This window comes from Quercus robur, chromosome 10 (genome assembly GCF_932294415.1).
Source record: "Quercus robur chromosome 10, dhQueRobu3.1, whole genome shotgun sequence".
Lineage (NCBI taxonomy): Eukaryota > Viridiplantae > Streptophyta > Magnoliopsida > Fagales > Fagaceae > Quercus > Quercus robur.
In genome coordinates this window covers 20813094-20885182 of record NC_065543.1, presented here as the reverse complement: position 1 = coordinate 20885182, position 72089 = coordinate 20813094, and the positions used below count along the sequence as shown (strand labels likewise).

General features: G+C 36.8%; 1 protein-coding gene and 1 long non-coding RNA gene across 4 annotated transcripts; both read right to left on the bottom strand.

Moving 5' to 3' along the window:
- Window positions 1-6293: 6293 nt before the first annotated feature.
- LOC126703496 (uncharacterized) lies at window positions 6294-13622 on the bottom strand. Its single transcript, XR_007648104.1, has 3 exons — window positions 13112-13622; window positions 12088-12192; window positions 6294-6668 (listed from the first exon to the last, which is right to left on the bottom strand). It is a non-coding gene; the product is annotated as an uncharacterized LOC126703496 (long non-coding RNA).
- Window positions 13623-59138: 45516 nt separating this feature from the next.
- LOC126701893 (protein DYAD) lies at window positions 59139-65106 on the bottom strand. 3 transcript variants are annotated; one of them, XM_050400320.1, is made up of 8 exons: window positions 64918-65106; window positions 61237-61616; window positions 60778-61158; window positions 60635-60683; window positions 60465-60548; window positions 59977-60320; window positions 59774-59891; window positions 59139-59680 (listed from the first exon to the last, which is right to left on the bottom strand). In XM_050400320.1, the coding sequence occupies exons 2-8, from the start codon at window positions 61530-61532 to the stop codon at window positions 59555-59557; spliced, it is 1398 nt and encodes a 465-aa protein (XP_050256277.1). In that variant the 5' UTR covers window positions 61533-61616; window positions 64918-65106; the 3' UTR covers window positions 59139-59554. The 3 variants fall into 3 exon arrangements, with proteins under 3 accessions (XP_050256277.1, XP_050256276.1, XP_050256278.1); XM_050400319.1 differs by having other exon boundaries at window positions 61237-61604; XM_050400321.1 differs by lacking the exon at window positions 64918-65106 and having other exon boundaries at window positions 61237-61622.
- Between the last annotated feature and the right edge of the window lie 6983 nt (window positions 65107-72089).

Genomic DNA, 72089 nt, shown 5'->3' with positions numbered 1-72089 from the left:
TAAACTGGGGATGACTTAAATCACCACACCCTACATATGATATGAAAACAAAAGTAAACAAGACCTTCACCCACACAATTCACACATAAACATGGAAATTATGACCCAGCCCAAATCAACAAAATCTATTGCCAAATGTTGGAGAGCTTTAAGCACAAGAACTGATTCATGTTCTGTTGCAGTTTCAGCTCAAGAAATTAAGAAGGCCAGCTTAAAAGTGAAGGTTACAAGAGATGTTGAGACAAATAATGTGTATGTTTTTATCAAAGGACATCAAAGCAAACTCTAAGAGCAACCATTTCAATATTGAAAATTTCCAAATTGCCATAAAATTTTAATTTTGAAAAATTCAAATGGAATCACAACTTTCATAATTGTTTTAGATAATTCACAAATTTTCAGTAATTTAATTCAAAAAGCATTAATCTATCCATGGGTGTGGTCTTTGGAGGAGTATAAGAATGGGTTGGGAGATGTTGATCAGCATATTTGGTTTGAGGTTGTAGGGAACCTTATTCTTTTTGGCATGAATGTTGGCATGGCAGCCAACCACTCAAAGATTATTTTCTACTTTTATGAGCAAAAGATTTCACGAAGGCTTTCTTCAGTTGACTGAAAAGATACTACCAGCATAAATCATGAAAAAAAATTTCATAGAAGGTTTTCCTCAGTTGACTGCAAAGCTACTACCAACACCAATCATGCAAAGTAATTTTCATGAAAATATAACGGATTGTCAAAATTTTATTTTTTCTTTTGCTAAGTAACAGTTTAGAAAATGTTGTTGGAACAATGGGAGGAAGGAGGAGACTATTGGCTAAATAATACACTTATTGTATTGAATCAATACTTTATATATGTAAATAAGCATGGGAACCTGAGAAGAATTGAGGTTTATTTTGCAGAAAGTATTAAATTAGAGCAAAGTATGTAATCTTGGAACAATTATGCTAGAAAGACTGATCTCCCTTTCTCCACTCAGCAATACAAAACTTTATTTTTTCTTTTATTTCATATAAATCTTTTTTGAGGGTTAATGGACTTAAGGAGGTTTCATAGTCATTTATTCAAGGTGTCAAAGTGTGGCAAATATGTATTCACCATCTCACTTCTCTCGTCTTTAACTTTTTTTTTTTTTGTTTTTTTAACTTATCTATATATATATATATATATATATATATATATATATATTTTATATATATATAACCGAAGCCTCTACTAGTTCCACAATTTTCCACGTCAGCATTTTTTTTTAATTTTTAAATCTGATTTTTTTTCTTTTTATTAAATATATACAGTCTCCGTTTATGAATAATCTCTTTTTAAAGCAACCTTTAAGTTTTTTAATCAATCTCTCTCTCTCTCTCTCTCTCTCTCTCTCTCTCTCTCAATGGCTGACACCACTGACAACGCCATCACCACCATCACCACGGCAACGCCACCACCTCAGGAAAACACCACGGCTGCTGCTGTTGCTCCGCTGCCGCCGCAACAGGAAATCCCTATTCCAAAGACAGAGACGAAACGCTAGGGCAACGAAGAAGACGACGAGGAGGACACAGCTACTTCGTCAACTTTGTAGTAGGACAAAGTCGCCGCCGAACTCAACGTCAAGGCCTTGACCATCGACGACACCAAAAGCACCGTCAACAAGTGCCTCGATGAACCCCAAGACGCTCACATCACTACGATACCATAAATCTCTCACATCACCAAGATTTGAATTTCTTTATTTGCTTGACCCTAATTAGGGTTTTGATCAACTCAATACCTTTGCTGCTACTTTTGGTTAAAATATAATAAAGTACTGATTTTTATTATAGTCTAAGATCCTAATTAGGGTTTTGAATCTTTATCATTGATATTAATTTTTGTTTTGATGCTTATACAATGTGGTAAGAGATATAATGTTCTATAGTTTTAAATCCTATTATTATGTTACTTGGAACATGAATGCAAAAACACACCTATATAGTTTAGTCTAATAGATATGTTTTTTCATTCAATTTTGGGTTTTGATATATTAGGAGGTTAATTTGATGTAGGTTACTGTGAATGATACCCCGTATACATCGGCGAGTACTTTCAAGGACTTGAATCTATCAAAAGAACTGCTGAAGTGTTTATATATTGAGATGAAATTCCAGAAGCCAAGTAAAATTCAAGCTATTAGTTTGCTCATGATTTTGACTCCTCCCCATAAGGATTTGATAGTCCAGGCGCATAATGGTTTTTCTGTCAATTTAAGGATTTGTTTTTAATTAGGTTTTTCTATCAATTTAGGGATTTCAATTCCTAACCCCTTTTTCTCTCTATTCATTTTTGTTGTAGTCAAGGAAACACTCATAGAAAATCAAATTCTACAAGTTTTGTAAGAAAGTAGAGATAGTATTGAAGAGCCTCCCAACCGTCAAAATCTGACAACAATCCTACAGGATTTGCTTTACCTTCAAGTTTTGCTTTATTTTGCTATCTAGGTTTTTTAACACATCTGATTTAGCTTAGCTTAATCGTTTGTTTGATTAAATAATTATTTGAGCACCTAAAACGTCAGCCTTCTTTGTCTCCACTTAGTACCTTTTTTTTTTTTTTTTTTCAAACCTTCATGTTTATTCTTTTTTTAATATATATATATATATTCTGTGTACCAAACCAATTCATGGCTGTTCAATTTATAATTCTTTGTACATTTGTGTTGTTCCTTCCCTGCAACAACAAAGCAAGTTTCATTCTTAATTTTTGTTCTTCCATTCACTTTTATTTAGATTTAATATTCCTGATTAATTTCTGCTTTTTATTGCCTTTCTCTTCAGTCTTTTCCTCCATTCAAATCAAGGTTAAAGGTATGGTATTTGTTTGCTTCTGTACTAAATTTCTGAATTTTTTTTTAGTATAGGGTTAAAGGTATGGTATTGTAGTGTTCTCTTTACATTTAAAGAACTCGTGAAACTCAATTTGAATTGGTACTTATCATGTATAAATAATTTTTTTTTTTTGAATTTTAAGTAATTAATAATTGCATTGGTATGCTATTGAGACACATAATCCAAATAAAATTATAAAAGAGTCATGAAGGTTGGTTGAATTTTACTCTATTTTAATGATCATTTTGATTATATGTGTGCTTTACCTATAAACAATTGCATTGTTGTGTCTTCTAGAGTTTGATTTTTACAGACTTAACTTGAATGTTTTAAAACTAGAACTCACATGAGCACATTAACCATCCTACCCCAGGAGGCAAATTTCATAATAGCTGAATCTCCAAGTTCTAAGTCTTTTCACTATGAAATCTTAAGTAAGTGACCAAGAAGACAAGGAAAGCCCTGAAACAGCAAACATATATGCTTGGCAATATTTAAAACATGAGCATTAAGAACCTTGGTTCTCAAATCTTCTTATTTATACCAGGTTAAATTGATTAACAATACTGGGGATTATGACATGTTCTAATTCTGCACCTAATTGCATACACATCTATGGGAGTCTTTTTTATATCATTATTGGTTTATTTAAGTTTAATCTAAACTGTATATGCTATACTATCGCTCTATTTGGATTTTTAAGTATTATACCAGAAGTATTTGCTATATAAAATGCAAAAACTGCATGTACTACTCAAACTTATGCTTTAAATTTAATTTTTACTCTTCAGCTTGCTTTACTTTTGTAAATTAAAGGGTTTAGGGGTTTATCTAACAAACTAAGTCTTGAATCTAAATATTCGGAGGATAAATGATTTTCACAGCAAGTAGGACTTCATTTCTTATTGTAGCACTACAAAAAAACGAGGCTATCCTAGCGTTTTTCAAAATGCTAGGTGTAAGGTTGATGATAGTTTTTAGACCCCTTAAACAATTGATTTAACCTAGGTAATTAGCCAAGTTGTTACTTAGTCTAATTAAACAAGTCTAGGTTATCACAATATCAAAGATCAAATCATGCAAAGCAGCGGAAAATAAATAACACAAGATATGATCACCCAGGAAACCAAACCGGTAAAAACCTGGTTAGGATTTGACCTAACTATCCTCAAGGTAAACTTGAATCCACTATTTTTAAAGAATCGAAGTTCATACAATAAGACTTACAAGCCCCCACGCTCGACTTCTTATTGCTACCAACCAGTAGAACTTACTGACACAACCACGTGTAAGCTCCGAATCCACGGACTCCTTCTTTCGGGTTTACCACCAGATACAAGTACACCCGCTTGTGTTTTCTTTAAGCTTCAATGGCAGCAACTGAATTGATCATCAAGGCATAGATAAATATTCTCCTTGAAAACCCTAAGTTTGTGTAAAGGAAAGCTCATTTAGATCTCACAAGAGATTTACACAAACCGCAATTAAGAGCAACACTAAAACGTGGTTAGGGTTTGCCTTTTATACTTAGGACAAATAAGAAACTCTAAAAACGTTTTAAAACACTTAGGGCTGAGTTGGAAAAATCTGCAGAAAATCATTCTGCCCGAGCTTCGATCGATCGAGCTAGGCCGAAAGGCACAATGCTTTCCTGCTTTAACTCGATTCCAACTTTACATAAATGCACAACTTTGAGCTAGACTAAAACACTTCTAAACACATTGTTTTGATCATGGTTTGCCAACAATAAAAATTAGAGTTCTAAATACATAAAATCCTAAGACTTTAGAACCTAACAGTTGAATTTTATCAACCATCTTGTTGGCTTTATTCCGTGCAAAAATTTGCTTGTATTTTAGTAATTAGTAACCCTGTATTTAGGTGGGAATCATGTAAGAGTAGTGTGTGAGAGAGTGTGAAGAAATGCTCAAGATTGTGCAAAAAAGCAGGGACTCGCGACTGGATCTCGCGGGTGGCTTGCGGCTTGCAAGCCGCCAGATAGTTGCACACAAGTGCCAAGCATGCCAGAAGCTGAAGAGTCATGCCAGCTATTGTACTACAGGACAAAAGTCCCAGGCTAGCCAGGCCGTTAGCTCGTGGCTTGAACTCGCGACTCAACCCAGTCGTGAGGTCAAGTCGCCAAAACACCCTGTTTGGGAAAAACTGACTTTTCACATTCCTTCTCACCCTACTATATATATACCCTTATACCCACGATATTGAGAGAGCTTCCAGAGAGAATTTTGAGAGAGAAACCCTAGAAAAAAACAAGATTGATTCATCCACAATCTTCACATAGAGACTCTTCAAATTCCTCTACTCTCTTCCTCTCCATTGTCATATCCTTGAGAGGTACATTACCAAAACCTTATCTCACCATACCCATATCTGTGAGGAGGCCATTTGGTGTTTGGAAAGCAGTTAAGAATGGACCAATTTCATATTGGTAGATGCTATGGTCAAGTAGCGGAATCCGGCAAGCTAAAGAAGAAATAGATTCGGCGTAACCTCGTTGGAGTAGGAGCTTGAAGGGCTTAGGTACATTGGATAGATTAGACTTGGAGGGTCTTCTGCTGTTCATGTATCCCAACTACATTCTTTAGTGCATTGTTTACCGCTTGGAGGGCGGCGGAGAGGTTTTACGCCGAGGGCTTCGGTTTCCTCTTCGATATCACATCGAGTATTGTCCTTGTGTTTACATCTCTCTTCCCTTAATCTTTTCCATTTAATTTCTACTGTGGATGTGATTTTATTTGGTTTAGATTGTTTATCAATTCAGTATTAAGCTTATGTTCATTTTCCGCACATTAATTGTTTGATATTAAGCTTGAATTGGTAATTTGTAAATTGGGGGTCTAAACGTTCAAGGTGTTTTATACACTTATTGAACTCTCACTAGGATAGCCCCAGAAAGCACTGGGATAAGGTCAAAATTCCTATCCCGACGTTTTTTTTCTCGGCGCTTCAAACCGCCGTGGTTTGAATGTCGGTATAGGGTTGCCGGACCTGTACCAATGCTTTTCAGACCCAGTTCCAGCATTTTTACTTGTGTCGAGATAGCCTTTACGAAAATATGAATATAACCTATACTAGCGCTTTTGAAAGCGTTGGCATAGCACTTGAATGAACATATTTTAAAAGGCCTATACCAACGCTTTTGAAAGCGCTGGCATAGGTAGTACCTATTCCAGCGCTCTTAAAAGCGCTGCTATAGGTCTTAAATGAATAAAATTTAAAAGGCCTATATCAATGCTACTACCTATTCTAGTGGTTTTCAAAGTGCCGAGATAGGTCTTTTTAAAAAAATTAAAAATTTAAATTTTTTTTAGCACCTATAATGTACCTACAATACATATTTTCCAATACCCATTTTATAGCAATTGTAATGAACCACAATTCATATTTTCCAATAGCAAATACAATACCACATTAAACCAAGAAACTAAATATATTTAATTACACCATATCAATAATTACATCCCAAATGTCTAGAATGTTATACACAAAATAATACATCTCAAGTGTCTAAAATGTTATGAGGCGCACCTACACTACAATTTCACCATTGCACATTGAGTTTCAAAAATGTAAGTCACAAAACAAACAACACTCTTAATAGAAAACACTCCACCTTTTCTCTCCATGCAAGCCACCTACTTGCTCCAAAACAACAACCCACCACAGCAGTAATTTAGACACATCATTTTACAATTAAAGGGAATTAAGAAGCAGATTTTACTCACCCCTTAGCAATCCCACTGTTTGCCCATGGAAAGAAAGTAAACTTCAAACAAGCTACCACTCCTGCAAAAGCAAAGTGACCATTTATAAATATAGAAATAATTGCTTCACCAATTGGTTTCTACTTTCTCAAGATAATTATTTATGATGACAACTAATTAGTAGCATTTAATTTGATAAAATATCATATATTTCAATGGTGCAGGATTTCCTGCACACAAGGGAACAGTTCAAGTATCTATATAATACGCACTGGACTACTGTATATCAAATATACATGATATGTGTAGAGTGGGTTTGTCTGAGTAATTAAAAAGTCTCTAGAAGAAGAAGAAGATCTACCACTGCCAATGAGCTCTCCAAGACCTGCTAAAATGGGATCTTTGTGCACTGTTTATGACTTTTTACACTTACACTAGGAGTCTTAGTCTATGGTTATTGCCAAGAAATCTTGCTGTTTATTTTTGGTTTGGTTTTGTGGACTCAACCATTGCAGTGATTAGTATCATTTCATTTTTATTTAGTCCTACTTCCATTACAGCAAAAAAAACTTCAAAAAAAAATCCAAATACAAAAAACAAAGAAATTAATTAATACTATAATAAGAACAACAAAGACAGGATAAGTACTTGATCTTAGTTTTTACTCTTTTTTGGCCATGACTTCAGTCTTTGGCATAGAATCCCTTTGAAGGATGGAGATTTCCTCCTTCAAATGCTGTGGATATATTTACTTTTTCTAGACCTCTTCATTCAGTTTCAGTAACAGTAATGAGGGTTGGAGGTGGATATGTATGGAGATTACATACACTATCATGATGAGCAATTGGCAATATAACTCATAACTATAATTGCTATTGGATTCATATGTTATTTGTACTGCTCATTTTGCATCTATGTTCATCAAATTTTCACTTGCTTTGAACTTTTCCATTCCCAAAACAAAGAGAGAAGGAATGAAAATTCCACTAACATGAGCACTAGCCTAAACACCATCTTTACCAATTACAACTCCAGCTTCCAATTCAATATCACAAATTCTGTCAACACAGATGGAATGATATCAAAATTTGATTGATCCAGATAGGCTTTTCACTTTTTTATGACGGGTTTTGCTTGGTTTTGTATTTTGTATCATGCATAATTGGTTGTTGTACATTTGGTTGGAGTCAGTGATATGCTATTGTTATGATGAATATTTGTGCATAGTACTTTCAAATGATCATCTAAACAACATTTACAAGCAATAAAATTTTAGTGTTTAAACAATTTACAATTATTAGCACATGAGAGATAACATTATTCTAACAGTAAAACTCCAACATTACTTTTTTTTTTTTTTTATAGATTAAAAGTTCTGCTTTTAAACATAATTGCCATTGAACTGTTCATGTTCTTTTCCCAGTTAATTGAAGTACTTTTATTAATTTATTGTCAATATTCCTTCCCAAATTCAAATCCCAGATTCTATTTCTAGAATTCTCTTAAAATAGTAGTGTCTAAATACAATATAATTTTTCCTTTTAGGGTAAAAACAGCTTCAAAATAAAATTGCAATATTCATAAATAACAACAAATCCAATTTGGGAAGTCAAAATAGCCATAATTCACCCAAATATATCACATGATTTTTTTTTTCATGATTGGTCCTGCATGATGGTCACACTTCACATGTCAATTGTCAAATAATTATACATTATATGAAACATTATTCAGTAACTTTATTGTTTCTAGAAATGGATGCAGGCCAACCAAAAATAAAAATGAGGGAATTAATGGAAGAAAATCACATTAGCAAGTATTCAGCATTCCAAAAAATATAAATTAATGAAACTGTGATTCCAAAAAATATAAATCTTTCATTTTTTCTTATTTTGGGTTGATGATTTTTTCTTTTTTCTTTTTTTGGAATTATTTAGAGACTCGTAAATAAAGGGTGGTGAATAAGATTGTGGGTTCAATACTCATTTTGTGTGTAAACTTATCACTTAAATGCAATGGTTTTAATGCATAAGCAGTCTGTACCATGAAGTTTATAGCTGCCACACAAAAAAAACCCACAGAAACCTGTGATTTTTTTATACCAATTAAATGCACCAGCAGGTATATTGTCATGTGTTCTGTGCATTGTCTATACCTCCCTTGCTTAAGAAGTGTCCAACAATTACATGTGATAGGAGGGTCCACTCATGGTAAATAAACAGAGCCTCAAATTTTATAATTGAGTAGGTGACAGATGTCTTTAACATATAAGACAATTTTCTCCTAAACTTCTCTGAGCTCAAGTGGGATGGTTTGAAGTAACTACCTAGCTGGTAATCCACTTGGAGTGGATACTTTATCTTTTTAGGTAGCTGATGGGCTTAATGGAATGGCCTTTTTGCCACAAATATAAGTTTATATTATAGATAATTGTACTTTTTTTCTAATGAATCCCGTGCATTGCAGGAGTTATCGTCAACAAGTGGAACAAGAGTTTATATTGATTTGGACATTCCTAAGACTAGTAAATTCAAAGATCAGTAAGTGCTTTGTTTTAGATTCGCATTTTTAATGTATTTTCAGTCTCTACAATACTTTGTCTAATATCTTCATGTAATATAACAGGCTGGTGGAAAATAACTAACCAATAGTAAAAATGACAAAGCAATTCAAACCACAAGTGTCAATTCAAGAAGAGATGAACATCAACAGAAGAACCACAAGTGAAATAACAAAAATTATGTGGGACTTTGATAGTGAGGTAAGGAATAAAAAACCTTGAACAATAACATTGTGTCCTTAACATTGCTTTATGTACTATAGACCTGCTTTTACAAAATTTAACTATATAATTATGAATTGATTGATATTAAATTCAATTTCTAGGAAACTATCTTTACCTATCAAGGAAAGATTATAAATAGAAAATTCTGGTAGGTACTTTATCTCTTGCAAAGTATGTCGTCAAAAGGTAAAGTCAAGAGATAAATTTTTATGGTGCGACAATTGCAACAAAAAGGCATGTTTCCCAATTCCAAGGTACACAAAATGAAAATGTTTACTTTTTATATTAAAATATACAATAACTAATATGATATTAACATTATATATGTCATTATCAAGTATAGAATTCAATTAAAGGTTGAAGATAGCTCAGGAATGGCCATATTCATTTTATTTGATTCAGAAGCAGAAAAATTACTCAACATATTAGCAAAAGGCCTTTTGAACAAATGTTTAGAGGTGAGAATATGGAAGATAAAATTAGTATTTAATATTTATTAAACTTTACTTGAGTGTACAATTTGAAAAATGTTACTTTTGTTAGGTGCCCAAAGAAGTCGTCCTTCCTATGTAAATAGAAAATCTAAATGGAAAACAATTTGTTTTCCAAATACAAATAAATGACTATAATCTCAAGTATGGATGGGAATTCTACACCGTCAAGAAAGTTTTTGAATCTTTTGAAGAAATTGACAAAGCAATTCAGCTTAATAAAATGACAGAAGTATGTATTCTTTAATATAGAAAAATTACAAATATGATATTTAAGATGTATATGTTGTAATACATTCCTCAACCTGTTCTATTACCAGGCTTACATCAATGATACTTCAAATGAATGTAGCATCAACTTATCAACTGAACAAGGTGGTGATTGTACAAAATTTCAAAAAGTTGATGTTCAAAGCAATGTGCAACTCACACCAACATCTGTACTCAAGGAAAACAAAATGACATATTCAAGGACTACTACGAAGCAACAAAGGAAGAAGATACAAAAAAACACTTTAAAGTTGTCTTTCAATTTATTTGAAATATTGATTAAGTAGTTCTTTAAATTTGTGTTGATAAGTTGATGTTAAGTTTAGTAGTTAAATGGTTATACAGTTTGGTTTTAATGGATTTGTGATTTTGGTACTAAAGACATATTGGAACAAAGGAAAATTTTCTTCTTTTACACACAGTTTGGTTTTAAATTGAAATAGGGAGGAATGAAACTCTTATATTTAGTTATCAGAGGATACAACTTTACTTCAAAGTTTTTTTCTAAAGCAAAGGATATCACAAGTTGACAATTTGGAAGCTATATATTCTTGAAGGAAAAATGCCGAAGGAAATTAGGAAGGTTATAAGCAGCTGAGGTAGTGCTTATTGGGTGCATAAGCCTTCTTATTCTGTGGACCATAACATGGCAACCCCTTCTTATCTACATGCTTGTCTTCATGATATGCACAGTTTGTTTTTTTTCTTTTTTAGTTTGCATTTAAATTAAATTTAACTTTCTGGGTTATCTCAAGCTTGGTTTTATATTTAGTTTAATTGTTTGAGTAAGTAGTTTTGCACCAAAAAAAAAATGATGTCTAGAATGAATAATATGAGTTAATGTTTCTACTATAGTTGATGCTCATCTTTTGGGACAATAATGATATTTTATGTCTTTTTATTATGGATATAATATTTATTTTTAAAAATTAGTAGCGTTCCCATACATCACACGAGTTAGCGACTAGTTATTATTATTTTTAAAATTTGTTGTTATCTTTAGTTATTTGCTTATGGATTCTAAATTAAATTTACAGAGAAACCTCGTAGGTGATACAATGAGTGAAGCTACAATGCTTGGGCCTAAATCTGATAGCAAAAGGCCAAGAAAATCATAGAAAAGTCAGCATGTAATTTCAACCACTTCAGCTGGTGCTAATGGTGTGTCATCTTCACCCACCACACACAAAAAACAGTAGAGATAATGGTTAAAATTTTGAGCATCAAGATCTGATCAAGAGTACTGGCCCTAGTTATGAAAAAGTAATCAGTTTGACGATTCCGTTTGAAGCTATGTTTGACAATCAGTTTGAATCTAAGTTTCATAAGTACACAAAGACTAGGAAAGCTAGGGTATATTTGCAATTTTCTTTTGTTGCCATGAAAATTTTACATTTATTACTTTATCGCTTTAGATTTAAGATTATTGTGGAAAAGTTGTTAAAAGTTATGTTATAGAAAGAACGCTTTGAGTTGTTAACAGAAGCCCAATTGTAATAATTTATAATTCATTAATCTCAGTTTTTGCTATATAGAATAAAAAGAAGAAAAAAAGTAAATTGCAAATCAAATTATCCATATGATTGACAGAACTTACTGTTATCAATGGTGACACAAAGGCATTTGTAATTTTTCCGACTAATGGCAAATATATGACTAGCAACTACTTCGTTATATCCATGTCAGAAACTAAAAGAGTCACGGCAAAGGGCATTCCCCACTGTTCATGCTAAGCTATAATAACACCAAAAGCACAGAATGACTTTCATGTCAAAGTGTGAAACCACAATCCAGTGATTTGACTGCACTCAACACAACTCTATACATTGTAGATATGCACATTGGCTACAGACACTTACTCAACAAATATATATATAAACTGAATTTGGTTTTGTAAATGACCAATTGTGAAGAAAATTATGTACACATAATTCAAATGGTAAGAGAAAGCAAACCTGAAGTGCCTTGGCAACAGTTGTCAACTTAATTATTTTCCTAGACGCAAACTTCTCGCCAGCTTCTTGAGTTAGTCTTAGAAATGTTTGCAATATGGCCACCGTCTAAAGGTAAAAACCATATATAGATATATTAGAACCATCAACACTTTTAGTGCTGTCTGAAATTTTAAGTTAAATTTTTCTCGCACTAGTAAAACTAAGCCCCTAACCCAAACATGAAATGAAAAATCAGCAAGGGCTTCACCTACCCAATTTCTCATTCTTATGCCACTAAACTCCATTTTTTCACAATAAACTGACCCTCCTAAACAGCGCAATTATGACCCAATCCGAATCAACAAAATCTACTGTCAAGTTTTAGACAGCCCTAAACAAAAGAACTTATCCATGAACTATTACAGTATAAAAATGTGAAGGTTACAAGAAATGCTGAGCCAAAGAATGAGTATTTGGACATAAAGGAGACTCTAATAGTGATGAATCCAATATTTCAAATTTCCCAATGTCCAGAAAATTTCAGTTTTAAAATTTTCAATTTTGAAAATTCGCAGAAAGCAAATAGGCTAGGCTAGCAAAAAGATATTTGATAGCAGTAAGACAATAGTTAACAATTAGAAAATATTTTCATAGACATTGCCTCTAGCAACAATTTAATTCTTTTGGTAATTTGCAGAAACAAACATTTGAATAGCAACAAGCCAATGGGCAGCCATTACGATCAGAAAATATTTTATTATTCTATGTTTTTAACAACTTTGCAGAGACAAAAATTTGAATAGAACTAAGCCAATTTGCAGCAATCACAAAATATTAAATTATATAATGCTTTCAGTGACTTGATTGCAAATAATTTCAAAGATTGAAGAAGAAGAGTAGAATTTTTCAAGTGTTGGCATAGTGGTTGGTGAGATTAATTTCAACTATTTATTTCAAAAGCCATTAAACCAAATTGTAGCATTTATATATATATATATATATATATATATAATCAATGGAATGATGTTCAATTAAGTATTCATACCAGGAATACTCTCTCACCCATGGCCAGAACGAATATTATAAGAGAATAGAAGAGGATATAGACTTATTGAGAATTGATTTCAACCCATGGAACGTGGCTAATCTCGATCCGCAAATTGTCTTCAAATTTCAAATTTGGGGCAACCATAAATCATCGCTCATTGTCTTCAAATTTGGTGGGCAGATGCACCAGGTTCCGGCGCCCAACCACTCTGGCAAAGCTACCAAATTTACATGTTGAATTTTAAGGGCAATGAAGTATTGAATTGGTCCCGGACCAATACAATCGGAGCTTTTGGAGGGAGGGAGTGTTGAAGTAGAAGAAGAAGAAGAACCATTCTCCAAATATTCACTGCCACTGCCACTGCCACTGCCACTGGGTAGGTCTTCAATACGTACCACGCCTTATTATGGACGGACGCTGGCACACCTGGCAAATACCTCAATTTCTGACAGAAACAAATGGTCAAGTCCATCCAATTTGAGTATTCTCAACGCTAGAAATAATGATATTATATTGTATTGTATTGTATTTATGTAACTCCCATAACGTAAAACTCACTTCCTAGAATTTTTTTTCTAAATAACAATAAATATTAAAAAATTTAGTTAATTGTCACATTTCAAAACAATGTTGAAAACTAGTATCTCGAGTGTCTAAAACTCGAGTTCCAAGATAAAACTCGACTTTTTAAGTCTCGATTTGTAAATGGATTAGTTTGAAGTGAGAAAAAATCAAGCTGAAAATCGAGTTTTAAAGACTCGATTTCCATAAATTGAATAAAAACGCCGCTATAGGTCTATAAAACGTCACTATAGGGCTTAAAAACGTCACTATAGGACTCCTTAAACCTATACTTACAAAAAAAAATTTTGCAGGAAAACGTCACTATAGGGCTTTAAAACGTCACTGTAAGACTTAAAAACGCCACTATAGGTTAAATTTTTTTTGCATGAAACTCAAGTTTTAAAGACTCGAGATATATGTGGCATTTTCAAATTCACAAAGCGAGTCTTCTAGGCTCGAGTTCTAATATCGATCTCGAGTTTCTAAAACTCGAGATGCTACTTTCCTTAATTGTTTCAAACGTTGCTTAACTTACTATTTTGAATGGCTGAAGACATCTGTTATGCACAATACCTCCACTTCCTATGCATCTTACTTTCTTCATTTCACATATTTCAAGACAGGGAAGTGGGAACTTCTTCACATTCACTACACCACATCAACTTCAACTTGATGTCAATCAAATTATCATATAGCGACAAACCAACCCATGATGGGATGGGAATTTCTTTCCTCCATAGGATTCGATTGTTAAGCTTTTCAACACCTTTTCATATTTATCTTTATCATACTTGTCCGCTGCTCTAGTATAATCCCAACTTGAATATTTCCTTTTCTTTTAATTTTGCACCTTTGGCTTTTTCCTCATCTGCCACGTAATTTAGTTGACGTCTCCTCTGAGTTTTTTTAAAGGACCCAATTCTTCTATGCAACCACCTTCATCTCCACCCACAACAAAATATGACAATGTTTGAAGGCAAGTCAACCACCCCATATTTTTAGGTGTTTCGATAATGTTATCACCATAATGCTTGAAATAATCATGATAAAAATGTCTCAAGTTAATCAAATTGCTCAACTCTTCTGGAAGCTCTATGAATTCACCGCATTTTTCGATTCTTAAAGTTAGCAAATTGTAGAGTTTGGTGATGGGTTTTTGTAATTTCTTAATTTTAGAATGTGAGATGTGAAGAAGCCTTGATGATGCCAAAAATTGTCAGTGAGCCGCATGGTCCTCACGTGCTCTAGACAGAACCTGCGAAACAAAAACAAAGAAAACCTTGTAGAGAGTATCGGTGTGGTACCAACCAAATACCCTCTGAAGGTTAAGTTAAAGAACTTTCACAACTCTAGAGTGCCAAAGATGGGGTAAATTATGTGTACCTTAGTTTGTGAGGGTTTTGGGGTTCTTATAGTAGCGTAGAGCTGGCATTCGTTTCTTGGCAGAGAGAGTCTTTCCATGTAGGGAAGATCCTCATAAATGCATGTAATTGGTAGGATCCTTTCCTTATAAGGTTTCCCTTGATTAGGGTTAATCGTGGGGTGCAAGATATTTCCTTGTATAGATTTCTATGGGGTTTAAGCAAGGCCATGCTAGACTCATCATGATCTTTATTCCCGTTGGCTTCTTTTACTCCTGTCTGCTTCTCTCTTCTTGTCAGCCTAGGAATCCTCATCATCTCATGTAGATACCGTCAGGTATTGAGGTGATGTCGTCGACTTATGGCGTTGTCAATTCCACACTACTTCACACATGTATAAAGCTAACGGGCTCAACGGATTCGTCAGCTTCTTTTATTTCTTCCTAAAAACACCCTTATCAGCTGCCCCCTACTCCATGGCTTCGTCAGCCTTAACTGATGGGTCGTAGAGTGTAGCTTTCCTTTTGTTATTTATCCGTTGGAAAAATGGGTGCTCATTAATGGCTTCTTTGAGCAGATTTTATTTAATGCTAAGACACGTGGCATAGGCTACTTGGCCTCGTTTCTGAACAAATGCATCACTTCGTTTCCCGTGCTCTTTTGCCCTATATATAGTTCACCACCTCTTCTCATTTTCCCTTATTCCATCTTTACTAATCTTAAATGAAAGAGCTGTCATTTCGTCAACTTTGCTGCTGTCAACTTGCTAATCCCGTCACCTTCACGGAATCGTCTACTATTCTTGTAAGTTCTCTTCTCTTTTCATTCATTTTTTATTTTCATTTTCCTAGTTGGTCGTCACTTTTATAGAGAGACCCGTCAAATAGGTTCTTAGAATGCCTCCGTCATTTGTAGGTGAATAGATGTCAGGTGATAGAGAAGCGACGAGTGAGCAGTCGTTGTCAATCCATGAGGGATCAGGCTACAACGAAGTTTACGCATCAAGCCATGGGCCCAAGGAGGGCTTATCCTAGTCGTCAAAGAGGGAATCATCCGCCCATTCTCCTGATGACGAAGAGGAAAGTTATAACAGAGAGGAGGAAGGAGAGGGAGGAGAAGATGAGGAGAATGAGGAGGGTTGTAAGGGAGAGGATGATGAGGATGAAGGTGAGAGCGATGGGAGAGCTTCTGTGGGAGGAAGTTCAGGAAGCCCAGGGGATACTCATACTCATCCCTTCATCCTTCTTGCAATATGGATTGTCAATGATTTTAAGCCAACGATGACAACCAAAATTTTTAATAACTTAAGGGATCATTACCAAATCCCTGATAACATTCCAATTCGTCTACCCAGGAAGTTTGAAAAGTGCTACTCTAGAAAGACCACAGATGTCGACATGTATGACGCCATGTTCGCGGCAGGATTAAGATTGCCTTTGACGGCACTACACCATCAGTTGGCCATTTGCCTTGGTCTATCCCTCAGCCAAATTGCCCCAAATGCTTGGAGGATATTCATAGGGTCTGAAATCCTCTAGGGTCGTCTTAGTAGGGGGAACCATTAGCTTACTCTGGACGAGTTCTTTTGGTGCTATAGACTCCAACATATCTCCTCATCTTAGGGGATATATCATTTTGCAGCGAGTAAGAAGACACTTAGGCTAGTGTCGAACATGCCCGACTCCAATAGAAATTGGAAGGGATGAATTGGGTATGTCATCGGGAAGAGTGGATGAGGATGCCTCATGGTTTTGACAATACTTGGGATATTGTTAAGGATTCAAGTCTAGCACCGTATTTTCACTTTTTCCTTATTTATTTGTTTAAGTGTTTAACGTCACCTACTGTTTCTCTTTTTCAACTAGCGTTCATCCATGTATAACCAACGAGTAGGAGGCTTTCATCCGTCGGGTGCTTGAGATCCCATTTGACGAAAGGAAGTGCAAGGACCTAATCACCCTTGACACGTTGCACGCCTATTGTGGTGGTCCTGAGTCGACTCCTGCAGCTCGTAGACTAAACACGTACTCCCGACGGCGTAAGTTCCTATTCCTTTGCTTCTTTCTTCCCGTTGTTCTTATTTTCGTCTGCTTATCTAACGTCCGTCTCTTACCCTTTGCAGAAATAGAGGCAGCGAGGCAAAAAGCCTTGGTAAGGGCGTCAGCCATGGCGCACAAGCAGAAGGAGAAGGAGAGGGCCTCCTCGTCAACTCCCAAGGGCGTCGGCAAGGGAATGTCCAAGCGAAAGAGTGACAGGAAGGATGACCATCCACTCAAGAAAGGATCAAGCATTCCTGCTGTTGACAAATAGCCAAAGCAATCGTCGCCTCCCAAGCCCAGCCATGGAGCTAGTAAAGGTCTAATGACGTCAACTGGTCTCGTCACCCAGGGAACTGTACGTCGTCTTCTCACACATAAGGAACATGCCGTTGAGATGGTTGAGTCAATCGTCAAGGAGACGGACTTGGACCCTTATGCTGAGCAACTGACGAAAAACCTAGGGGCATCGGGTCTCTTCGACCTAGCCAGGGTATGTTTTTCTCATACTTTGTTCTATTTCGTATTTTCTTCTCTTGTTGACAGTTGTTTTTGTTTCTAGGCGTCGATACACACGAAGGTACTCCAGGATAGGTGCGTCGCCAAAGAGGGAGTGATCTATCAGCTCCAGAAGCATCAAGATATCTAAAAAAAAAGGAGATGGATTAGAACAAAGAGGCCATCCGCACCCTTAACAAGGAGCTGATGGCTATTACTGAAAAACTAAAGCAAGAATCCATTCTCCCAGAAAAGGTGCAGGAGGCCAAAGCGAACCTAGAGATGGAGTTGACAGCCCTTTGGGAGTAGGTAGAGATAGCTAGGGATGACGCCATGGAAGAGTTCAAGGCTTCCTAGCCTTTTATTGATGCCTGTGTAGTCTATTATGGTGACGGGTTTGAGGACTGCCTGAAGCAGGTCAAGTCCGTCTACCTAAACCTTGACCTATCCAAAGTCACTATGGATGACTCGTTGCCGACGACCCCTGCAGATGACGACACCGTTAGTAAGGAAACTACCGACTCCACTCATACAAAGCAGGGTTTAAAAGAAGACAACGTGGTTCTTGCCCAACCTGCTCAGGAGAGACCCTTCACTCCTTTGATCCCATCTACCGAAGATCCTCTTCTTAACCCTTCTGCCCTAAATGCCTAGAATCCTCCTGCCAAAGATGATGAGAACCCTCCTTCTCAAGACACCCAGAACCTTTAAGCCTAGTTTTTATTTGTTTTACTTTTTATGCACTCTATCTTATTTTCAGACAATGTTAAGTGCCTTTCTTATTTTTAGGCCATGTTGTAAACACTTTCTTTTATTTATGGCGGCTATTTAACATTTTATATCCGTCACTTTTAGTATGCTTTTTGCTATGTATTGATCTTTATTTTGGGATATGCGTATGTCCATCCATCTTTGCGCATACATGTTAGGATGTACTTGTCCCCTAAAGGACTTGGTGAATAACTAGGATAAATCCGTCTACTTTGGTGTAGTCATCCACCTATAGACTTAGCAATGAACTCGTCCACTTGTGGACCTAAAAATGAACTCATCCACTTGGGGATCTAATAATGGACTCGTCCACTGGTGGACTCAATAATGAACTCGTCCACTTGTGGACTTAATAATTTCAAGGCATCCCCATGGGATGAACTCGTCCACTTGTGGACCTAATAATGAACTTGTCCACTTGTGGATTTAATAATGAATTCGTCCACTTGTGGACTTTAACAATTTCAAGGCATCCCTATAGGATGAACTCGTCCACTTGTGGACTTAATAATGAATTCGTCCACTTGTGGACTTAATAATGAGTTAGTCCCCTTGTGGACTTAATAATGAGTTAGTCCACTTGTGGACCTAATAATGAACTCGTCCACTTGTGGACTTAATAATGAATTCGTCCTCTTATAGACTTTAACAATTTCAGGGCATCCCTATGGAATGAACTCATCCACTTGTAAACTTAATAATGAACTCGTCCACTTGTGGACTTAATAATGAGTTATTCCACTTATGGACTTGATAATTTCAAGACATCCCCATGGGATGAACTCGTTCACTTGTGGACTTAATAATGAGTTAGTCCACTTATGGACTTGATAATTTCAAGACATCCCTATGGGATGAACTCGTCCACTTGTGAACTTAATAATAGATGCAATTTTGTAGAGACATATATTCATAAATAGGTCATATCTAAATAACTCCTCTTATTATGATAAATGCATGCGTAAGTAAAAAATTTTTCTTGAAAGAATAAAAAGTTGTCGTTTGGGCTTAAAAAGTACTGTAGATAGTAAAAATTAACTAAAAGTAAACTGGAAATGAGGAGTGTTGTTCTTCGTGCCGTTGTCTACTAGTAGTATTTCTTCAAGTGCTCCATGTTCCACGAGTGGTGCAACTTTTGCTCGTTTAGCATCTCCAAGTGGTAGGTTCCCTTCCTCTGCCATGAAGCGATCCTGTAGGGTCCTTCCCAATTAGGTCCTAACTTTCCCTGAAAGGGATCTTTTGTAGCGCCTATCACCTTTCTCAAGACGAGATTTCCAACCTGAAAGTCTCTGTGCCTAACTCTCGAGTTGTAGTGCTTGGCCATGAGGTTCTAGTACCGCACTAATCTTTGTTCAGCCACTACTCTGACCTCATCCACAAAGTCAAGCTGCAAGCGCATAGCTTCATCGTTCCTGCTCTCATCATGGTTTCCCACTCTGTAGCTTGTGAGTCCGACCTTAGCTAGGATGACGACCTTGCTTCCATATGCTAGTTGAAACGGTGTCTCTCCTGTAGGCATCCTTGCCATCATCCTGTACGCCCATAGAACGCTTAGCAATTCTTCCGAACATATACCCTTTGCCCCCTCAAGCCGAGTCTTGATGATTTTGAGTAAGGATCGGTTCGTGACCTCGACTTGTCCGTTGGCCTGAGGGTGGATGGGTAAGGAGTAGTGATTCTTGATCCCCAACTGTGAGCAAAAATCTTTGAACGAGTCGCTGTCGAACTGCTTCCCATTGTCTGAGATCAGTACTCTAGGTATGTCGTACCTGCAGATGATGTTCCTCCATACAAAGCTTCATATGTTCTTCTCTATGATGGTGGCCAGAGCTTCAGCTTCCACCCATTTGGTAAAGTAATCTATGCCGACCATTAGGAACTTCAGCTATCTTATCGCTATTGGGAATGGGCCCATGATGTCCAACCTCCATTGAGCAAAAGGCCATAGGGCCGTCATCGAAGTAAGCTCTTCTGAGGGCTGTCTGATGACTTGGCTAAACCTTTGACATTTATCGCATTCTTTGACATAGGCTTAGGCATCCTTCTACATGGTGAGTCAATAGTATCCAACTCGAATTAGCTTATGCAACAACAACCATGACCCAAAATGATTCTCGCAAATCCCCTTATAGACTTCTTTCATAACATAGTCTACTTCCTCGGGGCCTAAGCACCTTAGGTATGGGCGGGAGAAGCCTCTTTTGTACAAGACATCCTTTATCAGAACGAAACGTGTTGCTTGGACCTTCAACTTTCTTGTGGCCTCCTTACCGTCAGGTCATGTGCCGTCTTCCAAATAAGAAACTATCGATGTGGTCCAATTACTTCCCAAGTCTATTTCTTGCACTCCGACGCCATCTATCAAAAGGTAAGAGCTGAACAAAAGAAAGTACCTTATTAGGGATGAGCATGTGTTCTGCTGATGCGGCTTTCACAAGACGGTCGGCTTGCTTGTTCTCTTCCTTGAGGATTTGAACAAACTTGGTCTGAAAGTCACAAATCCATTTCCTTACTTGCTCCAAGTATTTCTTCATTCTTTCCCCTTTGCATTCGTAGTCACCATTCACCTAGCTTGTGACCACCTGAGAATCGCAGTACATAACCACACTCGTGGCCCCTATGGCTTTGGCAAGATCCAGTCCTGTCACTAGAGCTTCGTATTCCACTTCATTGCTGGTCACAAGGAAGTCAAGACGAACCATACACTCAATCTCATCCCCCTCTGGAGAACAAAGCATTATGCCTCCACCAGCCTGCCTGTTAGGTGATCCATCCATGTGAATACTCTATTAGGGATGTTCTCCTGCCCCCTTGCCTTCCATGTTGGTGAATTCCGTAATGAAGTCAACGACCACCTATCCCTTTATGGTAGTACGCGGGCGATACTGTACGTCGTATTCGCTTAACTTTATTGTCCATAGTGCCATCCATCCAGCCGCTTCAAGGTTACTCATTGCCCACCGTAGAGGCTTATCAGTTAGAACGACCATAGTATGGGCATGGAAATATGCCTTGAGTTTACAGGCTACGGTAACTAAAGCGAAGGCGAGCTTTTCCATATGTAGGTACCTCTCCTCTGCGCCACGGAGTGCCTAGCTAGTGTAGTACACTGGCTTCTGTACCCTATCTTTTTCTCTGACTAAGGCTGCAGTGACAGCAATTGGGGAGACGGCTAGATAGAGAAATAGGTCTTCCCTTGGTTAAGAAGGACTTAGCAACTGTGGGGATGAGAGGTATGCTTTTAGATAATCAAAAGCTTGTTGGCATTCGGGCGTCCACTCAAAAGACTTCTTCAGCGTGCGGAAGAAAGGTAGACACTTGTCTGTCTCCCTTGAAACGAACCTATTCAGTGCAACTACCTTGCCAATGAGGCATTGTACTTCTTTTGTGTTCCTTGGTGGTGCCATCTCCAGTATGGCTCGAATCTTGTCTGGGTTGATTTCAATACCTCTCTGAGACACCATGAACCCTAAGAATTTTCCAGCCGTCACCCCAAATATGCATTTTCTTGGATTGAGCTTCATGTTGTAAGAGCAGAGGGTGTCAAAGGTCTCCTTGAGGTCGTCTAAATGATCGTCCTCCATTCGGCTTTTCACTAGCATGTCGTCCACATGAACTTGGACATTTCTTCCAATTTGATGAGCAAACATTTTGGTCATGAGCCTATGATACGTTGCACCCGTGTTCTTGAGATTGAACGGCATTACCTTATAGCAGAAGAGGCCTTGGCTAATGATGAATAAAGTTTTCTCCTAGTCAGCTTCATCCAATTTAATCTAGTTGTAACCAACAAATGCATCCATAAAGCTCAATAACTGATGTCTTGTTGTTGAGTATACCAAGATGTCAACCCGCAAGAGGGGGTAGCTATCCTTGGGGCACGCCTTGTTTGAGTCCATGAAGTCTACACACATCCTCCATTTTTTGTTAGCTTTTTTAACTATCATTACATTGGCTAACTAGTCGGGGTAGTACACCTCCCTGATGAACACTGCATCTTGCAATTTACGGGCTTCTTCCGCTATAGCCCGGTCTCGTTCTTAGGCGAACACTTGTTTCTTTTGACAGATGAGGGCGAAAAGAGGGTGACACATTCAACTTGTGCACCATGACTGAAGGGTCGATCACGGGTATGTCTTCATGACTCCAAGCAAAGACGTCCTAGTTTTCTCTTAGGAATGCCATGAGCGCTTAACGGACTAGTGAACTAGCATGGGTGCCAATCCTAGTCATTCGCTCGGACTTAGAGTTATCGAGAAGTATCTCCTCCAATCCTTCAACGGGCTCTGCGACCGCCCTCTGTTCTTCAATGTTCCTAGTCTACAAGTGGTCATCCATCTCCAACATTGCTATGTAGCACTCTCGTGCTGCCACTTGGTCCCCATATACCTCTCCTACTCCATACTCGATGGGGAATTTGATCATCAGGTGATAGGTGGAAGTCACGACCTTCCATGAGTTGAGGGCAGGTCGGCCCAGTATGGCATTGTAGGTAGATAAGCAGTCGACAACGAGGAATGTAACATCCTTAGTACTTTGCTAAGGGTAGTCGCTGACTGTCATAGGAAATATGACTGCGTCGAGGGGGTATACCCTCGTTCCTCTGAACCCAATAAGCGGCGTGCTGGCTAGTATGAGTTACTCTCTTTCAGTCCTCATCTATTGGAATGCCGAGTAGTAGAAGATATCAACAGTGCTTCCATTATCAACCAGGACCCAGTGAGTATTGTAGTCCCTTACCTAAATACTAACAACGAGTGCATCGTCGTATGGGTGGTGGAGACATCGAGCATCTTCTTCCGAGAACCCAATTATAAGGTTGTTGACTAGCACCATTTTTGGGACGAAGCCTGTCAGCTAGACATTCTGAACCATCCTAAGTAGGTCTTACGGGCCTTCTTGAATGAACCTAGAGTTGTGGTACCCCCTACAATCATCCTTTTGTCCCCCATGGGTGGCCTAGAGCGCTCGTTATCCCTTCTAGCAACCTGCTCCTATGGTGGATCTGCCCTTTCTTTGCTAACGAATCGGTGTAGTTTCCCTTGTCTAATAAGGGTTTCAATATGTTGCTTCAGGTCATAACATTCAAATGTGTCGTAACTATGGTCCCGATGAAAATGACAATATTTGTCCCTGGACCTCTTACTAGGATCTCCCTTTAACTTGCCAGGCTACATCAAGGTCGTGTCACCCTTGATCTGCATCAACACCTAATCAATCGAGGCAGTCAATAGAGTGAAGTTGGTGAACCTTCCAGTTGGGGGTTTAGAGCTCCTGCCCTCCCGTTGGTCTTCGATTCTAGTTATCTTCCATCCCCTTTCGTACCGGGCATCTTCTTGCCTTTCCCTCTTCTTAGGTTTCTCCTCTTAGGCTAGTAGCGCATCCTCTGCGGTCATGTACTTAGTAGCTCGATAAAGCACATTTGTCATGGTCTTTGGGTCATTCTTATATAAGGAGAACAAAAACTTCCCCTTCCACAGACCATTGGTGAATGCAGCAACAAGTATCTTGTCATTAGCTTCATCTATCGAGAGAGCTTCCCTGTTGGAATGGGTTATGTAAGACCTTAGTGTCTTGTCCTCCCATTGCTTGATGCTTATCAGGCATGCAATGGACTTTTTATACATGTGTCCCCCGATAAAATACGAGGTCAACTGCGCGCTCAGCTCCTTGAAAGGTACCGATGGAGTTGAGTGTCAATCTATTAAACCATACCCTTGCGGGACCCTTCAGCGTAGTTGGGAAGGCTCGACACATGATCTCATCCGCCATACCTTGTAAGTGCATGAGGGTTTTGAATTATTCCAGGTGGTCCAAGGGATCCTTTGACCCGTCATAGGCTTCTATTTACGGTATACAGAACTTTACAAGAAAGGGGAACGAATTGATGGGTGTTGTGAAGGGTGAGTCCATCCGATGGACCAACTCGTCAAGGTCGTTTGACACCCGCCCCTTGAGGGCATTCATCATGAAGGCCATTCTTTCCTTCATCATCTGCATCTCCGCGACCATATGTGATGGTGCTGTATCTGTGATGGATGGACGGCTAGTATCTTGTAGCTCTGGTCTGCTCAAAGCATTACTTCCTTCTAACCCTTCTTGGTCCCTCCCTTCGACGCTGGTCCCTCTTGCTCTTCTCCATGACTGTTGAGCCCAGCATCCCTTTGGTGCAACTGTTCCTCCAGGTCGTGATTCTACTTAGTAAGGCATTCCACAGCTGCAGTTAGGGTATGTACCTGTCATTCAAGGGCAGTAATGCATGGTTCATCTCCATTGTTGTTGGTTGCCATTGAGCGAGTAAGTACCATCAACTTTTTATCTAGGAAGCGGTAATGTGACTTCTAGTCTACTCTTTCCCACAAACGGCGCCAATTGATGATGCCAAAAATTGTCAATGAGCTGCACGGTCCTCACGTGCTCTAGACAGAACCTGCGAAACAGAAACACAGAAGACCTTGCAAAGAATACCGATGTGGTACCAGCCAAATACCCTCCGAAGGTTAAGTTAGAGAACTTTCATAACTCTAAACTGCCAAAGCTGGAGTAAATTATGCGTACTTTAGTTTGTGAGGGTTTTGGGGTTCTTATAGTAGCGTAGAGCTAGCATTCGTTTCTTGGCAGAGAGGGTCTTTCCGTGTAGGGAAGATCCTCATAAATGCAAGTAATTGGCGGGATCCTTTTCTTATAGGGATTCCCTTGATTAGGGTTAATCATGGGATGCAAGATATTTCCTTGTATAGATTTCCGTGGAGGTCAAGCAAGGCCATGCTGGACTCATCATGCTCTTTATTCTCGTTGGCTTCTTTTACTCCCATCAGCTTCTCTCTTCTTGTCGGCCTAGGAATCCCCGTCGTCTCATGTAGATACCGTCGGGTATTGAGGTGATGTCGTCAACTTATGGTGTTGTCAATTTCACACTACTTCACACACATATGAAGCTGATTGGCTCAACGGATTTGTCAGTTTCTTTTATTTCTTCCTAAAAACACCCTTGTCAAGCCTTAAATGTATCAAATGCTCAATTGAATCTAGCAACTCTATTACATTGTCCCTAAATAACTTAACACATGTAAGCATTTAAAATTTGATAATGTATTTCCAAAGTAGGCATAATCTGAAACTAAGGTGCGCAATTTTGAGAAACCATCTCCAACAAATGAAATTTTTTGTGTTGTTCGGCCAACAAAGCGGAAATATAAACCTTGTATGTACATTATCCATTGAAGCTCTCTCTAAAATTAGAGTTTCAGATTTTGTAATTGAGAGTACAAGATCATGCACCAAATCACACATCTTGCAGCTGATAATGTTACCATACACATCCTTTCTAGCATCTTGGAAAAAGGAACTTGCCAACAAGATATTGAAATACATGTCACCAATATCCTCCATCACTGTACAACTTCCTTTAGATGATTCAAGGAAGCCTTTAGCCATCCAATGTTGAATAACTTCTTCCTTTCTAATGTTATAATCTTGAAAATTTGCACAATATGCAAAACATTGTTTTAAAGATGGTGTTGGAAGATGATCAAAGCTTAACTTCAATATCAAGAAGACTCTATTATTACCATCATCACTAAATCCCAAATTTTATTATATTGAATTGATAATCATTCACTTTTATCAAGTTTGAAGCACATTATTCCTCCTAAAACTCTTGTGGCCAATGGAACCCCTCCACATCTTTTAGCAATCTCTCTTCCAATAGACCCCAAATCTGAAGTTTGGGTAATTTTTTTATTTGCAAATGATCTATTTTCAAATATGGACCAACGTTCATCTTTTAATAATATTTCCAGAAAATGTTGGGATGTGTCCCTATGAGATTTGCAACGTTATCACTACGGATTGTTACAATAATATTATTTCCAATATTTGAATTAAAACCTAACAAGTAACTCCTTAATTTACTACATTCCTTATGATCTTCAATCCACACATCATCAAGTACAAGAAGATATTTATTCCCACGCAATTTACTTTGAAGTTCACTAAGTATTTCATCTTCATTCAAGTCTTCTTCAAGAGATTGATCTTCATCAATAAATTGAAGAATCTCACTTAAAACCTTTTAACATTAAAAAATTTAGTGACACATACCCATGCTAATACATCAAAATGTTTCCTTATTAATTCATTGTTATAAACATCTTTTGCTAAAGTTGTCTTTCCAAGACCTGCTATACCCACTATAGGAAGAGCAGAGATACATTGACTGCTTGCATTAGTCAACATGTTCACTATTTTTGAGACATCATATCCTCTTCCTACAACTTCTGAATCATCAAGGAAGGAGTCTAACCCTCTATCCAGGCTAATCTTGGGGATCTTATCCATAGACCCCACTCTAAGACCATTCTTAATTGTATCCAATAATTGATTGATGATGGTCTTCATTTTGTTTTCTATATTGAGGGGGGATGTGATAGGATTAGAGAGTGAAATGCTAACTACATTTTCCATTATTTGGTTTTGAGATTGTACCTTTTGCTTAAGAATCTCATAGCCAAACTCATCTAGCACATTGTCAGCATCATAAACTACATCTCTAAACTCCGCTAACTAGATCCTCATAAATTCATCAATTACGTGCCATTTCTCAGTGACATCTAACACAACTTGAATCTTGGATAAGGAGATAAGAAGCTCTATTAGCCCCTCCTTGTAACCCAAACCCAATCCAAAACCAATATGATCAATAACAAGTGATCTCACCTTGGCTAATAGTCCTTCCACTGCAACACTAAGGACGATTTTTGTGTTATATTCTTCGTTACTCTGCACAAAAGAAATTCGTATAAAAATAGTTTGCAAAGTGTAAGAGTATGGTTTTGTAAGAAATAAAAAATAAGCTATAGATAATCAACTGTGTGACAATTTTTTGATATTGGATTTGAGGAATTTTTTACTCTCCTTAGCATTGCCTAAAGTCGATGTCGTCTTAAGTTTTTTGTTAGGCCCCTTAATCTCTAGATAAGCTTTTGCATGAACACAATTCAGTCATTTTTGTAGAAATATCGATATCAAGACCTTCAACTTTTGTCAAGTATAATTTAATTCTTGAAGCTCCCCTAGGAAATTTACATTCACAAAACTTACATATGAAATAACCATCTTCTTCCTTTGCATACTCCTAAAATTGATCTTTCTTTCTATTTGTAGACACCCCATTTTACAACTTGCATTTAACCAATATTAAGGGCAAAACAATAATGTTGCACCAAGGGCATGATCGTAATTTCAACAGTTAGATCTTTAGATTTGTTATACAAAACAAATCTTAATGCTCCAACGATCACAATGGTATATCATGGGCCTTGATCGGACCACTTGATCAAAATTTATCTTACAAACAATTTTCAACGATTGTGGCTTATCTACACAATGGACCTAATCACGTCCTATTTTAAACATTTAATTTTGATTGGTTCCAACAAGAATTAATTTAAAATTAATTAAGTGTGAATTTTGATTAGATTTCATTCTATTTTATTATTTTTTAAGAAATAATTTTAAAAAAAAAGTTTTCCTTTTTGGCATCTTATCTGCTCTTTTTAAAAACAAATTGGATAGAGAAAAAGATATGGTCCATGAAAATTTTCAAAAATAACATAAAATACTCAAAAAACGTTACTATTTTCAGTAGCAACATAAATCACATTTTTGGTCTAGAAAACATTGAAATTTGGTTTTCTCTACTTTTGAAAAAGTTGTAGAGAATTGAATTTCACTTTTATAAATATCAAATTATTTAAATAAATAAAAAAGTAATAAAGCTAAGAATTTTGTAGTTGACTAACAGTACACTTCTCCAATGGAAGAGAGCATGAGTTCAAACTCCTATTCCCCACTTGTTGCAAGAAAAAAATTCATTAAATAATAAGAAAATTTATTATAATGTTTTACTTGATTCAAACAATTAAAATCAATAAAGTTCATAGCCAAGATTACAATGAAATATAATCTAAAAAAAAAAATTTACATCTTTACTCACCTTTTCAAACACTGCGCTTAATGTGACATCCTTTGATATTCAAGTTAAGATGATTTCCTCCTCCTTATCTTTGTTTGAAGTTGATGCACCCTTAAGTTTTTTGCTAGGTTCTCCAATTGTTAGAGAAGCTTCCTTTTGGACCTTTTTAGACTCTTTTGTACAAATATCAATATCGTGACGTTTAACTCTAACCAAGTGACATTTAATCCTTGTAGCATCCCCAACAAAAACAATTTCACGAAACTTACATCTGAAACGACCATTTAGTTCTTCAATATACTCCCAAAATCGATCTTTCTTTCGAACCATATTTCTTCTCTTACAATAAATTCATAAAGAATTTAATATTAGAATAATAATAAAAACTGATATTAAAAATGAATATGTAGAATAATAAAATAAATTTAAATAAAATAGATCTATAGAATAATAAAAATAAGCTCCGTTGTAATATGTTTTAAAATATTATATAATTATTTTATGTCTATCAAATCACCCTCAAGTTTTTTGCTACTCCTCTAATGGCTAGATATCACCATCAATAAATCTAATCCTTGAAACACATCCATCAAACTTTTCCTCTTATGTTGTTTAGTATGTTAAATTGTTAATAAACTATAATATTTAGCCAAGAAAATATAAAATCTATAGCATGAAAGATATGTTCACTTAGTCACTTGCTCTATTAGTTCACAAACAGGTAGATGCAGCAAATGGTCGCAGAGAGAAAGAGAAGAGGTAAATTCTGAGAACAATAGCATTATATTATAACGTGTTTTATATCACTCGCCGAAAGAAGATGGTTTTTTGGCTTCGATGTGTCCGGTATATATATGGGATGAGATTGTGATATATGTACATATATAAGAACTTAGTGAAATGCCATAGAAGTTGAGCTTAACATGTTATATTACATGCCTTTCTTTTTTGGATTCTAAGTTTAATTTGGTTCCTATGTTGGAAATTTTAGATGATTTCCAACTAACTACTATGTAAGAGCATCTCCAATCAAGGAAGTCAATACCGTACCGGAGGCTGTACCGGTTTAACCAGCGGTACGATATATTTCGGGTACCGGTTAATACCGGTGTACCATTTCGAGATTACCGCTAATATAGATATATATATATGTATATAAAATTTTAAAATCATAATTTTATGTCACTCATCTAATCAATAACAACAATAATAATATATACTTTAGAGAAACCAACAAGTTCATCAAAAAAAAGAAAAAGAAACCAACAACATAAATATATTTTAGTGTGTACCATTGTAGTTATATGGTGTAATATAGATATATATATATATATATATATATATATATATATATATATCCCTCTATGTGACTGTGGGTGGGTTACTACATACTGGAGTGGCCAATTAAAAACAAGTCCCATCAATTTACTTAACATTAATAATAATAATAATAATAATAATGTAAATATACATCAGTACATGTGCTTGATACCTTGGTAATAAAAGGAAAAGAAAGTACAAGGGCATACAAAAAGTTAAGAGCATAGGCCACGTGGTTGGTGGAAATGAATTGATACTAAAGACAAGTTTGAAAAATATTCAACACTTTTGAGTGTTTCATAATTCCACCTAACCATCTGACATCATTGACTAAATATTAGATAAGAAAATTTGAAAAACACAAAGCAAAAAGCACACGGTTGCAGTGCATTAGCAGTGGAGAAACTAAAGACGCTGGAAAAAAGAAGAAGAAGAAGGAGAATAAAGAAGTTGCAATGGCAGCTACAATGGAGAGGAATGGGATCTAAATTAGAAAAGGGTATAGAAGGGAAAAAAATGAAAGATTTGGAGCATAGATCTTAGTTATTAGGCACCAAGTCAGTGAGTCACAGACCCATTTTTCTCATCTTCTTCTTCCTTTTCTTTTTCTTTTTTCTTCTTGTTTGTACCGGTCCGAAACATCTTTACCGGCCGAAACAGCCAGATTTCGCCAATACGGCTAGTACGAGGCCAGTACGGCCGATATTTTTTCCGGTATGAAACAAGGGGTGTACCTGTACCGGAGCACTGGCCAGAACAGTATATACCGGCCGGTATGATACAAAATTGACTTCCATGTCTCCAATAGATGCTCTATCTCTACTTTTTGAAGAAAAAAGTTCACTGTTCACGCTCCAACAGCATCTCTAAACACAAAACTTTTTCAAATTTTTTTGAAGTTGCTACAGTAGTTCTCTTATTTTAGAGAACACTGTAGCATCTCCAAATCAATTTTTCTACTTAAAAAATTCATACATCTCAATTTAAAAAAAAAAAAAAAAAAAAAAAAAATTCTTTCTCTCTCCTCTCACAGCTACAAACACAACAATCTTTCTCTCAATCATCTCTAAACTCAAGTATAATCAGATTATCAGAATACAAACTCAAAAACACAATTTTAAAATTAATCAAATCATAATAATAACAGCAACAACAACAACAACAAAAAAAAAAAAAAAAAAAAAAAAAAAAAAAAAAGACAGAAGCCAGAAGCCATCTGACCCATCTGGACTACGTTAGGGATGAAGATGAGTGATGGCAATGACCCATCTCTCTTGTTCTTTCTCTCTATACCTCTTTTCTTTCTTTTCTTATCATAGAGAGCTAGTGAATGTTCTGGAATCAAGTAAAAGAGAGAGAGAGAGAGAGAGAGAGAGAGCTGGAGAAAAAAAGAGAGCTCGCTAGAATGTTCTTGAATGTGAGGGAGAAAAAGAAAATAAAAGAAGGGGTGGGGGGGGGGGGGGTAGAGATAGCCAGGACATGTGTGTGGAGGAGAAAAACAAGAAAAAAGAAATGAAAATGTATGGATGAGAATGAATTGAAAGAAAGGAAAAATAATATAAAAAATAAAAAATCTTAATTGAGAAATGCTACCACAATATTTTCACAATAAATTTTAAATAATAGATTGTTATTAGTTAATATTGGTGAGTAAAAAAATAATTTCAACGGTGGGTTCAAATTAGAACTAGTAACAACTTTTCACATAAGATTTTGATGTGATTCTTGTGAAAGTATTGCGAAAAATGTTGTGAATATAACACTTTTCATTGAAAAATATAATTGTTGGGAATGAATATAGGAAGAATACATGATGATAAAAAAAAATAAATAATGAATGAAGAAATAATATTTAAATGAGATAGAGAATCTGTTGGAAAGTATATATTAAAAAAGTGGATAGTTAAAAGGTAAAAGTTACTGTTCATTCTCCAAACAGTACAAAAATTTAGAGAATCTGCTAGAGATGCTCTAAGTCTACAAAGACTCTATTATCATAAGCCTCTACCAGTGCGTGATCAATCATTGGCCACCGCCACCCAAAAAGGCATTTTAGCACAAACATAATAATTTCATTTCTTATAGGTGTATTTATCCAAGAAAATAAAGAGACAGAGTTCAAACTTCTAGTTTTAAATTTAATGACTTGAATTTTTTTTCCTGTCTAATATATGGATTTGGAATCATTAATGATCAATTAAACTATTTATTCAACCAAGAAAAAAAATGGAAAAAAATGGACAAGATGAAAGAGATGTGAGAGTGCACTTACAGTAAGAGCATTAGCATCAGTATGTGTAAAAGTTTCCTTCTATTTTATAATAAAATCTTACTTTTTTTTATTTTACACGATCAATTTGTAAAAGCACTCACATCAGATTATCTATAATACACCCTCTTTTATTAAAATAATACTTTTTCACATTTTTTTTTTTTCCCTTACCCATACACGGCCCCACCACCTTACCTCACTTCTCTAAAACACTCTCTCTCTTTCTTTTTCTCCTTCTTCTTTCTACTTGCTTCTTTCTTCTTCTCCTTCTTTCTTCTTCTACATTTTTCTTCTTTAGCATCTTCTTTCTTTCTTCTTCTTCTTCTTTTTGTTTTGCTATTCTTTCTTTCTTCTTCTTCTTCTTTTTCATTTCTAAAAAATAATTCTTTCTCTTTCTCCCCCTCTCTTTCTCTATCAAATCAGTGCTCTCTTCAAATCTGAAAAAGAAAAATCTCTCTACCAAGCTTCCATGGCTCAATACACTCACTCACCCACTCTCTCTCTCTCTCTCTCTCTCTCTCTCTCTCTCTCTCTCTCTCTCTCTCTCTCTCTCTCTCTCATGGCGACGGCAAGCTTGGGTTTTGGGTTGATTTGTATTTTGCCAAATAGGTTTTCTGTTGTGTTTTATTTTGAGTTGATTTTAAGTTGGGTTTGTGATGATTTTCATTAATTTTGGGTTGATTGTGTTTGGATTAAATTGATGTTGTATTGGTTGGTTGTGGTGGTGGTGGTTGGTTAGTTGTGATGGTCAGCATCTTCTTCTTCTTCTTGTTGGCTTTGAAGAGTGGGTAAGAGAGAGTCTGACAACACAAGGGAGAGGAGAGAGAAAAAAAAACATAAAATAATAAATAGAAGACCTATAGTAACTGTGCATATGCACGGTTATTATAGCAATTGTGTATAAATGCACAATTTTACACCCACTGATGTGGGTGTCTTTTTGCTCAAAATGTGTAAAATGAGCAACTTTTTCTATTTTGCAAGACTTTACACGTTCTGATGCTAATGCTCTAGTAGCTTGAAAATAAGTAGATGCAATGAACGGAGTTCAGGAAGAGCAAGAGGAAGAGAGAAGGTAATAAATGCCTGAAAAGAATAAGAGGAAGAGAACTTAGAGAAGAGAATAGAATAGAAGTAATGGTGTTTGCAATGTATAACTTTGCTAACATTTTCCTTCGCTTTCTTCAGTTATTGGAACAAGCTCTGAGGTTTTGGCCCTCCACTCGCCGAAAGACCAATTATTAGAACAAAATGAAATATTTCTAAAAGCAATATGTTTCAACTTTCAACTAATGCTCACCTTCCTTACAATTTTTTAGAAAGCTACTAGGCTACTACCTATTGCTAATACATCAAAGTCGAAGTTCCTTCACTACCTAACGGAATTGAACTAGCATCATTGGATTGATTTTTTTTTTTATTTCTTGATGAAAGGTGATTTAGTACATTCATTTGTTTAAGTAAAAACAGAGGAACATCCTCTATAGTCTATACAAAACTCTGCATCATCTCTAATCTTACATATTGTGCATGCCTAGCCAAAGTCTGACACTGTTTTTTTTTTTTTTTTTTTTTTTTCGTTGTAGGACCCACTTTTGCCATATTTTGTTGGATTCGTTCACAAACCTCTTTCTTACTCATCACAGCTAAAAGTAGTCCCTGTGAATCTCTGGTTAAAGCCCCCATTCCAGTTTCCGCCTTGCCTTGAAGATTGCTTCTTCAGTATTAAGTTCCTGTCATTCCTCCTCTGTTCATCGGCTTGCAATTATAATCAATTGTTCCTCCAGCTGGAAACAATAGACGTATTTTCTCAATTGTATTTGCCTACACATGACTCCAATATAATTATGCAATGGTTCATCAAAAAAAAAAAAAAATATATATATATATATATATATAATTATGCAATGAAGTAAGGAGAAAAGAAAAATAAATAATAAAAAAAGACAATATTTGGCAACAAACTTGATTATAGCTGAAGGTTATTGGATGTGAATTTTAACAAATTCACTATTGAATTACATTTTAATGGATCATTTTGGCCTGTCAAGCCGATGAGAGTTTTTTTTTGCTAGGTTCTCCGATTTTTCTCTTCAATAACACATTCATGCTATCTTTAATTTGCATCCTTTTTCTTGCTGCTCTGTACTTAATTTCTTTGTTGAATTATGTTTATCCATGCAATTGTAGAGTACTTTGATTAATTAAATGACCAATTACGTAAATTTCACTTTAATTATGTTTCGTATAAAATTAATTAAGGCGTAACTAAAATTAAAGGGTCTAAAACAACACTTAGTATTTGGCAAGTGCACTTTCAATTACAACCAACAAGTAAAAAGACTAATTTAAATAAAATGAATTTAAAAAAATAAAAATATATAAAATATATAAAATAAAAAAAAAAAACAATTTTGTTCTATTTCTTTAAAAATAATAAACAGTTTTTTTTTTTTTTTTTTTTTTTTTTTTGTCTCTAAGAAATATATGAAGAGTAATTCTTTATCTTATATAAAAAAGAGCAATATTTCAATCATATACTATTTCACAATATTTTTACAAACCGTTGATATGGTCAATTTTTACCAATTCTCATTTAAGTCTATCACTAACATCATTTTTTTTACTTATCAATCTAGCATTTTTTGTATAAAAAATTAAAATAATTTATCAAATATAATATTCACTTAATGATATGATATGATTGTCTAGATTTAAGCATATATCTGATCCTAATTACCTACTCTCTGCAACAGTTCCCAAGAAGTATAACAATTATTACTATTCCTCATTCCTACATGTTATAGGGACTAGACCTTCTTATCACCCCCACAAAAAAAAAAAAAAAAAAAAAAAAAAAAACACCCTAGACCTAAGCATTTATAATAAAATAATAAAAAAAAAAAATTTTTGGAGTTTTTTGGGTAAATCATCATCACCATATATATATACACACACTATATAATAAAAACTGGGTTTAGAAATTGTAGACCTGTGGTTGTGCTAAGTGGTTTCACCAAATTACAGAAATTCTTTTAGATTTAAAAAAATAGATATACTTTTTTTTTTATTCTTATCTTCTTCTCCTATAATTTCTAAGTTGATAAATATATTAATTTTATTACAATACAAATTCTTCATCTAATCTTCTTATTATTATAATTCCTAAGTTGATAAAAAATCTTAATTTAATTACAATTCAAATTCTTCATCTAATTCGCTTTCAAAAAAAAAAATTCTTCATCTAATTCTTAATTTTTTTTTTTTACTTAAATTATAATCTCCCTCTCTATCTCTCTCTCTCTCTCTCTGGGTCAGATTCCTCTTCTCTTCTTCCTCATATCTCTTCATACCTCTCTGTCACCTCTCTCTCTCTCTCTCTCTCTCTCTCTCTCTCTCTTCTACGAGACAAGAAAATATGACATCTCTTTTAGCCTTCATTTGCATTGCCATATATGCTTTGCATTACCATCCACATACTCTGCCTTCTCCAGCTGGACATAACAATCCCAACCCTAAGCTTTCATCAAGCTAGAGCTAGAAACAAAGTCAGAAACGCTAGGATGTTGCCACCGCGTGGCACCGAAGTCAACTTTGGGCTCTATGGGGAACAAATGTTACTCTCTCGACAGTAAGTTTTTTCTTTGTGCCTAATATTTACGTGTTTATATGTCAATATGAATTTTATTCTTTAGTGTTTATATTTTCTAGTCTTTATTGGAATATTTGTTTTTTGTTCATTTCCATTCTAGGTTTTATGATACTATGTATAAAAATAAGCAAGTGAATGCATAAATGTGGGTGATAAATTTTAAATGGACATTAATGCTTTATATAAACGGATTGTTTAGTTTAACATTTTACTAGACACAACATTAATAAAATAGTCCCAAAGATATAGAGTAGATGAAGGCTATTAAAGCTATAGAGCAGAAACTTGCTACTTTTCTATGGAAGGGTTCAAATGGCCTAGTGAGTGAATAGCTTGGGATGTCATTTGCATTAACTTATTGCAACAAAATAATTTGTTACAATATGTTTCCAAAGCCAATTTATTAAAATAATTACTATGACAGTACCTATTGCAACAAAACAATATGTTGAAGTAATCTATTGCAACAAACAAATTTGTTGCAATAAGTTTTTGGGGGTTACTCCCGCCATATTTATTACAATAAAAAAAAATTGTTGCAAAAAATTATAGCAACAATATATTTTGTTGCAATAAATATTTTTTAATAAAAATAAAATATTTTATTGCAAAAATTTATTGCAACAAATCAATATTGCAATGAATCTTTTGTTGCGATAGCCTATTGCCATAGAGTTTACTACAATAGTGGACAATGAAATTTTTTTTTTTTCGTTTCAATAGGTATTTATTGCAACAATTTTGATTTTATTGCCTAGACTAGACCTCTTCTAAGGAGATATTCTCGCCTTCTTCTCTCTTCTCAATCTTCAAATCACGTTAACTTTACCCTTCTTTCTATTCCTCTCTCCGGTGTCTTACTCTTTATCTCATCACATCTCTTCTCTCTCCTCAAATTCCGTGCATGCCAATTTGTACTAGATATAACTCTCATTATCAGAGCCTAGGCCTCTCATGGTATTACTTTCCCTCTCCCTTTCTTCTCAAAAAATATTCATGGGTTTTCGATCAAAATGTTTCAGAATTAGTTTATGATACGTTGATTTTCTTGCTTTGCTTGCCTTGCCTTTTAGATTATGTCCCAGGCTCCAAATTTTATAGAGTGGAAGCTATTTTAAGGTGCATCTAGCTCTCTTCTTGCTTTCTTCATTGTGTTCTCCAATTTCAGTGCCGCTTATCTCTCTTTCCGTCAATTCCAGATTTCCAATGCCTCTCTTCTCTCTCTCTCTCTCTCTCTCTCTCTCTCTCTGTGGGTCAGATTCCTCTTCTCTTCTTCCTCATATCTCGTCATCCCTCTTTATCATCTCACTATCTCTCTCTTCTACATGACAAGAAAATATGACGTCTCTTTTAGCCTTCATCTGCATTGCCATATGCTTCACATTACCATCCACATACCCTGTCCATCTCCAACTGGAGAAAGCAGTCACACCCCTAGGCTTTCATCAAGCCAAAGCTAGAGACAGAGTCAGAATTGCTATGATGTTGATACCGCGTGGCACCGAAGTCAACTTTGGGCTCTCTAGGGAACAAAAGTCACTTTCTGCAATGTAAGTTTTTTCTCTATGTCTAATATTCACGTGTTTATATGTGACTATGAATTTTATTCTTTAGTGTTTATATTTGATAGTCTTTATTGGAATACCTATTTTTTTGTTCATTTCTAGTCCAGGTTTTATGATGCTTTGTATAAAAACAAATGTGGTTGATAACTGATTTTGATTTTAGAAGAAAACTGAGTTTCAAAGAAAGCTTTGAATTGTGTAAATACTAAAAAAGCATCAGATTTAGCTTTAAGCAAAAATAACCATGTGTACCTAGTAAAGTGATCAACAAACAACACATAGTATTGATATCCATTAACAGAAGTGACTGGGGCAGGACCCCACAGATCACTATGAAATAATTTGAACTGTGCAAAAGCTTGAAAACAAGATTTGGGAAATGGTGATCTATGCATTTTCCCATGTAAGCATTGCTCACAACTCATTAAGCCTAATTGAGAAGTGTGATGAGGTACATTTAAAGAAGGAATTGCATTATGTAAAACTTGAAAATAGGGATATCCAAGCCTTGTATGCCATAGCATCCAGCTGGAATTAGAATGGCTAGTTGATGAGACAATGGTTGGCTACGGGATAAACACCATTCTCACTCCTGCCTTGGTAAAGAACCTTCCTGGAGATTAAATCCTAAATTGAGAGATTGGTTTCATCAAAATAGCACCAACATTTGTCATCTTTACAAATTTGATGCACAAAAGCTAGATTTGATGAAATACTAGGGACTCTAAGAACATTTTTGAGTTGAAAGAAAGGGGAATTGAGGAGTTTGTAAATATGTGTTACCTGTGACTGGCCATTAGTCACTGTGAGATGATCTTGTCCATCGTAAGGTTTTGGATAGGATAGATTGTTAAGACTAGCAGTGACATGCTCTATTGCTACAAAGTCAGCAAGCTAGGCTTCTTGTGTGTGAGCAGCATTGGAGGTAGACACCTTTGCATCAAGTTTGGTTGGAGGGGGTGTCTCCTTTTATATGCATAATCCATTCTATGGAAACAGTCTATAGCCAAATGGCCTAGTTTCCCACAAATCTGTCATAAAGGCCTTGTATTCTTAGATCTACCATTTTGAGAGGTATAGTACTTACTGAATTGGCTATTGTAGATCTATGAAAATTGCCTTTTCTACCATATAATGATATAGATTCTTGCTTTTTGTTCATTTCTATTCCAGGTTTTATGATACTTTGTATAAAAACGAACAAGTGAATGCACAAATGTGGGTGATAAATTTTAAATGGACACTAATGCTTTATATAAACAAATTTGTTTAATTTCATATTTTACTTAATAGAGCATTAAAATTGTAAGGTTGAATTTATTCAACCATCTAATTGGTTTTATTCCGTGCCAAATTTGCTTGTAATTCAGCATTTAGTAACCCTGTATTTAGGTGGGTTTGTTGTAAGGGTAGTGAGTGAGATAGAGTGAAGTTTGCTCAAGAGTGTGCAAGAAAACAGAGTGTCGCGGCTGGGACTCGCGGGTGGACTCGCAGCTGCAAGCCGCCAGAAGCTGCACACGTGCCAAGCATGCTGGAAGATGAACAGTCATGCTAGCTGGAGCACTACAGGACAAAACAGGACAACTGGCCATACGGTTAACTCGCGACTGGAACTCGCGACTTGGTCAAGCCGCGAGGTCAAGCCGCGAGCCACCCCTGTTTTGGAAAAACCTGACGTTTCACATTTCTCTTCACTCCAGTATAAATACCCTTTTAACCCACGATTGAAAGAGAGCTTCCAGAGAGAATTTTGAGAGAGAAACCCTAAAGAAAAACAAGATTGTTTCATACACAATCCCTACCTTAGAGTCTCATCAAATTCCTCACTCTCTTCCTCTCCATTGTCAAAACCTTGAGAGACATTATACCAAACCTGGTTCTCACCATTATCATCTCTGTGAGACAGTCGTTTGGAGTTCTGGGAAGCAGTTAGGAAGGAGCCAATATTCATTGGTTGATGCTACGGTCTAGTAGCGGAATCCGGAAAGCTAGAAAAGAAAAAGGTTCGGCGCAACCTCGTTGGAGCAAGAAGCTTGGAGGGCTTAGGTGCACTGGGTAGATTAGGCTTGGAGGGTCTATTGCTGTCCTTGTATCCCAACTGTATTTTCTAGTGGATTGATTACCGCTTGGAGGGCGGCGGAGAGGTTTTTCGCCGAGGTCTTCGGTTTCCTCTTCGATAACACATCGGGTGTTATCTTTGTGTTTGCATCTTCCTTCCTCTCTATCTCTGCCTTTACATTATCTGCTGTGGTTTATTTTGTTATGGCTTAGATAGTTGTTTAACCAATTTCATATTATTGCATATGTTAAGTTTCCGCACACTTGTTGTTTAACATATTGCTTGTGTTGGTTAAGTTGGTTTTTGGGGGTCTAAACGTTCAAAAGTGTTTTTGTACACGTTTTTGAACTTTCAATTGGTATCAGAGCGGGTACACTGCTGTTGGTTTTATTACCTCAGTGTGATCCTAGACCCCTGAGTTGTGGTTGTTGTTTTTGTTTATACCATGCTGAATTGTAGCTCAAGTATTTGTGAAAATGTCTTTATGCATATGTCTGAAAGGTGTCTTACTGATGATCTTGTAGAGTTATTAATAACTAAGAAACATGCTAGAGTTTTTGTTCACATGCTGAAATATCTTGAGAATCAGAATCTTGCCTTACACAGTAGCATATCTGAATCAAAATCATTGATTAAGAAATATAAAAGAAAGAATAGAATGTTGTGTGAGATGATTGAGAATCTGAAAATGAAAAATCAATCTAAGAGTAGCACGAAACCTGATGATGAGTTTGTGTTTGAAGGTCAAGATTGTCTGTCACATGTGAATCTATTTGTGCATACCTCATTAAAGGTGTTTAATGCGTGTTTGTGGTATCTTGATAGTGGGTGTTCTCGCCATATGACAGGGATAAGTCACTGTTTAAGTCACTCAAAGAAAAGGTGGGTGACTATGTGACCTTTGGGGATGGAAGCCATGCTCAAGTCCTAGGCAAAGGAACCATTGAGATACCCGGTTTGCCTCTGTTGAAAGATGTGCTGTTCATAAAAGGGCTGAAGGCGAATTTGCTGAGCATCACTCAAATTTGTGATGACGACTTCCTAGTACAATTCTCCAAGAAAGGATGTTTGATCATCAATAAAGAGGGGATTCAGGTTTTAGAAGGAAATCGGACTACGGATAATTGTTATGGAATAGTTCCGACGGCACCAATATCGTGTAGAAGTGCTCGAGTGGATATGTTGGAGCTATGGCATCACAGATTTGGGCATGCCAACTTCAAACAAGTAGCAAAAGTCTCCAAACTTGAAGCAGTCGAGGGACTTCCTAAATTTGGAAAAGTAAAGAAGACCATTTGTGGTGCATGTCAAATGGGGAAGCAAACTAAGGCTAGTCATCACAAGGTAAATGTGATAGCCACCTCTCGTTGTTTGGAGTTACTCCATGTTGATCTGATGGGGCCCACCAGAACTGAAAGCCTAGGGGGAAAAAGATATATTATGGTCATTGTGGACGACTACTCAAGATACACTTGGGTTGAATTCCTTAGAGAAAAATCAGAAGCTTGTGAGAGGCTGGAGATTCTGTGCAAGAAATTACAAAATGAAAAGGGGATTCCAATAGCCAAAGTTAGAAGTGATCATGGGAGAGAATTTGAGAATGCAAGATTCGAGTCCTTCTGTGAGAAGAATGGTATTAAAAGAGAGTTTTCAGCTCCCAAAACTCCACAACAAAATGGAGTGGTAGAGAGAAAAAATCGTGTGATTCAGAAGATGGCAAGAGTCATGTTGCTTAACAAGCAAATACCTCAAAAATTTTGGGGAGAAGCTGTCAACACCTCGTGTCACATTGGCAATAGGATTTTCTTTCGAGTTGGTACAAAGAAGACTGCATATGAGATATGGAATGAGAAGAAGCCTAAAGTGAAGTATTTCCGGGTATTTGGAAGTAAATGTTATATCTTAAATGATCGAGAGAATCTTGGGAAGTTTGATGCAAGAAGTTATGAGGGTATTTTTCTTGGCTACTCTACTACAAGTCGAGCATATAGAGTGTTTAACAAGAAAACAAAGACTGTGATGGAATCCATAAATGTCAAGATTGATGATGCCTTACCTAAGGTGGAAATGATTGATGATGTAGAAGGGCCGAGCACCGAAGAGCCTGATGTTGAGGTAGAAGCTTTGGATATAGAAGGTGAAGAACCTATACCAGAAGTAGAATCGACTCCCATCAACCCAAGAAGAGAAACGAGATCGATGTCTAGAACTTCAAGCCCTCTTACTCCTCCAGAAGTTCATCCTCCTATCTCTCGTAGTGATGAAGTTTCCACTTCAAAAAGGCCATCCTCAAGAATTATCAAGAATCATCCGAAAAGTAATATCATAGGATCACTTGATGACGGTCTTCGCCTCAGGAAAGGAAATATTCTGCTAGCCAATCATGTAACATATCACTGTTATCTTGCACAGTTTGAACCAAAAAGGGTTGAAAAGGCTCTTCAAGATGAGAATTGGGTTGAGTCAATGCATGAAGAACTGAATCAGTTTGTGAGGAATGACGTGTGGGAACTTGCTCCACGGCCTGAGAACGTTCATGTTATAGGCACAAAGTGGATTTTTAAAAATAAAACTGATGAAGATGGAGAGATAATTCGAAACAAGTCTCGGTTGGTGGCTCAAGGATACACACAAGTAGAAGGGGTGGATTTTGATGAATCATTTGCTCCGGTGGCAAGACTCGAATCCTCATGTCCATTGCGTGTACTTTGAAGTTCAAACTTTATCAAATGGATGTTAAGTGTGCTTTTCTGAATGGATATCTAAATGAAGAGGTTTTTGTTGAGCGACCAAAAGGATTTGAGGATCCTCATTTTCCAGATCATGTATTAAGATTGAAGAAAGCACTATATGGTTTAAAACAAGCGCCTAGAGCCTGGTACGATCGTCTTACACATTATCTTCTAGATAGAGGTTTCAAGAGAGGGTACGCCGATCGAACTCTATTTGTCAAAAATGATGAAGATTATCTCCTTGTGGCACAAGTCTATGTTGATGACATAGTGTTTGGAGCAACTATTGAAGATCGTGCTACTGAATTTTCTGAGGAGATGAAGAAGGAGTTTGAGATGAGCATGGTGGGGGAGCTCACATTCTTTTTGGGTCTTCAAGTCAAACAACAGAAGGAGGGTATATTTGTATCTCAAGAGAAGTATGCCAGAAATATTGTCAAGAAGTTTGGCCTAGACTCCAAAAAACATGCCTCAACTCCCATGAGCTCTTCCACTAAACTTAATGTGGATTCATCAGGAGTTGAAGTAAGTCCTACATTGTATAGGAGCATCATAGGAAGTTTGCTCTACCTTACAACAAGTAGACCGGACATTGCTTTCAGTGTGGGCGTTTGTGCCAGGTACCAAGCTAATCCGAAGGAATCTCATCTGACTGCTGCTAAGCGAATCATTCGATATGTGAATGGTACTGCAAACTATGGTCTGTGGTATTCAAAAGACTCAAATGCGTGTCTTGCTGGGTATTCGGATGCTGACTGGGCTGGCAGTGTAGACGATCGGAAAAGCACTTCAGGCAGCTGTTTTTATCTTGGTAACAATCTTGTTTCGTGGATGAGCAAGAAGCAGAATTCAGTGTCTCTATCTACTGCAGAAGCAGAATACATCGCTGCTGGAAGTTGCTGCACTCAGCTTCTTTGGATGAAGAAATTACTTCATGACTATGGAATTCCTCAAGAAACGATGTGTGTCTTCTGTGACAACACCAGTGCCATCAATCTTTCCAAAAATCCTGTTCAGCATTCAAAATCCAAACACATAGAGATACGTTACCATTTCATTCGGGATTTGGTAGAGGAAAGAGTTGTGTGTCTTGAGTTCATACACACCGACAATCAAAAGGCGGATATCTTCACCAAGCCTCTCGATGGTCCACGGTTTGAATCACTCCGTAAGACCATTGGAGTCGGTACAATTCCTTGACTCTCTTGTGTGTTGTGTGCTTCACATTTTTATAATATGTTAAATATGTCTGTGTTGGGGCACACATTTTTTTTACAACATGTTTCTTGTTTGTTTGTTCTTTTGTGAATACTGCTGGCTATTTTTGTGTTTGTTCAATCATTTTTGTTTCTTGTGTCAAAAATCCAAAAATCACATAAAAATTAGAAAATCAAAAAGCTTGATTGACTTTGTTGAGTTTTGTCTCAAAACTTATTTTGCCTTGTACCTTTGTGCTAATGGCTTTGTGCATTTTCGAGCATTGCTTGTTTTCATGCACTCATATCTCTAAGGGAAAAATCTTGAAATCTATGTGATTGTTGTAAATAGATCTTCAACCTTGTCATGAATGATTAGTGAATGGTTATGTTGATCTTGAGACATGCATAGACTTGTGTCTATATATCTTCCCACTTTTTATTTTTTTTGCTAAAAAGAGCTCACCAAATGTAAATCTCCAAATGAAAAGAGATATTGAGCTGCAAAAGCCTGTCGCACATTCTAGTATTTGACTAGGAAAAAGAGTAAGCGACCTTATATTAAAAGTGAAATTTCATTCAAAAAGGCCAAAGGCCTGTTCTTCATCGAGAAATGTTACATATCCCTCTCACAATGAGAGATGATTGTCTCAAAAAGGTCAAAAAGATCAAAAGTTATGATTGAAAGTGGAGTCAAATGAAAAGCTCCAAGTTATGTTATCAAGATGTGTGGGAGGTCATATATTCATATTTCTATAATTGAGATTGGTCACATGATCTAGTGCTAATTGTGTATGCCTTGGTTGAATTGATCATTGAAGTTTCACATTAGACAAAGGACTATCTCATTGTTGATATCCACACACAACACACAAGTTTATGTTCATTAAATTCCATATTCATTTGTGTGATTGTACTTGATAAAATGTGTTTTCACATGCTCAATCTTTGTTAATTCAAGCACAAAAATATTTTTGAGTGTTTTAGGTGTTTTTGGAAAGTATTTTGTTGGAAAAATCTGAAAATTTCAGAAATACAGTTTTGCCCTGTTTTGGCGGCTCAGTCGCGGGTATGTCAAGTCGCGAGCCTCAGTCGCATCTTCGCTGGTCAGTTTTGGCGACTTGTTCGCGAGTGGAAGGTCCAGTCGCGAGATTCACTCAGAGATTTTCGCGGCTCAGATCGCGACTCACTCGCGGGTAGACCTTCCAGTCGCGAAAAACACTTAGAAAAATTTTTCAAAATTTTGCTCTTGAGTGATTTGGCGACTTGAGCTGGCGACTATGTGGCGACTTCATCCAGTCGCGAAAATCGCGTGTTTTGGACATACAGGGGCAGTTTTTTAAAATTTTCTGTTTTCCCTCGATCTTTTTGTGACTGTTCATTGTCTTTTACTTCTGCACTTTCCCTTTCACACCGTGCCTCCATTGTCGATCTCCATTGTTTGCTTCTTCTCAGCTAAAAATCGTCGACTAACAGGTATGGTTCTCTGTCTTGCACTCTAATTTTCCTACTGTCTTGGTTTTCCCTCTGGATTATTCACTTTTGATTGTAGTTTTGTGATGGGTTTTGTGATGGGTTTTGTGATGTCTTCGGTGTTCTTTCTTAGCTTATGGTAGCCTGTGCTTCTGGTTTTGAGCTAATTATTTCGTTGGTTGTGTTCTTCATCATGTGCTTAGCTAGGGTTAGCTAATTTTTGTCTGATCTGCTGTTGCTATCATGTTTCACTTTGATCTTGTGTGGTATCTTGTTGATGTGGTGTTGATTTTGGTCCTTTTTCAGCTGATTATGTGGTTATATTTGATCTCTCTATACTGTGTAGTTCTAATTTGGGCCTTTGGTGTCCCTCATTGTTACTTTCTGACCATACTCATCCAGCTGTTAGGGTTTCTTCATTGTTCCTAAATTTTCACTAACCCACTGCTGATATAGTCTGTTGGATTGTGTTCTGTCATTTCCCTTATTTATAATACAGACTGGTCATGTCTCCATTCAAAAAGGCTGCTGTGAAAGGAGGTTCTTCCAAAGGGAAGGAACCCGTAATTGATGTTGATGAAGACACACCTCTCCCGAAAGTGACTCGCTCTTCATCACAGCGATTCGATCCCAATAAGTTCAGATCCTATTCAGCCTATCAGTCATATGAGAATTTTTTTCTTCATGCCACACCATTACTAGAGAGAGCTGTGGATCTGCCCTCACTTCACAACACTGACATTCCGATATGTTTTGCTCACAAGGATTGGAATTACCTTCTCTCTGATCCGAATATCGTGTATGAAGAGTTGGTTAAAGAATTTTATGCTAACGCAATTGTGGAAGGAGATGAACTTAAGTGCTGGGTTCGGCAAAAGAGCTTTTCTGTCTCTCCTACATACCTGGCAGAAATTCTTCACATCAACAGACCCATTTTTCGTCATTCACCGGTCTATGATGATCTATATCCTGATGAGGAGCTTCTCAAACAAAGTCTTGGTCAAGACTTGGAGTTCTCACCAAATGGCAAATCCATCAGTGTTTCCTCCCTTTCTCCGAAACTGCGAGTGCTTACAATTGTGATGTTTCACAATTTGTACCCTTTATCAAGTACTGGGTATATGAATCTCGGATGTGCTTTGTTTCTTCATGATCTAATCTTTGATGAAGAAATCGACATTTGTGCTCATATCTTTCATGTTCTGCACAAAACGGTTCTTCGAAGTGAGTCTCGGATCTGCATACCTTTCTGCAGTCTCATTTCACGGATCTTGAAGCTCAAGGGAATTTATCCAACGGCTGATGAGTCTCCTATCCCCAAACCAAGTCCGATCAACATGCGTACATACAATGCAAGTGTTGGACATAGTCGGAAGAGAGCCAAACCAGAAACTTCTGCATCTCACAGTGACTCTCAGTTCAGCAATCTCTCCCTCGATGAGAAACTTGATCGCATTGTTTCCTCTGTCCACGAGTTGAATACAAAGATGTCTGGACTCATTGCTTCTCTACACCATCAAAGCAACCGATGGGATATGAAGTTTACTTCTCTTCAGACTCAGTTGGATCAAATTCAGCGAAAGCTAGAAGAGGATGACTAGCCTATTCCATGACAAAAAGGGGGAGTGATAGGCATAATCAGAGGGGGTGGATATTACCCTAAGGGGGAGCGTCTTTATCTAAGGGGGAGTGTCTTTAATTTTTTTTGTTTCTTTCTTCTCTTTAAGTTGATATATTGTGTTTTGTAAAACTGCTATTCAGGATATTCTGTGTTTGTACCCATATGCTTTTGTAAGCTTTTAGGGTTTATGGTTTATGCATAGTTTGTAGGCTTTATGGTATGTACCTTGCTTAAGTGCAGCCTTTATGCTATGTTTGAAATCAGTACTTTAATCTAAATGTTATGCATTTTGGTTTATGTACTGTCACTCTTGTGCCCTTGTAGGATTGTTCCTAGATGCATATGCCCTGTGTGCTATGCATTGGTTGAGTGTTGAGCATACAAGTGTCTTGCCTTGTGCTTGTTAACTTGTATGTCCTTGTGTTCATTCCAAGTGTGAATGAGCACTGTGATCACTACCTTGTGGTGTTCACTTGGTTGATCAAGCCATGGTTTGTTTATTAACTCCATCTCTGCTTAATCTCATATTGCCTGTTTCATATGCATTTATAATTTTCTGCTTACAATGATCATGGTGTATTGTTGTGTTTCAGGAGTATTATGTTCATATGATTCAAAGTGCTTCACAGCTTCTAAAGTTAGGTGTGAGTGAGTTTTGTTCAACTGTTCCCAACTCACATGTTAAGTCTAGAGTCTGTTTTAGGGTTTTGTCACGGAATAGCCAAAGGGGGAGATTGTAAGGTTGAATTTATTCAACCATCTAATTGGCTTTATTCCGTGCCAAATTTGCTTGTAATTCAGCATTTAGTAACCCTGTATTTAGGTGGGTTTGTTGTAAGGGTAGTGAGTGAGATAGAGTGAAGTTTGCTCAAGAGTGTGCAAGAAAACAGAGTGTCGCGGCTGGGACTCGCGGGTGGACTCGCGGCTGCAAGCCGCCAGAAGCTGCACACGTGCCAAGCATGCTGGAAGATGAACAGTCATACTAGCTGGAGCACTACAGGACAAAACAGGACAACTGGCCATACGGTTAACTCACGACTAGAACTCGCGACTTGGTCAAGCCGCGAGGTCAAGCCGCGAGCCACCCCTGTTTTGGAAAAACCTGACGTTTCACATTCCTCTTCACTCCAGTATAAATACCCTTTTAACCCACGATTGAAAGAGAGCTTCCAGAGAGAATTTTGAGAGAGAAACCCTAAAGAAAAACAAGATTGTTTCATACACAATCCCTACCTTAGAGTCTCATCAAATTCCTCACTCTCTTCCTCTCCATTGTCAAAACCTTGAGAGGCATTATACCAAACCTGGTTCTCACCATTATCATCTCTGTGAGACAGTCGTTTGGAGTTCTGGGAAGCAGTTAGGAAGGAGCCAATATTCATTGGTTGATGCTACGGTCTAGTAGCGGAATCCGGAAAGCTAGAAAAGAAAAAGGTTCGGCGCAACCTCGTTGGAGCAAGAAGCTTGGAGGGCTTAGGTGCACTGGGTAGATTAGGCTTGGAGGGTCTATTGCTGTCCTTGTATCCCAACTGTATTTTCTAGTGGATTGATTACCGCTTGGAGGGCGGCGTAGAGGTTTTTCGCCGAGGTCTTCGGTTTCCTCTTCGATAACACATCGGGTGTTATCTTTGTGTTTGCATCTTCCTTCCTCTCTATCTCTGCCTTTACATTATCTGCTGTGGTTTATTTTGTTATGGCTTAGATAGTTGTTTAACCAATTTCATATTATTGCATATGTTAAGTTTCCGCACACTTGTTGTTTAACATATTGCTTGTGTTGGTTAAGTTGGTTTTTGGGGGTCTAAACGTTCAAAAGTGTTTTTGTACACGTTTTTGAACTTTCAAAAATAGTCGCTAAGATATAGAGCAGATGAAGGCTATTACGGCTATAGAGCAGAAACTTGCTTGTTTTTGTGGAAGGGTTCAAATGGCCCAATGAGTGAATAGCTTGGGATGTCATTTGCGGTAACCTATCGCAACAAAATAATTCGTTGCAATATATTTCCAAAGCCAATTTATTAAAAAAATTTGTTGCAGTAACCTATTGCAAAAAACATATTTGTTGCAATAAGTTTTCCGATTTACTCCCACCATATTTATTACAATTAAAAAAATTATTGCAAAAAATTATAGCTGCAATAATTTTTTTTAACAAAAATAAAAATATTTATTGCAACAAAACAACATTGCAATGAATTTGTTGTTGCAATAGCCTATTGCCATAAAGTTTATTGTAACAATGGGCAACAAATTTTTTTTTTCATTTCAATAGTTGTTTATTGCAACAAAAAAAATTCATTGCGAAAGAGTTTTTTTTTTTTTTTTACAGTATCCATATCATTATCACAAAGCAAAAATAATACAAAAAACCAATATTTAAACAGAATCTAATATAAAACAAATATCTTTAATAAAGTATGTATTGGAAAAGGGTTAGGGCATTCATTTATGATACATTTAAAAATAGTTTTTTTTTTTTTTTGGGTACCTTTACAAAGATCAAAGATGATTTTTAGGATTAAGATCCCATGCAATATCCAGGGTATTGCACGGTATGCAAATCTATCAATCTAGACGGTCGATTTAATCTAATGGTTATAAAGTTGACACCTCATATAAGAAACGTTAGTGATCCGCATGATTCACCTTTCCTGTTTCCTTTCTCTATTCTTCTGTCTTTAGTTTGTCCAAATTTTAGAAACACACACACACACACACACTCTCTCTCTCTCTCTCTCTCTCTCTCTCATGCACCCATGGCCAAATCTCCATCATTGCTACTAGCCACTAAGTCCACATCACCACCACCGGCAATGCTTTTTGATCTGGCCCTCTCCTCTCTTAAGTTCTGTCGTCTCACTCTCTAGCTCTTCCTTTCTTTGTTTTTTGGCCGAGCTTCTCCTTGCGTCCACACTACTTATGACCTTTATCATTATATTCATTATATGTCCTTTCGATTTTGAGTGATTGACAATGCTTTAAGTGCATATAGATTTTTCTTTCCACTCAATTTTTTAAATTTTTATATAAGAATCGTTCAGACCCTAAGTTATCTTGCAAATGGACCTTACCTGTATTGCTACCTTGTTGTTGGTGAGGGCAAAATTTATAGATTTCTAGCTACATAAGACAGGATCATCCCTTTTACTACTTAGAAGCTTAGGTACTTTTTATGTTTTCTTTTCTTTTTTTTTTTCCTTTTCCTTTTCCTTGATTTCTTTGTCAAAGATCATTCCTTCTAATTGCAATTTAACCATAAAAAATATGAAAAGGAATCGACATGCTGATATAGATATCAAAATAGTGATAAAACCGCTTTCAATGAGGTTAAGTACCGCGCACTCTACCTTTATGAGAAAGAACCGACATGCTGATATGTCATCTAAAGGGGGTACGGATCACGGAACTCACAGGGAGTGTGAGGGTTTTTGATACAATAATATATATGTTGTTACAGTAAACAATTTACTGCTTAGAATATCTTATAATAATAAACTATTACTTCACAAATCTTATTGCAATAGATTGCAAATAATTGGCAAAAATAATTTAGATCAAACTATTGCAATGATATATTTGTTGTTATAGATAATTAATTCATGTTTTTCATTTCAATAGATTATAAAATAATTGATATCAAGTTATTGCAATGATATCTTAATATTTGTTATTGCAATAAATTGTAAAATAATTTATATCAAGTTATTGCAATGATATATTAATATTTGTCATTACAATAAATTGTACAAAAATTTATATCTTAACAAGAAATGAAAGTTTCTTTGGAAGGAGTGCATACTATTTTGGGACAAGCCGACTATAAACAATGTTCTACTCCAAAATCTCACCAGGAACCAATTGACCACCTCTATTACCATCTCTTTTCTGGTAATGAGAGAACACCTTGGGTGTTATTGGCTTTCTTTCCAATTTCTGCCAAAGAAATAACTTTGATCTAATACATCTGTCATACTCATAAATATGACCTTTTATTTTGTTAGGCTCCTGGTCAATGAATGCCTCATTAACTTTACACCGGAGTGGAAGCACTTCATCAAGATATCTACCTTTTGGATTGAAAACATTAGGCCTCATAGCGATTTTAATGCACTTGTTAGTGTTCCAGTATTTGTATTTTATATCTTTTCTTTTAACATAGATATATGGTACTCGTCGTGTTTATTGATAATTTCAATATTATTTGATGCAGAAGCATCCAATAGCCTCATTTCAATTGCATCAGCTAAAGTAGTAGCAACAATTTTATTGCAGTAACCTTGTTTAAAACTTGTTGCAATAATAACTTAAAATTGGTAAATTATTACATTACCAATAATTAGTTGCAATTATGCTTATAATCTTCAATTGCAATAGAGATTTTGATAACTTATTGCATTAGAAAATTTTGTTGCAATAACTTAAAAAAAATAAAAATAAATAAAAAATAAAAACATTGCAATGACAAATATTAGGATATTATTTCAATAACTCTATATAAATTATTTTACAATATATTGTAATGACTTCTATGGTACTCCTAGTCATATGGGAAACCAAAAAATGGGAAAGAATGGAAAAATTGATCAAACTCCTTCTCAGGTTTGTGGCTTATGATTGGGGACTTCAACTGTATTAGCAGCACAGATAAATGGGGAGGCAGATCAATTGGTGATTGCTCCAACGGAATTCTAAGGCCTTTCGTGTTTAATACTGGTGCCATTGACCTTGAGTTCACAGGGACTTGTTACACTTGGTCAAACAGAAGATTGAGGTATGCAAACATCAGAGAAAGGCTAGACTGCTGCATTTGTGACTAGGACATTTGGTTGCACCGTCTTCTAACCATAACCCAATTAGGCTAGATACTCATATGGATTACTCTAAAGTTGTGCGCCCATTCCAATTTGAAGCTATGTGGACAAGGGATGAAGCTAGTGCCATGGTGGTAAAATCAGCATGGAAGGGTCTCAAAGCTTTATCCTGGTTAGGAAACAGAGGAGAGTTGAGCAAGAACTAAGGGAATGGAAAAAATATATATTTCAACCAAACCAAAACTAAGGAAATGGGAAAAAAAAAATGTCATGTACACAATATTTTCACAATATTTTACAACAAATTTTACGTGTCATGTTTCTCTTTGGAAAGCACTTCTTAAGAGCATCAGTCCTTGGAAAATAACAATCTTCTTGAACGGGGTGCTCTCAAGCCCTTTGCATGTAGAGGCAGTGGAGAGTCTTGCACGCAACTTGCAAGAGTAAAGTGACCTCCCCCTGTGGTGAGGCCAGTTGTAGTTACCCCCCTCTATTTTCTTTTGAAGAATAGAGAGTGGGGTCAAGAGGTGAGATGGCTGACGAACTGGAAGAGCTGTGGAAAAAGTTAACATTTACAGAGGATGAGGGTGAAGATATCGAGTTGGGAAGCAATAGTACGAAGGCTGCGAAAGAGATCGGGAAGAACTATGTAGTCATGAAGATACTTACACAACGCACTATCATCATTGAAGCCCTGAGGAAGAATTTGAAGATGCTCTGGAAACCAAACAAAGGAGTACAGATTTCTGAAATTGAAGAGGATCTGTTCCTTGTAGAATTCGGAGATGGGAGAGACAAGAGAAAGGTCATGGAGATGTGTCCATGGAGCTACGAGAAGCAATTGATACTAATGCAGGAGTTTGAAGGAGAGATGGTCCCAAAAGAGATTAAACTCCAATGGGTCCCATTTTGGGTGCAAATGTATAACCTTCCCCTGAAAAGCATGACAAGAGAAGCTGGATATGAAATAGGGTCGAAACTCGGGAAGGTTTTAGAGGTTGATGCGTTGGAGAAAGGAGTGCAGTGGGGAAAGTTTTTAAGAGTGAGGATACATATTGATGCTACTAGGAAGCTGATAAGGGGCAAGAAGGTTCTCAATTGAAGGAGGGGAGAGTAGATGGATCTTCTTCAAGTATGAACAGCTACCTAATTTCTGCTACCGGTGCGGAATGCTAGACCATGGGGAGAAAGATTGCTTGGAAAAGAAGGGGGAGGAACCTGGTAGGGGTGAACAAATGCAATACGGAGCATGGATGAGGGACGAACCAGGGAGACGTCTAAGGCGAGATTACGAATACAAGAAAGGGGATTCTTTACCAGAAAACCAAGATCCTAGCAAGAGGTATTCACCGGAACCACTGATACAAGGTAATCTCCGACTGATGGAAAATTCGGCGATAAGGGAGCAACATGTGACTGATCAGGTTGTGTGTCAGAAAGATGAAGAAAGCACCAAAAAAGTCAAATCGGGAGGTGTGAGGCAGGGGGGGCGACCCGAGAGACAGTGGAGATGTTTCACGAAAATGGTAAGGGCAACAATACCGAAGCAAAAGGTGATTTGATTCAAACCAAAAGAGGTGAGGTACCTCTGATGGCCACACGGCTCAGGACAGAACTCGAAGATAGCATGCAATGGGAAAAAGCCAAGGAGTGTATGTCAGCTGTAAAGCCTGAGTTTAAGGAAAAAAGCACACAGCAAGTGGCTAACATGGGACCTAGGGGAAAAGAAAACCAAATATGGGCCAACGATGAGTCAAGCCCATTAGCATTTTGCTTTGACAAAAAAAAAGGCTGGACAACAGAGACGTTGGGCCCGAAAAGTGGGCATTGGAAGCACCTAGCCAGACAAGTCAAACCCAAAAGCCCACAGGAGGTATTTGATCCACCAAACCAGAAAAGAAATAGAGACATACCTTTATCAGAACTAGACACAAATGTTTATCGCAAACGAAGGGTAAAAGGAAAACTTCAAGCAGAGAAAAACAGTGAGAAGGATGGGAAAATGGTTTGCGGTGTGGCGGAAAATGGTTGGCGGTGTGGTGGTGGCTGCTGGGCAGCCCTGCCCAGCCAAATGAGTGTCCTTGCCTGGAACTGCCGGGGTTTGGGGGCTTCGCCGGCAATTCGCACCCTCACCGAAGTGGTGAAACAAAAAAACCCCGTGGTGATCTTTCTAGTAGAAACAAAAGCTAGCATTGATAGGATGAAGGATTTCCAGAATAAATTGGGCTTCACCCAAGGAATAATAGTTCCGAGTGATGGTAGGAGTGGCGGATTGGCGTTACTGTGGAGAGAAGGAACGGATACTCGTTTCAAGAGCTGTTCTCATTCACATATCGATGCAGTTGTCAACGGAGAAGGCAGCGAAAGTCCTTGGAGAGTTACTGGCTTTTACGGACATCCTGACACCAACAAAAGGTACACCTCTTGGCAATTACTTGAAACTTTAAATGCACAATGTAGTTTGCCATGGTTGGTTTGTGGAGATTTTAATGAAATTGTTCACCCTGATGAGAAAATGGGGTGAAAGGAAAGAGATGCTAAACAAATGGGTGCGTTTAGGGAAACACTGAGCAGGTGCAGCCTTTTTGACTTGGGGTTTGTAGGACCGAATTTCACTTGGTGTAATGGCAGATTTGGTGAGCAACGCACGCTCATCAGATTAGACAGAATGGTTGCCAATGAAGCATGGTCTCGGGTCTTCCCAGAGGCCAATGTTCACCACGTCTCTATGTCTTCCTCGGATCATTGTCTCCTTGCCCTGTTGTTGAGGAAGGAACAGCGCAGAACTGTGAGAAAGAAACGTTTCTTTTTCGAAGCTATGTGGACTCAGGAGGAGGAGTGCAAGGAGTTGATCGAACTTGCTTGGGACCCATATAGGGATGATTCGGCCCTGCCCATCCAAGAAAGGATAGGAAGATGTCAAAAAAATCTTCAGGACTGGAATAAAAATAATTTTGGTAACATTTATAGAGGCCTAAGGCAAAAACAGACTCGGCTTCAAAATCTTGAGTCTTTGAACCTACTCCACGACACGGCAGAGGAAATTCAGGCACTTAAAAGGGAGATCAATGAATTGCATACCAGGGAAGAGATTATGTGGAATCAGAGGTCAAGGGTCTTATGGCTTCAACATGGTGACAAAAATACAAAATTTTTCCACCCTACAGCTAGCCAAAGGCGACAAAAGAATAGAATCGGGGGACTGTTTGACGACACAGGTATTTGGCATGAAGATGAGGAGATAACAGAGAAAATAATCCTTGACTATTTCAAGTCCATCTTTAAATCTAATCAACCGTCCAATTTTAAGGAAAGTTTGAATGCCCTAGAAGAAAGAGTGTCACCCGAGATGAATGAGGAGCTACAGAGGGAGTTCAGGGCAGAGGAAGTGTGGACGGCTCTCAAACAAATCCACCCTACAAAGGCACCGGGTCCGGATGGTATGTCACCTATCTTCTACCAAACTTATTGGGATATTGTTGGCCCCTCGGTAACAAGTTGTGTACTGCTGGCACTTAATTCAGGGATTATGCCGAATGAAATTAATAAAACGTTTATCTGCCTAATTCCCAAGACAAAAAACCCCCAAAGGATAACAGAATATCGACCTATCAGCTTGTGCAATGTGCTGTACAAAATCATATCCAAGGTCCTAGCAAATAGATTGAAGCGGGTCCTCCACGGTGTTATAAATGAAGCTCAAAGTGCATTCGTTCCAAGTAGATTGATTACGGACAACGTGATGATTGCTTTTGAAACCATACACTCCATCGACAAGAAAAGGAATGGAAAGGAAAGCCTTATGGCAATAAAATTAGATATGAGCAAGGCGTATGATCGAGTGGAGTGAGCTTATCTTGAGTCTATGATAAAGAAAATGGGCTTTGGGGAAAGATGGATATCTCTCATTATGATGTGTGTAACTTCCGTGTCTTTCTCAATTCTAATTAATGGCAAACCAAAGGCTGCGATTACTCCGTCAAGGGGCCTTCGCCTAGGGGACCCACTCTCTCCATACTTGTTCTTGCTATGTGGGGAGGGCTTGTCGGCAATGCTAAAAAAGAAAGAGAAGGAGAGCCTGATCAGAGGGGTAGCGGTTGCAAGACATGCGCCAAGAGTCTCCCACTTGTTCTTTGCGGATGATAGTGTTATTTTCTGTAGAGCAACAAAGGAAGAGTGCATGCAAGTTGCTAAGGTGTTGGAAGTGTATGAGGAAGAATCCGGGCAAAAGCTGAATAGAGAAAAGACTTCCTTGTTTTTCAGCAAAAACACAAAAGGACAAGATAAAAGAGTTTGTGAAAGGGACCTTTGGTGCTCAAATTATTCAACACCATGAAAAGTATTTGGGGTTACCCCCTTTGGTGGGAAGAGCAAAGAAAAAGGCTTTCAATCGCATCAAGGATCAAGTGGGGAGGAGAATAGCAACTTGGAAGGGAAAGCTTTTATCTAATGGGGGAAGGGAAGTTTTAATTAAAGCAGTTGCACAGGCCACTCCTACATACACAATGAATGTGTTCAAGCTCACGGACTCTTTGTGCTCAGAATTAAATTCTATGATGAGTGGATTTTGGTGGGGTCAACGAGGAAGTGAGAGGAAGGTAGCATGGGTTTCTTGGAAAAAATTATGCAGTCCTAAGGCGAAAGGCGGGATGGGATTTCGAGACCTTAAAGCATTTAATCTAGCCCTTCTTGCCAAGCAAGGATGGAGACTACAACAAAACCCCAACTCACTGGTTCATAGGGTCATGAAAGCAAAATACTTCCCGGATACCTCATTCTTGGAGGCTCATATGGGGAGGAAGCCATCATATATATGGAGGAGTATCATGGCGGCAAAAAATATCATCCATAAGGGTGCTCGGTGGGCTATTGGAAATGGAAGAAGTATTGAGATATGGAAGGCGAGGTGGTTGCCTTCATCAGAATCAAGGAGCGTGATCACTATGAAGCCAGCTGAGGGGCAGAGTGAAATGGTTGCTGACCTTATTAATGCCAAAAAAGGGGAGTGGAGAACCTTGATGGTTGAAGATACTTTCTTACCCCATGAAGCTGAAGCCATACTAAGCATCCCCCTTAGTCCTCTAAACCAAGTTGACTCTCTTGTTTGGGGAAAAACTCCTAACGGATGCTTCTCTGTGAAAAGTGCCTATAGGGTGGCGGTAAAATGCCTTGCTAATCTGGAAAGAGGTGAGGATGTGGCTGGGTGCTCGAATTGCTCTAGGATGTCTCAAATCTGGAAGTCCATATGGAGCATCAAATGCCCGAGTAAAGTAAAGCACTTCCTTTGGAGAGCTTGCAGAAACATACTCCCCACAAAACAGTGTTTAAAGCGTAGAAAGATTATAACGAAGGATGGCTGTGATTTCTGTGGTGAGAATGAATCTTCAGGCCATATACTCTGGAGCTGCACAATTGCGAAAGAAACATGGATGGAAGTGGGGATAAATTGCAGCATTTTAACCCAAACACCAACAGAATTTTTTGATGTGGTATGGTTTATGATGAATACTAAGGGAGAAAAAAGATTGGGAGCTCTTTGCTACTGTGGCATGGTGTCTATGGAACAATAGGAATAAGGTGCGGCATGGTGAGGCTGGAAAAAATGGTAAATCTATTGCGGTAGAGGCAAGGAATTATTGGGCAGAGGTCCGGAATGTTAAGCCTTCCTTTGGTAGACCCTTGAAGCCTAAAATCACTCACACACACTAGTTACCACCCCCACAGGGCTGGTATAAAGTAAATGTCGACGCTACGGTGTTTAAGGATCAGGGACAGTGTGGGATCGGTGTGGTCATAAGAAATAACCAAGGGCTGATTATGGGCGCAATGTGTAAACTTCTGGAGTTCCCACCGGGGGCATTGGAAGCAGAAGCAAAAGCAATGGAGGCTGGTATTGGTCTTGTGTGGGATTGGGGCTGAAGTACATTATCCTGGAAGGTGATGCTCAATTGATCATCCAGGCCTTGAAAGGCCATATGACACCTGCTAAAACAATACTGAAGATAATTGAAGGCTCAAGGATTTTTTTGCAGAATTTTAGCTCATGGAAAGTTGTTCACATGAATAGAATCAACAACTCTGCAGCACATGTACTAGCTAGGGAGGCAAAGAATGTAGACAAGTGTTTAGTCTGGGTTGAAGATTCCCCACCTTGTATTGAGAATCAACTTTTGAGTGATGTAATTGCAATGGATGTTAGTTCTCATCAATGAAAGTTCTGATACAAATTGACAATCCAAAAAAAAAAAGTCCTTGGAAAATAGAAAAAGTGCCAACTTTTACACATTTTTGCTAAGAAACAACCCACATCAGTGGGTCTATAATACTGTACATGTGTAAAAATACTAGGGTAACCATGTAACTATATATTTCTATTTCATTATTTAAATATATTTTCTCTCTCCTCTCTCTCACTCCTTTCTCTGTGCCCCTGACTCTCTCTCTAGCCGACTCTCTTTCTCTCTTCCCTGATTCAACCCAAAACAAACCCAAGCTGAAAACTCATCACAAATCCAACTCATCACAAATCTGATAATTGAAAACTTAAACAAAACAAACCAATTCAAACAAATCTGAAAACTCATCACAAATCCAACTCAAAATCAACCCAACAGAAAACCAATTCGAATGGCCCAAATCAACCCCAAACCCACATTGATGTTGCCGTCGCCACTGTCATGGAGGCTTTGGTGGAGTGCTAGCCGCTGCCATGAGTGAGAAAGTGAAGATACAGATCTCAGATTTGTCTAAAAGTGTTGAAAATGGATTAGGATTGACATGGGCTTGTGTTGAAGTGAAGTTTGGAGGTTTGTTTATGGGATTTTCTGGTGAAGAAAGAGGGGAGGAAGAAGAAAAATTGACCAATGAAGAAGAGGGAAGAAAGAAGAAAAAGAAAAGAAGGAAAAAAAAAATTTGTCCGTGTGAGAGAGTAAAGTGTGTTTTGATGTGAATTGTTAGAAATAATTATATATATATATATATATATATATATATATAGAATGATTATTTAAATAAAAGAGGGTGTAAAATAGATAAACTAATATAGGTGATTTGTAAGTGATAGTGTAAAATAGAAAAAATAGTTTTTTTTTTTTTTTTTTTTGTAAAATAAACTGAAAATTTTAGAAGCACAGATGCAATTGCTCTAATACCCTTTCATTCTTTATATATATATATATATATATATATATATATATATATATATATATATATATACATATTTAAAGAAGAGACCAGTCTCCATTTATGCATGCGTTGCTTCAAGAAATGATTTTCATTTAGGTGACCTATGACACTCCAACAATTCGCATTCGACCATCCCATCAACAATGAGTAACAACAATTTTCATCGAAACATATATACATTATTAGTTTTTTGGCCAATTTGGTGCTTAAAAATGAAGTTTACTTATAGTCTCTCACATTGAAACCTCACGTTATACATATACTTTCATTACGTGGGATCAATTTACACCAATTGGACTAAGGCCTTCATCGTGTGGGAAATTGGCATCAACAATTCAGCCCGGTTAGGCTTGAATCACTATACGCGAATGGTTCTGATAGAATTAAACGGCTTCCATCTAACGTGCTTGGTTTCAAGAGTCAAGAGGCAAGTCAATACCAAATATTCAACGCCAATTGCAAAAATTGTGCTATAGTCCTGATCAAACAATTCATTGTGCTTAGAAAAATTAACAGTTTCTGGTCACTCGCAGAGTGGTCTCATTAGTTTCTATTCGTCTAATGAGAACGTCCCAGTTGTTGGGTCTTCAATTCAGTAAGAATTTTACAGATGGCAAAAACAGAAAGGTTTTACTGTTAAGGCCACAGAGAAGGTTCCTACCACATCGGGGTTAAACAATGAGGCTTATACGACCATCCACAACAAAACATTATCACATACCACATAATTATACCTTAGCCTTCATCATTGGATTGTGTCGTGTAATACACAGTTGCCTCTAATGAGAACTTCCAGCTGCATCTCCACATGCTTCCAGTATGTGTAACAACCAATTCCCTGCCCTCTCATCATTATCATCATGATTTTAGTCTATCATCAATCTATCATAAGTCATAACTCATCCATGCCAAGATGCTTTCACAACTATGAATACTGTTGCAAATAAATATATTTATATATCATCACATCAACGAAGAACATAATAAATAAGCAAGGCCAACAGGTCATTGATCCCAGTAGAAAAAGCAGATTCCTATAAAAGGTCTAAACCATCCAACAATGGAACCAACTGCTTCCTATGCCTATCTCTGTTAAAAGGCAAAATATCAACAATTTACACCACATAATTAAGTCACGGTTGTTGACAAAGTCGCTCATTAAATTAGGTTGACTGATCTTGCAGGTTAGATATGGAACCTACTGGTTTAAAGGTTGAAATTTGGGGGGGGTCACGCATTTGACTTGTAATTTCTGTACAAGACCTAAATCCTACTAGTTTAAAAGGTATCTATGCTTCTCCAGGACACGGAGCTAAACACTGACATCCTATGCTATGATTTCCATCTCTTAACAGCTGAAGGGCAGGAGAAAATCTATTTGATTTGATGCCTGCATACAACTCACAGAATTTGAAATCTGCTCCAGCTGCTGCTCCATCTTATCCTTCCACTTAAATAGCTCCATAATCATTTCCTGTCAGAAAAGGTAAAAATGTAAAACCTCTATGGAGTCGACATATGAATTTAGGTATCAAACTATCCTATACTTATCTGCTTTTCAACATACCTGAAATGGAAGTAATGAGTTATCAATGTCCGACTTTGAATTGGCAGTAGCAGAAGAATCTGGGGTCACATTAGCATGATCTTCCTCTTGCTTCTTGGTCACCAGCTCTGACACATCTCTATTTTGATGCAAAAAATGGAGGGCACAAGTAAGATCAACCAATACAAATTTCTTATAAAATTAGAGTTACCTAGTACAATTACCTTTTCATTTTGGCCATTTCTTCCTTAACTGGCTCTAAATCTCCAGCACAGACAGGGTCCTCAGATGAGCTATTACCAGGCATCATCTGAGGTGGTATGGCTGAGTAGGGAATTTGCAACTGCTTATCATTAAACAGATCTGTGCTCTCATAAAAAGGTACAAGTTCATTCCCCTGGATATTATCTAAGTTACTGCCCTCAAGCCAATCTTCCCATCTTTCAGAATTAGGAGGACTGAAGGTAGTGTCTTGCTTTGATGCCTGTGCACTGCTCAAAGAATTTTTAATTTCCATCAGCTGCTGCTCAACTTGAGCTTTCCATGCTATCAATTCCTCATGCATCCCCTGTCAACAAACAAAATCCAATGGAGCTTCACTGAGCTGAATTTACAAAAACATGTCCTACTGGTCTAAGAGCAAACAAGATTCCATCCTATCATTTCTATCTATCAAATTCTCAGAAGCTGAAAGATGGATGGTAGTGTATACCTTCATTCCCACCAAAGACTTTGTAATCTCCTTCAGGCGTTCATCAACAGTAGCTTTATATTTCAACAGATCCTTGTGCATCAGCTGTCAATAAAATATCCAAATTGGGGTTTCATAAATCAATATTTAAAATAGTAGATTATATTATAAGTGAGATGTTCAAAATTCACCTCCGCGTGATCTTGCTCTTGATTCTTGGATACCAGCTCCTGCATATCTCTGTTTATGCATGAGAACAATTTTAAGGGCAATCCTAATAGCAATGACAATGATTTCCCTTTTATGATTAAAATTTTAAGTTCCAAATCACTACCTTCTCAGTTTGACCATTTCTGTTTTAAGCAGCATCAGTTCCCCAGCAGAAACAGTGTCTTGGGAAGGGCCATTACCTGCCCTCATATCTGGTGGAACCCAGTAAGGATCCTGCCACCCAGCTTCCCGCCGAATATTAACCAGTTCAGCACTCTCTAGCCAATACTCCATTATTCCATTAGGGCTGAAGCACCGCCGGAACCGCTCAGTCCCATCTGGTGACACTTTACCGTCAATGTGCTTCAGTAAGTGGTCTAGCAGTCCTGTGTCACCAACGCATTTACGAGCGGCAGTTCTCAGAGCTGGACGGGAAATTGGGTTCCTAAAGGTTGCTCCTTCAGCCTTCAAGACCTCAAACATATATTTCTCTGCCAGTTTGTACCTGCATGACACATACTCCAATCACCGTATTAGATTAACATAAACACCAATTGTTGGGGCAATAATAAATGGTTTTCACCTCTCAGCAGACCATCTTTCTACACGGTTGATCTTCCTTAGATTATGGTTACTTTGAATACTACTGCCTTGGCTTTCCTCCACACGTAACGCTGCTTTCATCTCTATAAGTTGACTACGGCCCAATCGCTTTCTCTTCCGAATTTCTGGAATCACCAGAGGTTCAGCTTTAATAACTGCTTTAACATCATCCTTTGAATCTACTTCCTCAACTATGCTTGATGAAAGTTGAGGTTTTTTTTCTCCACGTACACTGATGCACGCAACCTGCATGCGACCAGCCTGCGCATGCGCCATCTCGGTGTCTTTTAGCTAATATTAATCCAGCTCTTCTTAAAGGCTCCACTCAGTTTCCAGAAATGTTACGTACTGCAAAAGCAACTGCAACATGAGAGAATGCTCAAATACCTGAGTTGTGCATTTTCTGACCAAAAATGAAGCTTTATGTTAATTGCATATTAACTTTAGAGCAAAAATGTATCACATGGTTACACTAAAAAAATGAATCCCCTTGATAAAATCATCAAATGTTGAACACTTGCACAACATGACATAAGAAAGGGAGAGATGGTGGTCATTCTTTATTAAAACAAAATCCCTTAGTCTGACGACAGTACTCAAATCCCAAAAGCATCCTTCTTTTTGTTACCCTATACATACAACAATCTGTGATAGAAATTTCTCCAGATGATCTCTCTCTTTTCTTTTATAAAAGAAAAAGTGTTTTCGTTTTTTGATAAGAATGTGGTATCTTTGCAAAAAAAAAAAAATATATATATATATATATATCAATATATATATAAGCACTCACCATCATTCTTTGATAAACGGTAAAAAAAAATTTCGAAGTAACCAATAAATGGGAAGAAACCAAATCAGATTGTAGATAATCAAATTTCGTTTTTCCTTTTTAAGTGGCATATGTGATAAGGAAACCACGGGATAACTCAATAAATAAATGCTTGTTAGCTACCAGGACACTGAAGTAAGTCGATAATATGATATTTGAAGTAATTCAGAAAACCTATCTATAGCCCTCCTCTACCATGAATATATCCCTGCAATTAATTAAAAGGATTAAAACACAGTAGTTCATGTCTAGAGTTGAAATTGGCAAAGAAAGAATGTGACTCAATGAATTAACATCTCCTCAAAATAAGGAGCATTCAGCTTTTATTTAATCTCTCTCTTTGCTTTCAATCCATGCCTTAGAAATTATTAGTAGATTCAAAACCTATTCCTCCCAGCAACAATTCTGCATCTATTGGCTATCTAAACTCGAGTTTTTTAGGTGCTCCTAAATTACCAAATTTGGCTCCTATACTTGAACTTTCCATTTATAAGGTTAAAATCATCTTATTTTCTTTTTTTACCAGAGTCCCTAGTCATGATGACAATTTTTTAAAGACATCTTATTGCACTCTTGTAGTTAAGAATATAACCAAATACAATTTTTTTTTTCAGTAATAATGCTTCATTGAAAAAAATGAAATCATACAAGGAACCAAAGCACACAGACAGTGTACTACCAGCATTACAACTAAACTATGATGCATGGAAACTACAACTATCAAGCAAAATCCGCCAACAAATTAAAAGTACAAACACCAGAAGCATTTGTCCACTAATCAAATACAAAGTTCAGTACCATATGCATAATGCAAAATTCATCAAAAATCTTAAGCTGAAGCAAAAGCTCCTGTAAAAATCATCTGTGAAAACTAAAAAATTCAGCAAAAACCACAAAAGCCCAAAGCATTAAGTAAAATTGGCAAACAAGATCAATCTAATAGTAGTAACAAAATAGAAGAGAGTAATTGAGCAAGATTAAGAAGCATATTAATGCCATGTACAATATATACATTGAACTCCAAAGAAAATAGCCAAACCTATCAGATACATAAATTAATTTCCATATTTTAACAAATCATAAAATTCCATCTAAATACTACACATTAATAGTTAAACAGGCACAGAGCTCGTAGAACAAGACAAGAAGAATAAAAACATGCTCAGGAATGGTCCTCTTGTGACTCATATTCCTCAAGTTATATGCATTTTCCTATTAGCAAAATCTTCAGCAATAAAAATTATAAAAACTTTGAAACAACTAAAACCACAAATAGTCCATCTAGGATTGAAAATTAAAATTCATTTCTTTTGTTTTCATATCATGTTTGCTGATGAGAGTATTAAAAATTATAAAATTAGATTTATACCCAAAACTTATTAAGCTTGTTTGCGACTTAGTTCAGGCTCTCTCAATTTTCCATCTTTCAATACAGAGAGGGAACTGCCAAAAATATATATAAGGGAAGAATTGGGGTCGATGGTCAATGAGGAGGTTAGGAGTACCATGGATGTAGCTCATAGAAAAGTATTAGGGCCAGATGGGAGAGATTTCCCATAGAGAATGGTGCTTGGGTGAGGTTTTGGCATGTGGGGAGACAATTATTGAAAGAGATGAACCCAAAATTGTACGACATTGCAACTAGCAAGGATGCCTCAATTAACTCTTACTTGGAGATAAAGCACTGGAGTCAATTGAATCTATGTTTGCTATCTTGTACTGCAATATCTCAAGTAGCAAACATCTTAATCACATGAGCTGAAGATTGAATGGTGATAATAAATTTCATCTTTGGTCACATTATGAGGCTTTCAAGCGCCCATGAGATGTGATGTTTCCATGAAAAGCATCTGGTGGTGCAAAGGCTCTGAAAAACGATGTCTTTCTTTATGTATAAAACAAAATGAGGAAAGATTCCAATAGGTGACAATCTCATTAAGAGAGAAATCACTTTGGTAAATTGGTAGTGGTAAGACTGAGGACCATTTGTCGTTGCATTGCAAGTTTGCAACAATGCAAATGAATTGTGGGCTTTTGGAGTCCATTGGGTAATATATATCCAAGAGTGGTTTTGTGCTCTAGTCTATGGTAAGAGGAATTGGTTTGGTAAACCTTATATGTATATATATCCTGTGATAGAACTCCTCTTTAATAAAACTTATTACTTTCTAGCTAAAACAATATAAAATTTATTACTTATCAAAAAAATAGATAAATAACCAGTGTACATTCTTGGCATGATAGTCACTCCACAAGAACAAAGTTCTTGTGGGGTGGGGGGCAAGGGCCGCTGTTCAAGCCTCCAAACTCAAACATATACACTTGGATTAAGTTAGAGTAAAATTTCTATCTTGAATATATATAGATATAGATAAATAAATAATAAGACTCAAACTTTTATATTTTCCTTTGTATTTCATAGGTTTTTCATCAGCCAAACAGAACCATAAGAACACACCAAGCAAGCTAAGCGGGAAAAAAAAAAAAAAAGAAGCATTGAAATTCGTATTTAAAAACCATAACGAGCCATTTATATAGCATAAGAAAATAAGAAAACGAACCAGAGTCCAAGAACAACAGAAACCCCAAAACAGAAACAACAACAAAGAAAAAAGAAAAAACAAATTTAGGGGTTTACAAAACCCTAAAACACAAATGGGTCCTAACCTTAAAGTCCTCAACATTGAAAACCAACCCGTAAAAACCCAAAATTCAGATACAAATCTACAATCTTGCTACTCACATAACACTAAAACAAATAAACCTCCCCAAAAATCAGAAAAAAAAAAAAAAAAAGAGACCTAGAGAGAGAGAGAGAGAGAGAGAGAATACCTCAGGGTTTGAAGCATTAGAACGCAGCGTTTTGAATTGTTAAAGCAAAAAAGAGAAATGGGTGTTTTGGATTTTGGAGAAGAAGAAGAAGATGAAAGGAGACAGAAGAGAGAGAGAGAGAGAGAGAGTGATGAGGGTTTTAGGGAGAGGCCGACACTGTGTCTGTCTCTCTCACTCTCACTCAGTGTAAAAATGTGTAAAGCCTAATAAAATATAAAAGTAATTTCTTCAAAATCAAAAAATAAATTAATTAATTAAATACCGCTTTCCTAAACCCTAACCGCCAAAATCTCTAAAACCCTTTGGCCTTTACATTTACAAAAAAAAAATAATAATAATATATTAGTATTTACGTCAAATACTTAATAATAATTTAATATTAATAATAAGCGAAGACTATTGTGTTTAGAAACCGCTTATTTGTTAAAAATTAAAAACTTATCATTGAAAAATTTGTAATTTTATGAATAGTGCGTAGGACCCAAAAATGCATTGGTATACGTATTTTTGTGTTTTTGACTGGATCGTAAACAGTGGCGTGGGACCTAGCCAAAAACGCAAACGCTAGTAGCCAAACTCATGCTTACGCTGGATTTGGGAAGCGCGTCTTGTGTTTCCCAGACTTAGCTTTTTTTTAGTGGATCTCAGGCACTATTTACTAGACCTGCATGTACTTTTTTTCAAAAAAACAATTTTACAACTGGGTTTCACAGCACCATTCACATATTTATAAATTATTTTGTTGCAATGATTTCAATTTTCAGTTTTTAATAATAAGAGCATCCACAGCAGTGGAGCTAAATTTTTAGCAATTTAGCTCTACCAAAAGTTACTTTATCTATTTTACCTACACACATGCTGCAGCAGTGGATCTATTTTAGCTTTTAACACAATAAAATAATATAAAAATTACAATAAAATAATATATGTCTTACAATAAAATAATATATCACACTAACCACAAAAACATCTACAATAAAATAATATTTCATTCAACTACCAACATACCACCGCAACAACCATCAATCCCATAAAAATCACTGTACAACCACAACTCCGTCGTGCCATCAAAACCAGTGAAGAAGAAAAAAAAAAAAAGCAGAAAAATCAACACAACCAAATCGGAAAACACAGCAAAAGTGAAACCCAGAAGAACCAACAGACCCAAAATCCCACTGTTGCAGATTCGGAGAACAGATTAATAAAAGGGGTAAATTACTTTCTCATTGTACTCTTTTCTTTTCTTTTTTTTGATAATCCTTTTCTCGTTGTAGTAGAATAGGAGGAAACCACCGCTGTTGGTGTCCTTGGCTTTAGCTTTTCAGGACTGACGGTTTAGAGAGGAGATCGAGCCATTTGGGTCTGGGTTTGAGAGATAGAAAGATAAGAAATCACCACCGCCGTTGGTGGTGGCGACTGTGGCCATGAGAGAAGAAGGCACTACTTGAAGGTTTCATCCATGGAGGCCAGAGAGAGAGGGTTTAGAATGTTCTAGCAGGAAGAAAGAAGAGATGGAGAGGGAGAGAGACACGGAGAGAGAAGAAAAGCAAGAAAGAATAAAAAATAGATAAAGTAGTGTGAATGTAAAATAAAAAATTAATTTTTTTTTTTGCTCCAAGCTACAGTGCACATCTATATATAGATGTGCACTGTAGCAATTCATCTAAATTTTTTAACTATGGCTCCACTGCTGTAAGCGTTTTTTTGTGTTTGTGGAGCTAAATTTTAGCAATATAGCATTATAGCTACACTGCTGTGAATGCTCTAAGCAATCTCTAAACAAATTCTTAGTCTACGATGCTATTGCTATTGCTATTCCTACGTGGGAGTGGGAGTGGGAACAATCTAATAATAATAAAAATACTCTTTTCTTCCGGCCAAATTGTGCCATTGTGGCCCAACCAAAAAAGAGGAAAAAGCCCATGGTTGTTTGATCATGTGAAAAGAGTGAGAAAACTCATTTTATCACAGACACACCCTGACCTGACCCTGACCAGGCGTATCTATTTCCATGCAAATGTATGATTTTCTGCAATCATGAATAATCGTAGGTCTTACATTTTAATGATGATATAAAATTTTAACAACTCAATTTCGGCCTATGGGTACCACATGCCTTTTTTTCTTTTTTTCCTTTTAAGTCACAATTCTTGAGATTTTCCAAATGATGACAAGCTTATTTTATTATTATGAAAAGAAGTACGTAATTTTGTACACTCTGTTGTTACTCGTTACCTTCTAAACTCGAGTCGAGGGAGTGATAAGGTTTATCCTAATCTCATTTCAAAAACACAACATTAGAAAACGATAAGCTTTTTAAATGGAAATACATACCTTTTTTTTAACAAGTTGCTGGCAAATCATTTCCAAGATAAGATACATCTAAACCTGAATTCTACACATAGTTATCTTAAAGAATCCTGTGAATCACTATATATGGTATATCAAATTTGTAAAAAACCATTTTCTCCAAAAAAAAAATGTAAAAAACCAAATAAAGTTAAACAATTTAATATGGATGATTATATATAACTAACTAGTCGCTAACCCGTGCGATGCACGGGCTAGTTAAATAAAAAGATAATTAAGAAACCACATGGGAAAAAAAAAATTTATTAATCTATTGTCAAAGGGTCAAATGACAATGTGGAAAACATTTCATAAATAACTTATAGCTCTATATTAAAACTAAAAGTAAAGTTTCAATCATTCTCTTTCTATAAAACATTATTGAAACTATATGTGGTTTACCTCAGTTTCAAATAGAAATTACTTGAAGAAACAACTATTTTGAATCATTATCTGAAAAAGGAGTGACATAAAAAACTAAAATAAGATGAAATTCCTCAAACATATTTCAGCATCAATGTCCAAGTTGAGCTTTATGTATAGCAACCAATTAGTCACTCCAATTGAAAGCACAATGTTTGAAAGAATCTGCCAAGTATCATATTCACTTACAATTTTCATCCACCTCCCTAAATCACTAAACTATACATCTAACTACCTTAACTTCAATATTGAATACAAAGACAGAGCCAAAATGTCTCATAAGAAAATGCATACAATAAAGAGCCTTGAAGCCAATAATGGAAACCTGATAGAGACAAGTCTTTTAGCAGCTCATAGCCCAATCCATTAGCCCCTACTTCTAACACTTTCGCATATTTTGCAAGATCCTCACTCAATTCTCAACTACCACCAATTAAAACAAAAACCTTAAAAGTTTTAACATATTTGAATAAGGATTAAACCCAAGAAGATTGAAGCTGAAAATTGATGAGAAAGAGTAGTACCATGTGGGGCTACCTTGTTTGCCGATTAAGTCCATGAAATACAAGAAAAAGAACTGCACCCATAAAAGTTGAACGAAAAGTAAAGACCCAAATATTATAAACTGAAGAAAATAAAAATTACTTTAAGAAAGTGAGTGAATTTGAAGGAAATTTTAAAAGCAACATTGCCTTCACATAACCAAGTATATGCTTTGAAGAGCATCCCAAAAAATAAAAACCTATACCTGAAAGGCCAGAGACAACCTTCACGGCCTTCTACTTTGATCTATCATCACATAATCTTAAAATTTACACAATCTATTTAAGACTTAAAGATTCCATTTGTGGCACTATGAGATGATAGCCTACCTTAATAAATAAAAATAGAATTGGTAAAGCAAATAATACCTTCATAGATTTCATCCCATCCAATGTAGTAATGATGTCCATTTTTCTTTTCAAATCCAAGGTTTTTGTTTTCTAAAGATTTCATTGCATCTTCCATCTCTCCAACTTCTCTTTTATGGTTATTGTCTTCGCTGCCTAATGAATTAAAAGAATATAATCAAAATATTTAGTCAAAAACCATGTTATATGTACAAAAATTTTGTGGGTCAGTCTTGATGGTAAGCTCAGCAAAGCATCTGTACATTTGCAGTAGAATCAGAACCTTCGAATACCTAAATAATTGTCACCAATAACATCTACTTATGGGAAGCATCATGTGTGCTTGACCCCTCAAGCCTCTAGGTTGGACAGGTGAGTAGTATTTGCTTAGTACCTTCCTCCCTCCCATCCTTCAACTATTAAAACCAAGAAAATTTTCAAAATCCAACACCTAATTGTAATGTGTAAGACACAAATAAACACAAAATCATAAGAAACAATTTGTCAGCAATCTCCATCATTTAATCAAACAAAACACACCCATTCAACTTATTTTTACTAGTCAGCATTTGATACCAAATACCCTTTTTTTTCTACAGAGAAAAGAGTTCAATAGTGATACACATTGTGATTTCTTAGAATGCGCCAACAATTATGAACAATGGCATGATAACAAAGTCAATGTTTGGTACATGTTTAGTCATATAATATACAAACGAATAAAAGAATTGAAAGTCAAAGATTTCAAGTTTTGCATATCTACTCTTTGATTCATTGTGACTGTTTTGGTTCTCATTAAAATTATAAAATATGCAGATTGAAGTGGCTTTTCATTCTTCTTCTCATAGTCATGCTCCAGTTCCTCCCAACACATAGACACCTAATAATTAGATAAAACATATATAAAAAATATGCTAAAGTTCCAAAGATTGGTCATTTGGTTGCATTCAGATAAAATAATAATAATAATAACGGAAGAGAGAACAAACAATCTGTGCAAGAGTATAAAACTAAAAGAGAAGAAAAACAATCTGTCCAATACCAGAACAATCTCATATATATAATATTCGACTCCATGCTTCATCCGGTTGTGTCAGATTAACAATTAATACAGTAATCTCTTCATCAGTATTAGAGGGGACTGGTTTGACAGCAATGAAGGGTCTCCCATAGATCTCTCTCCAACTCTCTCTGCACAACACATATTCATAACCAAAAAAAAAAAAAATCAATGAAAACTATAACAGAACAGAAGGGCCTAAAACAAAATTGTAACAGAAAATTAATAATTCCATTGAAATTGTAATTCCAAAAACATACTTTCAAGAAGCTAAACTGCATAAAACACACAACCAACATAATATATGTTCAAATGAAAATCCCAAACTAAAATAAAGCACAATCTTCTAGTCATTTGATTTAGATTTAGAAAGCAAGTATTCTATTGCAATGATCATTATAACTTATTCAACAGATTTTAACACCTTTAAATTTAAAGCAACAAAATTAAACAACAATTAATTTGCATTTGTCAAATGACTACACTACAACATTCAAGCTTCAACAACAGATTTTAACAGTGATCAAGTAAACCATTAAATAAAAAATAAGTAAATAAAAAAAACTAAAACACATAGGTTTGCCAGCATACCCCCTAACCCAAATTCCTCCGCCAATCCCAATACCAAAAAACCCTTTCAATTATTTCTCCGCCTTTTCTGCTTCTTGGTGTTGTAGATGTCTTCAATCATGCTCTGCTTTTTCTCATCATTCAACCTTAATTAAAACCAACAACCCAAATAGTATTAATAATTGATGAAAATTTTTAAATAATAATAACTTCTATAAATCAAAAGTCCTAAATTACAAAAATTTTAAAATAAGAATATAGTTCCTGTAATCTAGATTCAGTGTGTGAATACTCAACAAAGCAACCATAATATACATAACCATAGAAAAGAAAACTCAATTCTCACATGACACAACAACAATAGCCAATAATAATAACAACAAAAAAAATTTCAATAATACTGTGGGGCCCAATAGTTTGTGGTCCTGGCCCATTTATTCATTAGGGTCTAAAGGCCCGAGCCGAGAAGGGTTATAACCCAGGATCGGTAATACAAGTACAAAATAGTCTTGGGACACAGCCGAGGACGATTCAGTCCTCGGCATGTCCGAGATCTCACAAGAAGAAAGGGCAAAAATGGTATAGAAACAACTTGGGAAAAAATCTAAAATATCTGTGTCAATAGAAAAGGGTATGCTGGAAAGTATAACGACCAGGGAAAGCTGCCCTTACTGCCATTCAATACTCTGCACCTGACAGAGCCATACTCTCCAGCTTTTACAACCACCCCCAACCACTCTGGATATGGGCTGATGGGACAAGTATCTGTCTTGGAATGTCGATCCTACATGTGGACGAAGGATAAAAAACACAGGCTAGTATAAAAGGAAAAGTAAGCAATCCATAGAAGGGGCTGGGAAAAATGGCCAAAAACCAGAGCCTCCCAGCCCGCCTCCAGGAGAAAGACTCCTAGGGCGAAAATGACTTAACCATGTATGAACACCACGAAAAGACCCGCCACCTGGTGACTAAGGCCTAGCCTTTCAAACCCACGCTCTACAAATGATATTGTTTGGACCTTTTTACGTGCGAACCCAACACTGTTACGGGTCGTTACGAATCGAGTCCTTACAATTGGCGCCGTCTGTGGGGAAGGCTTGTGTGTTGGTATAGACGGTAGGTCGAGACGACTCCCTTATCATTTCTAACAGCCGGTTATAGAGTTCTAGCGTAAAGTTCCACCAGGGGCTATGATTCTTGACTAGGGGCTACGCTTCGTAGCGTCAATCGCATGGATAGCTCTAGGGGCTTGGCCGAGGAGCTAATTCCCCTAAGGCCAAGGCCCCATGCCAAAAACTGAGTTTTGGACAGAACCAAGGTATTGTATGGTCCTCGGACTCAAACCTATGGGGAAACCAACTACTTAGATGAGAAAACTGATTTTTGAACAGAACCAAGGTATTGTATGGTCCTCGAACTCAAACCTATGGGGAAACCAACTACGTAGATGAGAAAACTGAGTTTTGGACAGAACCAAGGTATTGTATGGTCCTCGAACTCAAACCTATGGGGAAACCAACTACTTAGATGAGAAAACTGAGTTTTGGACAGAACCAAGGTTTGTATGGTCCTCAGACTCAAACCTATGGGGAAACCAACTACTTAGATGAGAAAACTGAGTTTTGGATAGAACCAAGGTATTATATGGTCCTCGGACTCAAACCTATGGGGAAACCAACTACTTAGATGAGAAAACTGAGTTTTGGACAGAACCAAGATATTGTATGGTCTTCGGACTCAAACCTATGGGGAAACCAACTATTTAGATGAGAAAACTGAGTTTTGGGCAGAACCAAGGTATTGCATGGTCATTGGACTCAAACCTATGGGAAAACCAATTACTCATCAAAATCAAGTTTTGGTCAGAACCAAAGCATCCC

What these genes read in the sequence shown, in the direction of transcription:
- LOC126701893 (XM_050400320.1), bottom strand. Translation starts at nt 61,532, where the DNA reads ATGGCGCATGCGCAGGCTGGTCGCATGCAGGTTGCGTGCATCAGTGTA. An exon ending in GAAAGATGGTCTGCTGAGAG is followed by an intron (nt 61,159 to 61,236) that starts GTGAAAACCATT and finishes TGTGTCATGCAG; the next exon opens with GTACAAACTGGCAGAGAAAT. An exon ending in ACTCATTACTTCCATTTCAG is followed by an intron (nt 59,681 to 59,773) that starts GTATGTTGAAAA and finishes CTTTTCTGACAG; the next exon opens with GAAATGATTATGGAGCTATT.